Genomic DNA, 72089 nt, shown 5'->3' on the forward strand with positions numbered 1-72089 from the left:
CCCAGCTACTCAGGATGCTGAGACAGAAGAATCACTTGAACCCAGGAGGCGGAGGTTGCAGTGAGCTAAGATCGTGCCACTGCACTCCAGCCTGGGCAACAGAGTGAGACTCCATCTCAAAAACAAAAAGAAAAAGAAGACAAAACAAACAAACAAAAAAACTGACTCTTCCATCACGCCCAACAGAGCACCACTCTATTTTTTAGATGAGATGCTACCTGACACATAAATCACAAATAAAAGCCAATTTGACCATTGAACTAAATTTGTTGCAATTTCCTCTCTTAACATTTACCATGAGATACTAATCTGAATGATCTATTTTCAACTGGGCATCACCATCATCCCTTTTAAGGTCTTCTCCAAGAATCCATTTACCTCGGACATGGAACTGCCCATAGAAGTCACTCAAGATTTGGAAGACAGGAGAAAAAGAGAAGTTTTATCCTCCAGAGGCAAATTCATCCTGACTGAAGCAAATGAGAGCTTCAGAATGGCTCCCTGGTGAGCTCTTGAGAACCCATCTGTGTCACTGCTACACTCTGAGACAGTGGGGGACCTCTTAGAGATTCCTAAGACTTGCAGCAGCTTGCTGGTAAGTTCCTGAGGAGCCCCTGCCCTGTTGCTTCAGGATGAGATCTCCAATGTCTGCTTCCCTCCCCCTGGCTTCCCTGGCCTTCAGTACTCCTCAGTTTTTCCAATAGTCAAGCAAGGCCTTAATTCCTAATAACAAACCCTTTCTGCCCCCAAAACATGGAGTGTCTTCTGTTTTCCTGACCTACCCTGACTGACTCAGACACATAGCTAGATAATTCACATAGCTATAGTGTCATGAAAACCAGACTAAATCAGATTTTATGAGAATTGAGTAGCAGGAAAGTATCCCAGCTTCAGAAGATTGAGGGAGGCTTCTCAGAGAAACTGGCATCTAAGGTAAGTCTCAAAGATGAAAATAAATTATCTAGGTGCAAAGAAAGATTCAGAAACTAATGTCTTTAGAAGAAAAGTTAGGTTTTAGAAGGACTGGATAACCCCAAATAAAACTCTATTTAAAGGGGAAAACATACAAGACTAAAAAGGTTACCAAACTTACAATTAGCATGTTGGTGAAGAGTGAAACGACAGGTTTCTTGAATGATTGCCATTCTTGTAAAGCTCATTACACATTTGTAGAAATCAGCATGGCAAAATGCAGTAATGCTGTTGGTGCTTCATCCACCCTAAACCTTTACCAGATTGGTACACCAAGTTCCCCAGCTGCTGTGAGTGATAACCACCAATGGCTCACAACTGTACACTTCTCTGAAGAATTGCTATTCACCTGGAAGTTTCTGGAGGACTTTGCCTTCCTCCAAAGGCATTCACAACTGAGGGCTGATATACACGCCTGCAAAACCTGACCCCCTCACCTTAAGGTGATGCCAACTTTGTGATGCCATTCAAACTCTCTGTGGGAGCAGGCTGAGGCTGAACTACAGCAGAAACTTCATCTTTGCTTAACTTTTCCCCTGTCCTAACTATTTTCCGCTTTCCTCACTTTTTTTTATTTGTTTTTGTTTTTTGGTTTTTGGGTTTTTTTTTAGATGGAGTCTCTCTCTGTTGCCCAGGTTGGAGTGCAGTGGGGCAATCTCAGCTCATTGCAACCTCTGCATCCCGGGTTCAAGAGATTCTCCTGCCTCAGCCTCCCTGAGTAGCTGGGACCACAGTCATGCACCACCACTCCCAGCTAATTTTTTTTTTTTTTTTGTATTTTAGTAGAGATGGGTTTTTGCCATTTTGGTCAGGCTGATCTCGAACTCCTGACCTCAGGTGATCTGCCCACCTAGGCCTCCCAAAATGCTGGGATTACAGGCCTGAGCAACTGTGCCCAGCCTGCTGTCCTCACTTCTTGATGTGTGGCAGAACTGCAGACAGTTTGGAGTTGCCTGAGCATGCAAACAAAGCATGGTGAGTTATGAGCTGGAGAGATAGGCATTTAGCCAAATCATGCAAGGACTTCTTGTAAGCTATGTGAAGAGAGTGTGAACTTTATCTATGAGTACTACGATCTTCCAACATTTGTCCACACCATCAGTAAAAAATTTAGAGCATAATAGATATTCAATTATTAATGTACTGACATGTCATACATTTTGTAAATGATGTGCAGAAATAGAAATTTTAAAGGAAAAATGAAAATAGAAGTTCAGTTTTCCCTGCATATCAACAGATCACCTTGCACCCTGCCTTAGGTGACATGCACCACTGTGGGGACCATAGAGGCAGACAGGAGGGTTGGACAGCTCTTTATTCCAGACCTATGATCCCATTAGGCTTCTTGTCTTTAAACTAGTAATATGGACCGGTCATTCTTTACTGAGATGGGTCTCTAATGCCTCCTCTTGTGGAGATTTCAGGTAATCTATTTCCTCTATTGATGGGCATCTTGCCTAAGAAACACACACACACACACGCATTTCAAGCAGTTCTTTACCAGGGATTTCAGCGATAAATACAGATGTAAGAGATGGGATTATCAGGTTCCCCCTGTCCCCTCACTGGCTTTTTCATTCCCCCCTTAAGAAGGCATTGATCTCACCACACCTTCTGAACAGGACAATAGAATATATCTGAGGCCATTGAAAACCATCCTGTTTGCATCCGTCTTCTCTGTTCCATGCCACTCCTTTCTCCACACTATCTCCAAATCTTTATGTCCAGTCCCCGTTCCCAATGCCCCCATTTTGCTAGACTACAACTCTTCCCTCAGAAGTAAGCAAGTCCCAAAATATCTCTTGGGTCACACACATTTTCACAGTCTCCTGTTCCATTTGTGAATCCTCACTCATCTGCTCATTTCTGCCACTAGGCAGAGGTGTGTGGGGAGCTTTTGAACCTCAGGGTAGCAGAGGACGGCCAGAAGGTAACCCTATTCCTGTTGTGTCTTCTTTTTTCTCTGGTTATCTCTTAGGATCTGACAAAGAAAGCCTCGGACATTTCTCACAACAGGCAGGAATCTCCCATCCGTAGTGCCACAGGGTCTAGGTAGGAAATTGTCACCCTTACCACCAGCATCACCTTGACCTTACTAACAGTTGTGGGTACCAGTACAAGAGTACAAATGGAATCCCACATATCACATATCTAACTGAGCAAAAGTTATAAATCAAGCAAACGCAACTGCTCAGTAAAATATGTTCTATCCTACCACCTTGACAAATACATCATCCTAATGACAAAATTGAAAAATATGAGTGATTTGTATGTGACTGGAAGTCAGTATGTTCCAAGGCTGCGCTGTTTGTGTCTTTCTCAGACCCTGGGTTGCATTGCAAAGCCAGATTTCTTTCATACTCCTGACATTAAAATACACCATGCCCAGTGCTCCTTCCTGATCTGTGACTCACCTGGCTGGTGGTGGGGAAGGTAGTCTCCCAGCTAAGATAGGGAATATAAGATAAATTGGGGTGTAGGAATGTGAGATCTGAGTTGAGCAGTAAAATTTGTGATAACAGCAGAGGACATGTGGAGGTGCCCAATAGGAAGTCAGATATAAGTCTGAAGTGCTGACATTTTTTTCACATTTAACACCAAACCATCTGATGAAGTTTTAGTTCTAGGGGCAAATAAAAATGGATGGGAGAATGAGATTGACTCTATTTCTATTGCTCTATCAGTTGTTCCACAGAATAAGAATGTCTTCCTGTCTCTTTCTGCAGAATAGAGACATAGTAGATGTCTTTTGAATAAGCACAAATGGTACATAAATCAATTAACATCTTTATTCACAGTTTTTTACTCTCATGATTCCAAATTAAGCTCCATACTATATTTAAGTCTAAAGCACCATGTTTCATAACCACCGGGAATTAAAAATTTAGTCAGAGCCAAGAGAATCAAGACACCTATTTATGACAGGGCATATACATAACATGGGGTTCAGGACATGCTATTCCAAAATATAACACCTTGGCACACTGAAAACTGTCAGAAACAGGGAAGTCTCTGAGTTTCCCCTGCCCCCCTTCTTCCCTGAAGTAGATCATAAAACCTAGGACGGATTTTTTTTTTACCTTTCCCTGAAGTAGGACATAAGACCCTTATGGAAGAATTGTCCTCTACACCCAGAGGAAAGGAGCGTCCTTATATCTAAAGATGAAAGATCACACAGGAATCTGAGCAAACAGCCTTTTAAGTTTTCCCCAGTTTGTCACCATCAGATCATATCCTCTTTGTCTGATCACATTTCTCAACTCTCCACTGTTCATCAAACCTAACATAAAAATATACTGGCTTAACCATTTATTTGGGTCTTCATTTCTTATGAAGTATCTCATGTCACATAAAACTTATATTAAATAAATTTGGCTGGGCACAGTGGCTCATGCCTATAACTCTAGCACTTTGGGAGGCTGAGGCAGGTGGGTTGCCTGAGCTCAGAAGTTCAAGACAAGCCTGGGCAACACGGTGAAACCCCATCTCTACCAAAATACAAAAAATTAGCTGGACATGGTGGCACATGCCCGTATTCTCAGCTACCTGGGAGGTTGAGGCAGGAGAATCACTTGAACCTGGGAGGTAGAGGTTCCAGTGAGCTGAGATTGTGCCACTGCACTCCAGCTTGGGTGACAGAAAAAGAATCTGTCTCCTAAATAAATAAATAAACAAATAAATAAATGTGTATGCCTTTTTCTTGTTAATCTGTATTTTGTTATAGGAGCCTCAGCCATGAACCTAGGGTGGATGAGGAAAAGATATTTTCCTTCTTTACATATACAGCCCTTATTCTCCACTGAGTAGAGCAATGCCTGACAAGAAGGCACTGAATACAGGATTGTTGAAGGAATGCCTCAATGCAGAAGTGAAATAAAACTGCACAAAATTCCTTCTGGTGTTTAACAATGTTCTGGTCCTTATATTAAGAATAGGAGTCAACGGAGGGCTACTGATTGTGTGAATTATAGAGTATGTGTAGATTAATCTATCTAGATTAATGTTAGCACTCAGGACGTGGTTTGTTTGACCTGAAAATTCTTAAACATTTTAATCAATATTTTCTCACAAAAATCTAGATTTCTGGATTCTCTCACAATAAAAGACCACCAGTGTTGCCACATGGCATCAAAATGTTGGATCTGAGCAGCGGACTGTGCCTGGGCTTCCTTTGCCATTGGCCAGAGCTCCCCACCCCTGCCCAGGAGGCTTCACATGTCCACCTGCCTGGTTCTTTGCAGCATGTCAGTGTGTAATTTCTGTTTGGATGATAACGTATGACATTACATATCATATGGTCCATATGTCCACTGCTGTCATCACAAACTTTGCTGCCAGTTCTAGTCCTTTCTCATTGCTACAAAGGAATACCTGACACTGGGTAACTTATTTGGCTGACAGTTCTTCAGGCTGTACAAGCATGGCACCTGAATCTGCTGGGCTTCTGGGGAGACCTCAGGGAGATTTTGCTCATGGCAGAAGACAAAGGAAGAGCAGGCAGGTCACATGGCCAGAAAGGGAGCAAACAGTGGGGGTGGGGTGGGAGCAGAGCCTAGATTCTTTTAAACAACCAGATCTCATGTGAACTAACTCAGCAAGAACTCAATCAGCAAGGGGATGGCACTAAGCCATTCATAAGAGATCTACCCCCATGACCCAGATGCATCCCACTAGGCCCACCTTCAACATTGGAGGTCACATTTCAACATAATTTTGGACGGGACAAACATCTAAACCATATTGAGAGGTGACAGCATGCTGGGAGTTCTTGCAGCCCTCGCTTGCTCTCGGCACCTCCTCTGCCTGGGTTCCCACTTTGGCGGCATTTGAGGAGCCTTTCAGCCCGCCGCTGCACTGTGGGAGCCCCTTTCTGGGCTGGCCAAGGCCGGAGCTGGCTCCCTCAGCTTGCAGGGAGGTGTGGAGGGAGAGGCGCCAGCGGGAACCAGGGCTGCGCGTGGTGCTTGCGGGCCAGCTGGAGTTCCAGGTGGGCGTGGGCTTGGTGGGCCCAGCACTCGGAGCGGCCGGCCTGCCCTGCTGGACCCGGGCAATGAGGGGCTTAGCACCCGGGCCAGCGGCTGCAGAGGGTGTACTGGGTCCCCCAGCAGTGCCGGCCCACCGGTGCTGTGCTCGATTTCTCGCTGGGCCTTAGCTGCCTCCCTGCGGGGCAGGGCTCGGGACCTGCAGCCCACCATGCCTGAGCCTCCCCCACTCTGTGGGCTCCTGTGCTGGCCCAAGCATCCCCGATGAGCCCCGCCACCTGCTCCATGGCACCAAGTCCCATCCACCACCCAAGGGCTGAGGAGTGCGGGCGCACAGCACGGGTCTGGCAGGCAGCTCCACCTGCGGCCCCAGGGCAGGATACACTGGGTGAAGCCAGCTGGGCTCCTGACTCTGGTGGGGACTTGGAGAATCTTTATGTCTAGCTAAGGGATTGTAAATACACCAATCAGCACTCTGTATCTAGCTCAGGGATTGTAAACGCACCAATCAGCACCCTGTGTCTAGCTCAGGGCTTGTAAAAGCACCAATTGACACTCTGTATCTAGCTACTCTGGTGGGGACTTGGAGAACCTTTGTGTGGACACTCTGTATCTAGCTAATCTAGTGGGGACGTGGAGAACCTTTGTGTCTAGCTCAAGGATTGTAAATGCACCAATCAGCGCCCTGTCAAAACAGACTGCTCGGCTCTCTGTAAAATGGACCAATCAGCAGGATGAGGGTGAGGCCAGATAAGAGAATAAAAGCAGGCTGCCACAGCCAGCAGTGGCAACCCACTAGGGTCCCCTTCCACACTGTGGAAGCTTTGTTCTTTTGCTCTTTGCAATAAATCTTGCTGCTGCTCCTGCTCACTCTTTGGGTCCACACTGCCTTTATCAGCTGTAACACTCACCGTGAAGGTCTGCAGCTTCACTCCTGAAGCCAGTGAGACCATGAACCCACCAGAAGGAAGAAACTCCAAACACATTGCAGCATCAGAAGGAACAAACTCCGGACACACCGCCTTTAACTGTGACACTCAGTGCGAGGGTCCGCGGCTTCATTCTTGAAGTCAGTGAGACCAAGAACCCACCAATTCCAGACACAATATTACTGCCCAAAGAGGAAATCACATTTCCCCCTCCTTCCACACTGGCCCTCCCCAACCCTTGCTTTCTCCTGTATTCCCTATCTCAGCTTGGGAGACCACCTCCGCCACCACTATCCAAGATGAATCACAGTCACGGTGAACCACTGGGCATAGTGTATTTCAATGTCAAGAAGATGGAAGAAGGCTGGCTTTGCAATGCAGTCCAAGGTCTGTGACATTACATATCACATAGCACAATACGACAAAGATGTGTACAAGGTTATTAGCTGGGGTTTTGGTTTTAATTTATGACCACAAAAAGTACTAAACTACAAATTAACAGATGCACAGGATTTAGATGTTAAAACTGACATAAAAATTCCCCAAAGTTTGTGGAACAGTCAGTTGAGTATCATCTTGCCCCACCTTGTGGTCATTTGGGAGCATACAACCTAGATAACTCCCGTGCTAAATACAACAGATAATGTCTTACATTATCCTTGGTCACAGGATAATGTAATAGCATTGCTATAATGTTGCCTTTGGTGTGTTGAGCAAAGCTCCCAAGCTAGCAGTTCACTGAATTTGATCTGGTTAGTTGGTACAGAGCCCCAGAAACCCAGCCACTTAATCCAATAATGAATCATTCTTTTTAACTGCATTTTCTTCTCACTCCCTGAAATGGACCAACACATATGCTGGGTTCTTCCCTGCCCCTCCGCTTTCATACCTGCTGCTCCATTACTTCCAACTTTTCCACTAAAACTACTGCCTGTGAGTTCTTTACTGGTAGGAACTAAAGGCACTTCTTGCCCAGAAAAAAATGTCATCGTAATGGTGGCTCACCAAGTTCTACAAGTCATCTATCTACATATGAAAATTGCCTTGTAATATAGAACTATTTTCTGTGCTATCCATTATAATAGACGATTTCATTGGCCACAAATTGACCATCTTGTTGTTTAATGTTTTGGCTACTTGTACATTGTTTCTTCAACCATAGAATGGGGATGGTACCAACAGTGGGTGCCTCTCAGAATTGTCATAGAGACTGACTATGGTCTTACACCAGTGTTAGGTGCACAGTAAGTCATCAGCACACTTTAGCTGATATTATGTGTAAACTAAGTGCTCAATATGCATTCTGTTTTTTAGCTACATTTGCATAAACTGTGACAAGTCAGGGTCAGTAGAGTGGGTGATTATGAAAATGAGTTTATGTAGATTTTTGCTACATTCAAAAAGCAAATAGCAGATTTGAGGTTGTTCACATCTTTCCTTACCTTCCGGAGTATAAAGGATCTCACTTATGTAAGAATACACATTGTGCAGGTATCTTTAGGCTAGTGGATCAAAGAAGAGGGAGACAAAAGGTTCACAAAAACAATACATATACAACTTCATAGTGGCCTGTACAACAGTCATATGATATCTACAAGTTAAAACTGCTCACCAAGTACCTATAGCAAATTATAGAACTTCTGTGCTTGGATGATTTTATGAAATAAAGATGTCATCTCTTCAATTTAGCATAAAATATTTTCCCCACACCACTACCTTTCAGAAAAGGCATAAAATTGCCTCCAGAGGAAAACATGTGTTGTGGCTGCCACTCTGGTTTTGTTTTATATTGTAGCCCTCAGATATTAAATAAACGTTTTATATAGCCACAACCAATTTCTAAAATATACTGGCAATTTCTAGGTATGGCTTTCTTCCTAGTATTATTAAAAATTCACCAAGTTGCAAAGAGGACTATGAATTAATTTATTGGTATCAATTATTGACTAAGTGCGGCCTGAAATCAGGTAAAAACTCACAGAGATCAAAATCACAGCTAAGTCACAGAAGAGCTAAATTGCACCACTGATGCATACATATACATGCTCATGACAACTTTAAAAAATTAAAATAGTATCTTATGCTTAAATTTATAGGTGTGTTAAATAACTTATGAGCTACCCATAAAATAGACCACATACTCCCATTAACAAGACAAAAAAAAATAAGGAGTTGTATTTTTCCAATGTACATAATTATATTCTATAGTCTATCCCTTTGAAAGGTAACACAGAGTAGGGGTTAAGCATAAGGTGCCGAAAACCCTGAACCTGGGATCCAATATCCCACTTCTATTATGTGTTAGCTATGTAATCTGAGGCGTGCAACGTAACACCACTGTATGCTGCTTTCCTCATCCACAAAACATGGATGAGCTCCAAGGAAGAATCTTCAGAAGCTGTTGTGAAGACTGATTATAGCTTTTAGAGCAGTCCTTGGCACTCAGGAAGGGTATCCAATTAATGTTAACACTACTCTGTATAACCAAAATTATAGTGGTATGAGCCAAATTGGCTTTATTGCTAGAAATCAGCCCTTCCCCTTCAAACTGTTCCATTTCTCACCTGTGATCAGACATTGATTCCCCCATTTCTTTCAATCTGCCTCCTTCTCCCAAAACACTGATGTCATGACTGCTGGTGACCCCTGAAGGGCAATTTTCTGCTGGAGTTGGAAGCCCTCAAATGACTGACTTCGGGATGTCAAAATTGCTCCTGAGTAGGGTTTCCTATATTTCTTCTGTTTTATTCTTTTTAAATATGTTTTGTTGTCGCAGTTATTCTATTCCTGCTGAATAATATATTGGACAGATGGGGAGCAGATTAATTTTTTCTTAGTTTCTGAAGTGCCTTCTCCAGCCCTGAAATAGACTTGCACATAAGTACATGACCCAAAGGTACTAAACTCTGGGCTTGGTGTCCTTGCACAATGGAATTCCCCAGTTGTAACCCTCAAAAAGGGGTGAATATATTTCTTGCATAGGAGAGTGAATTCAATATTTTGTTACTGAAGAGCAGATTTGGGGAGTCACTAGGGCTGTTCTTCAAATATTTTATTTTCCTTTCTTGTACATGCTCCCTTGAAGTTAGGTGTGGCCACATGACTTATATCTAATGTGAACAAAAGTGATGTGTCACTTCAGAGTGGAAGTTTTAGTTTCAGTAAATAATTCACCACTTTCTCCATCCCCTGCCTTGCTGATGGTGGAATTATGTCAAGGTTGTGCCTCCATCAGCCTGGGTTCCAGAGTACGTAAAACTCCTTCAACAATGTGCAGAGCCCCCCTTTAGGCCAAGGTGGACATACAGTTTGAGCAAAAAAAAAAAACAAAAAAACCCCAAAAAACAAAAACAAACAAACAAACAAAAAACCCTTTTGTGGTAATGCACTGAAATTTGGGGATTGTTTCCTCAGTTCACCTAGCCTATGCCATTACAGAAAATGATTAGCCTCACTGCAGTCCCTGGGAGATTCCCTGAACTCCCTGTTCTTGCTCCCAATAAAAGCCTTTTCCCTTAGTCTCCTGATTCACACCAGAGACCCAGGCTATAGTTTCAGGCTGATATTGCAAGACAATATTTAGAAAAGAATAGCTCAAAGGCTCTGCAGTCAACCTACCTGGATAATTTGAGGTTCCACCACTTACTCATTAGCCAAGTGACTGAGCAACGTATTTAATATGTGTAAAATGGTGGTAACAGTGTTCACCTGTTCCAGTTACTATGCCTGTGTAAGAAACTACAAAACTTAATGTTGTCAAACAAGCTTTTGTTTGTGAATGAAGAACTTTGACAGAGCACACTTATCTCTTGTGATGATATTGTGATGATATTGTGATGACAGAGACATTTATCACTTCCCCAATTAATACAGCAGGGATGGCTCATCTCTCCTTCCCATGCGTGGGCTCCCAGTAGAAGACTCAAAATTAGCAGCTGGAGTCATCTGGAGGCTCACTCCTGACAGCTGGCACCTGACACAGCTGGCAGTTGTTAGTGGCTATTGTTGACTGTCGACTGAGCCCTTTGCTAGGGCAGTCAGCCCAAACTCACGTACAGCCTCTCCATGTTGTCTGGGCTTTTTTATAATATACATCAAAAGAGAGAAAGCAGAAGCCATATCACCTTTTGTGACCTAATTTCAGAAGTCACATAGCATCACTTCCACTGTATTCTACTAGAAGGCAATTGCAAAATTCTGACCAGCCTCAAGGAGAGAGGAAATAGGCTGCTTCTTCAGAGGGGTAGCCAGGCTCTGGAAAAGTTCATGGCACCAGGAACACTTCTATGGCTACTTTTAGAAAAGAAAATCTGCCACACTTCCTAAGATTGGAATGTTCTAAGACAATAAAAGTACTTAGAAAAGCTGCTAAGTACTTGCTTGGTATTGTTTTTTCCACTGCACAGTCTAGAACCACATGTAACTGCCTCCCTGTGCAGCTTCTACTCTGCTTCCTCATAGCCAGACTTTCCCTTCCTAGGGACCTACTCCAAGGATCCTTTATCACTGATTCTAGACCAAACTAAGGCAATTCCAAGACAGGAGGCATTTAGGAGCATGCTCTGACTCTGTGGCCTCAAGATGGTCATATCACAGTCTAATTCAAGCTAATTTCCCACAAAGTATAATCATTTGGAGGCTGGGCTATGATAGGCTTAGTATTCACTCCTTTTTATATTTTCCTTGTAAAGGACTTAAGATTTCTGGCCTTATGTTAACCAAAATAATCTACCCACACATATACAATTGTCCCTTTATAGGAAGAGATCTTCAAGAAAATGTTAAAATTTTTAAAGTAGATTTTGGTGGATTTTACTTTTCATTTTTTTTTTAAATAGAAGTGTATCATTCTGTCAAACTATATGGTACCTTTTAGCAGATTTTAAGAGAAAGTGAAATGAACCTCCAAAGGGCAGGTCATTCACAATAGTTCTCATATCAGACTGAAATGGCAGAATGACATCACCTAATAATCTTTTAATTTTGCTTAAAAGGACTGGACTATTGGTTGTTAGAGATGCTATGTAGATTAGTGTCTCCTTGGCACTAAATTACCAATATCCAGGAAAACAGGCTTGGCCAGTAAGTGAGCTATTAAGTCATGTATACAACAACCCAAGGGCCACCATTTCTTTGAAACTTCTACAATTTAAATTGCAAAAGAAGAGAAAAAGCTATCTTTATTCTTTGTGCCAAAAACATGTGTAAATCTTGTGTGTGGCTTGAAATCCAGGAAGTTGCTGCCATTATACTTGACCTGTAGTTTGCTGCTATGAAATTGCCTTAACTAAGTATCTTTACTATGAAACTTCTGGGTGGTAACTAAATATGCCAGATCTCAGTCACTAAAGTTAAAAATGTAGAGCCAAACCCCACTCCCTGGAAAACTGGCAGTTTGGGGTTCATGTTATACCTTAATCTTGTCGTATACACTGTGTAATCATTATCAACCAAATTTCCCAAGTATTTTCGATGTCATTTACCATGGCTGTCTGAGGCTCTACCAGGAATAAATGTGCCTAGAATCAAATCATTCTAGGTTTAGGCAATTTAAGCAACTGCAAACACAAGATAATCATTAAAAGTCATCTACTAGGGCTGGGTGCAGTGGGTAACATCTGTAATCCCAGCACTTTGGGAAGACAAGGTGGGTGGATCACTTGGGGCCAGGAGTTTGAGACCAGCCTGACCAACATGGCAAAATACCATCTCTACTTAATATACAAAAATTGGCCAGGCACAGTGGCACCTGCCTGTAATCCCAACTATTCGCTAGTCTGCAGCACAAGAATTGCTTGAACCCAGAAGGTGGAGGTTACAGTGAGCAAAGATAGTGCCACTGCACTCCAGCCTGGGTAACAGAGCAAGTCTATCTAAAACAAAACAAACAAACAAGCAAACCAAAATCATCTGATACTAATGACATTTCCTCAGTTTCTTAGAGATATTCTTAAATTGTAAAGGCCTACAGCTAGCAAAAAATACATTCTTCTTCCAATTTTATTTATCTGTACACCGGCAGTTCCCTTTTCAAAAGTTTTTAAGAGCTAAGTTCACCTTTATATTTCAAAATGTTGTCCCTAAACAACAAATTACCATTCAAATGAAAATCTTCTACCTGTTCTTTGAATGTGTTACTACGCTCTCTTTCAAGTAGGTTTAGACTTTTACCAGAAATTCTTAGTTAGCTTGGTTGTCCCTCTACAACAGCGATCAAGAAACTATGGCCCATGGACCGTATGTGGCCCACCATCTGCTTTTATAAGTAACTTTTAATAGAACATGGCCATGCTCATTTGTTTACACATTGTCTATGTAACTGCTTTTGCACTATAAGGGCAGAGCTGAACAGTTCCAAAAGAGGTCCACAAAGTCTAAAATATTTACTATCTGGCTCTTTATTAAAAAAAAAAGCCTGACCCCTGCTCTAGGACAAGTCTCCAGAAGTGACTTTGGCTCAACATAAAAGAAAAAAATGAACTATTATCTTGCTAAATAGAGCTGTCATGAACTCCTATACAAGACTCAAGTCTCAAGTCTGCCTAGGCAGCTGTTAGGAATGCAGGCAGAACAAAAATAGTGTAATCCTTTGATGACTTCCCTAAGATGAGGTAAGGACTGGAAGGAAGCCATGTGGGCACACAACGCAAATGTCATCTAAAGCAGCTCTGCCAGGAGAGTGCTGTGAGTTCTTGTAGACATCAGAGCATTTTCCCTTCTCCTAGCTTACCCTCTACTTTACTGTGATACAGCAAAAAATTTCTAGTTACCTCTTATGAGGAGACTGTATGAACATAAATGACTATAGCAATGTTTTAGATTTAGGACTTTTATTTTTTTCACATTCAAGTTAGCCTGAATTGACTTTCATTGTTCCCCTATCTACCCATAGTCCCCATACAATAAGAAGAAATATTTGCTTTCATATTACAGCATAAAGAGCACCTAAGCTTTGGCAGCTGACTTGTAGTGGGTCAGTGTGTGGGCAGAAGGGTCAGTGGCATCGATCCACTTGGGCATCCAGTAATGGCTCAGCCAGTCAGCCTGGCCTGGGAAATGGTGTTCAAGGATTTGATGGTAGTAGTATCCTTTAGTTTTAGGAGTATTGAAGGGAAATTTCTGGGCTGCATTTGCCATCATTGCATCATCAACCTGTAAGAATAAAAATATAAGAGCAGAACAGTTTTTTTTCAATGGCATGGAAATACTTGTATTTACTCTAGTTTCACAGAACAGAAAACGTAAAAATATGACTGTAAATTGTATGAGACCCTTTGAATCACCCATCACTTAGAAAATGTTAAAGTATTCATAATATGCATAGCTGCAGTGACTTTTAAGAAACATTCATATGCATATTTTTAATTCTTGGTGGCTCTGTTTTAGTAATTTGTGCCTAACAAGATCTGGCACCCAGAAGGTGCCCAAAAATGTGTTAAATGAAGGTCAATGATGATTAGTAGTAAGTCTCCTCTCTCTTTCAATTCCAGATGGTACTTTATGATCCTTCATGCTACTTAATTCTTATATAATTCTTATAAAAGAGATCATTGTTTCCAGAGACTATGAATCTCTCTTATAGGGACAAAGCATTCAAACTAAATACAAAATGAACAGCAATGACAGCTCTGCATCCAAAGTGTCCTATTCCTGAAAATGTTTTTAAAGACAATATACCTGATGTTCAACATATTTCTGTAAAATCTTAAACCAGGAATTCTTAACTGAAGTTATTCCATCACTGAAGACTTCTTTTGGTCACCAGAGAATCTCTTTGAGTATCAGATTGGAGTCCTCAAATGTCTCTCTCAGGAGATGTTTTTCTATCTCATTCTGACATGAAAAAAAGGAGCATCAGTAAAAGTTACAAATATAATCTGATGGCAGTGGACAGTTTGTTGCGGGAAGCCAGGGACCACGAACAGAGGGACCCACTGAAGCCCTGGCAGAAGAACATAAATTGTGAGATTTCATGGACATTTATCACTTCCCCAATTAATACTTTTATAATTTCTTAAGCCTGTCTTACTTTAATCTCTTAATCCTGTCATCTTCATAAGCTGAGGATGTATGTCACCTCAGGACCCTGTGATGATTGTGTTAATTGTACAAATTGTAAAGCATGTGTGTTTGAACAATATGAAATCTGATTGTAAAACATGTGTGTTTGAACAATATGAAATCAGGGCACCCTGAAAAAGAACAGAATAACAGCAATTTTCAGAGAATGAGGAAAGATAACCGTAAGGTCTGACTGCCTGCAGTGCTGGGCAAAACAGAGTCATATTTTTCTTCTTGCAGAAAGCAAATAGGAGAAATATCACTGAATTATTTCCCAGTAAGGAATAACCCTGGGGAAAGAATGCATTCCCAGGGTTAGGCCTATAGATGACCACTCTGGGAGAGTCTGTATTATGTAGTTGAGAGAAGGGATGAAATAAGCCCTGTTCTCCTGCAGTGCCCTCAGGCTTGCTGGGATTGGGAAATTCCAGCCTGGTGAATTCTAGTCAGACCAGTTCTCTGCTCTTGAACCCTGTTTCCTGTTAAAATGTTTATCAAGACAATGTGTGCCCAGCGGGACCTGGACCTTCATCAATAATTCTAATTTTGCCCTTGCCTTGTGATCTTTATGGCCCTTTAAAGCATGTGATTGGCTGGGCGTGGTGGCTCACGCCTGTAATCCTAGCACTTTAGGAGGCTGAGGTGGGTGGATCACAAGGTCGGGAGATCAAGACCATCCTGGCTAATATGAAGAAACTGCATCTCTACTAAAAATACAAAAAATTAGCCAGGCAAGGTCGTGGGCACCTGTAGTCCCAACTACTGGGGAGGCTGAGGCAGGAGAATGGCATGAACCCAGGAAGCAGAGCTTGCAGTGAGCCGATATCACGCCATTGCACTCCAGCCCAGGCAACAGAGTGAGACTCCATCTCAAAAAAATAAATAAATAAATAAATAAAGCATGTGATCTTTGTTACTTACTCCCTGTTCTTACCCCCTTCCCCTTTTGAAGTTCCTAATAAAAACTTGCTGGCTTTGTGGCTGAGGGGGCATCACAGAACCTACTGAAATGTGATGTCACCCCCGGTGGCCCAGCTGTAAAATTTCTTTCTTGTACTCTTTCTCTTTATTTCTCAGACTGGCTGACACTTAGGGAAAATAGAAAAGAACCAACGTTGAAATATTGGGGGCTGGTTTCCCCGATATCTGGCACCCAGCATGGTTTTTCTTTTTCCTAAGTGCATGTGGGAACCTGATTCCCTTTGGTAGGTGCAGAGAAACATTCATCGGTTCGGTCCACAGAAACGCGTGTTCGACTCCCTGACAATTGGTGAGTAGTCTGTGAATTTATCTGGATTAACTTTGGGTCACACAGAGTCTAAACATTATACTTATCTCTTCTGTATTAAACTCCAGTTAAAACAGAAAAGGGTTCGAGTGCCCATGGAAAATATGGTCACTCTATTCAGGGCAGTGGGAAAACACTGTCCTTGGTTCCTGAAAAATAACCTTAGATGTAGACCTGTTAAAACAGGGAACGGTTCAAATGTCTGTGGAAAATATGGTCACTCTATTCAGGGCAGTGGAAAAATGCTGTCCTTGGTTTCCTAAAAAAGGAAGCTTACATGTAGAACTATGGGATCGTGTTGGTGCAACATTCCGGGAATTGGTCTTGACAGGGAATTTTGTTCCCATCACTGTTTGGGGTGATTGGGCCTTGGTATGTGCTGTCCTAATGACATACCAATCCCGTTACCCCCTGCAGTTACCACAGTTTTCTGAATCTGACGACCCTCCACCTCTTCCTCAACCTTCCTTTCCCACACGGCCTTCATTATCTGATCAGCCTCTCCCTTCGCCTACTCCTGCCCCACCTAACAATTCTGAGAATTCAATATCTAACTCCGGTGACTCTGGCTTAACGTCACCTCCTGATGATCTTATTTCTTTTCACAAAGAGCTGGTACCTGTAGCTCTCGCAGCCCTGACTCAGACAGCCCAGGACCATATATATGCTAATTCTTCCCTTTTCAAACCTTTGCAGCATTTGCCTCCAGAGTCAGCTAATGGCTCCGGGACCAAACTGCAATTTACCTATAATTCTGCAGGCCCTACCCCATCCACTGCAGCCCCTCACCCTCCTGTCATTTTGGTTCCTCAACCAGTCACTTTGCCATCCACTCAGCCTGCTTCTCTGTACTCTTCTTCACACATGGATGCCAGTAATCACCAGTATACTTCTGCTCTTTCTGCTCCCCCAGTGCCCCTTTCTCACTCTCTCATTCCAGTCCAACCCCCTCACCTTCAGTTTCCCTTATCTACACATGTTTTCCTGTCACTTCTATACCAACTCCATCTCAGATGCCTACTCTTGAAACTTCAATGCAATGCTTAGTATGCCAAAACAAAGAAACAAGTGGATTAGATGCATGGGCTTATCCGGTCCCGCTAGAACCTCCTAACATCCAAGGGGTACAAATGGGTTATGTACCTCTCAATGTTACCTTTGTAAAACACTTTAAGGATGCTTGTACTCAGCATGGTCCTACTTCTCCTTACATTAAAATGGTATTACAAACATTTTGTACAGAGGTCATTTTGCTTCCTTTAGACTGGGACCTTTTGGCAAAAGCTGTTCTAACCCCAGCTCAGCATTTACAATTCTGTACCTGGTGGTCAGAGCAGGCCTGTCTGCAGGCTCAGCTAAATCAGACTAATGGCATTTTTTTTTTTCTGAGGCGGAGTCTCCCTCCATTGCCCAGGCTGGAGTGCAGTGGTGTGATCTCGGCTCACTGCAAGCTCCATCTCCTGGGTTCACGCCATTCTCCTGCCTCAGCCTCCCGAGTAGCTGGGACTAAGATGCTGTGGAAAAATCTATCTCTGATGAGTGCGCTCAAGGTATTCTCCTTCGTATGTTAGCTTTTGAGAATGCGAACCATGAGTGTAAAATGGCCATGTGTTCCATCCAACAACAAAATTTACCTGATCACAAGATGTTGCCTGCATATATTAAAGCTTGTGAAGGCATTGGATCAGAGACCCACAAAACTATTCTGTGGGCACGGGCCATGAAAGACAGCAATCAGACTGGCTCAACTGATTCTTTTCTTGGAGCCTGCGATAATTGCGGTCAACTTGGTCATAATCAAAAAAAAATCGCACTGTTAAAAACTTAAAAGCAGACAAGCCAGCTCAACAAACACAGCCAAATACTGCTGCTACTGTTTGCCCATGTTGTTGCAAAGGTAAACATTGGGCAAGTACTTGCTGCTCTAAGTATGATATAGATGTAAACCCCCTGCCACAGAACCAGAGAAACGGGAAGTGGGGCCAGTCCCAGGCCCCAATATCAAATGGGATGCTTCAGACTCAGACCAACGTTGTGTTTCCACTTCAGGCAGTCAAAACGCAGCCCCCAGCACAAACAAATTTACCTACAGCCAACCCAGATGGGTCCCAGCCTCTTCTGCCTCAGTACAATGCTTGCCCACCTCCACAATAGGGGGCAGGGCGGTCGATCTCTGTAGTACTATTTCTCTAAATTTGCTACCTAATTCTTTGCCTTTAATTGTCCCCACAGGAGTCACTGGCCTTTTACCTCAAGGTTCAGTGAGCCTGGTGTTAGGTAGGGCATCCAACTCTGCTAAAGGAATCACTATTCATACTGGTCCCATTAATTCTAATTCCCTTGACAACATTAAACTCATCGTGTCTGCCAAGGTTCCTGTTTCCATTCTGGCCAGTGAGTCAATTGCTCAATTGCTTTTACTACCTAATATCATTTTAAACAAAGGAGATGAGACACGTGGCCCTGGGATGGGCTCCGGTGGTGAAAAAGCTGCTTATTGGATTAATGTAATTTCTAAACAATGGTCCACCTGCATCATACACATGCAAGGAAAAATGTTTGAGGGCCTAGTAGATACTGGGGCTGATGTTTCTATTATTTCCTCTAATTTATGGCCTTCTTCCTGGCTTAAACATCCCACTAACATGGGACTAGCAGGGTTGGAAAAACTGATGAAGTTTACCAGAGCACATTTATCTTGGCTTGCACTGGCCCAGGTGGTCAAAAGGGTACAATTCAGCCTTGTATCACACCAATCCCCATTAATCTTTGGGGTAGAGATTTGCTAGCACATTGGGGGGCTGAAATTAATATTCCACATGACTCCTATACTGCTCCCAGTCAACATATGATGGAAAACATGGGGTTTGTTCCCAGACTCAGTCTTGGCCCAAAACATGAAGGGATTACTGAACCCCTCCCAGTTACTGTAAAAGAAGACAGGGCTGGTTTAGGTTATCCTTTTTAATGGTGGCCACTGTTATGCCTCCTGATCCTATCCCTTTACAATGGAAATCTGACATATCTGTTTGGATTGAGCAGCCATCGCTCTCTAAAGAAAAACTGGAGGCTTTGACTCAATTGGTTTCTAAACAGTTACAACTTGGAAATGTGGAACCTTCTCTTTCCCCCTGAAATTCTCCTGTGTTTCTAGTAAAAAAGAAATCAGGCAAGTGGTGGATGGTAACCGATTTAAGGGCCATTAACGCTGTAAGTAAACCTATGGGAGCCATCCAATCCAGCATGCCTGCCCCTGCTTTAATACCTAAACATTGGCCTCTCACAGTTATTGATCTTAAAGATTGTTTTTTTCATATTGCTTTATATAAATCGGATTGTGAAAAATTTGCTTTTACTGTACCATCTATCAATAATCAGGAGCCTGCAGCTCATTATCAATGGAAAGTGCTTCCTCAGGGAATGCTAAATAGCCCTACAATCTGCCAGCTTTATGTTGGACAAGTGCTTTCACCAGTTCGAGCTCAATTTCCCCATGCCTATATTCTTCATTATATTGATGATATTTTCATTGCTGCCCCCACTGATAAAGAATTAATTGACTGTTATCAAATTTTGAGCCACTGTGTCACAGAGGCTGGACTATACATTGCTCAGGATAAAATACAACAGACTGCTCCTGTTCAATATTTAGGAATGGTGGTCGATAAACAATATACTCAACCCCAAAAAGTTCAGATTAGGAGAGATTCTTTAAAAACTTTAAATGACTTCCAAAAACTTTTGGGTGACATTAATTACTTAAGATCTACTTTCAGCATTCCAACCTATGCGCTAACTTGTTTTCTACGCTGTGGGGAGATTCCAATCTCCACAGTCCCAGGACTTTGACCCCTGAGGTTTCACTAGAACTGTAATTTGTGGAAGAAAGAATCCAGACTGCCCAGTTATCTAGAGTACAGCCATCTCAGCCTTTTCAGCTTTTGGTTTTTGCTTCATTGCACTCCCCTACTGGGCTAATAGTTCAACATAATGATTTAATGGAGTGATGTTTTCTTCCCAATTCTGTGTCAAAAACTTTGTCTGTTTATCTGGACCAAATTGACATCCTAATTGGACAAGCTTGGTGTAGAATACTTAAAATTTCTGGATTTGATCCGAATTTAATTGTAGTTCCTTTAAATCGGCTCAAAATTCAAGCCGCTTTTCAACATTACATACTGTGGCAAATTCACTTGGCTGATTTTATCAGTATTATGGACAATCATTATCCAAAAAACAAACTGTTTGATTTTATAAAAACGACTTCTTGGTTGGTCCCTCGATTGAGCAAAGATCAGCCCATTTACATCAGTTACAGTGTTCACTGATGGCTACAGTAACGGAAATGCTGGTTATGTGGGTCCTACAGACAAGCTCATTTCTACCCCTTATACTTCTACTCAAAAGGCAGAGTTAATTTCTGTAATTGCTGCCTTACAGGATTTCCCCAAACCTTTAAATATTGTCTCTGATTCTGCTTAACGTGGGAAAGAGGATATGCTTGTGTTTCACCAGGAGATCATCAATCCCCTGTCTGGGTGCCCACTACAAGACTTAAACTTCGTGTAAATACTGACAACGAAAACCACAGGGAAAAGATGTCCATGTCAGAGACTGCCCTCAGACATGGTGAGAACTGTGCCAACTCCTCAGAAGCTGGCACACCAAATCAAAATGGGTCTGGTTCAATCCTCCCTAATGGCAATGAAGACCCCTGTAACTAATCCCACTTCTCCTAATTACCTTTCTTTTTCCCCTTACAAACCTAAAAATCTCACCATTTCTATTAGCCTGAAAATAACATCCCTCTGTTCTTCTCTTCCTCCTTCAGCACTGGATCTCTCTTACAATAGGTTTTATTTAATGATTCTCCTCCTTACACCTTCTGTCTCACCAGTTTCCTCTCACACTGACTTACCTGCTACACAAAATTATTCTTATTGGGCTTATGTGCCTTTTCCTCCATTTATTCGACCTCTCACCTGGATGGATGCTCCTGCAGAAATCTATACTGATAGTGTGTGGATGCCTGGAGCTACAGATGACCATTGCCCGCTCAACCAGGAGAAGAAGGCACTGCATTTAATGTTACTATGAGTTATAAATACCCCCCTCTGTGCCTCGGACATGCACCTGGTTGTATCCATCTAGAAACTCAAGTCTGGGCTGCTTATCTTCCAGAAAAATCAGCTACAGAGGAACTAGGACATTTGGTCTCTGGCCTCTCCCTTTCTCCTTTAAGACAAATGAAAGGGGGAGTAATGGGAGATATCCCATACTTTCAATATAAACCTGCAGGAAAACCATGCCCTAAAAATTTTGAGGGCCCATCTAAAACTTTAATTTGGGATGACTGTGTTAATTCACATGCAGTAATATTAAAAAATGACTCATATGGTTTAGTAACAGACTGGGCACCAAAGGGCTATTTAAAAACAATTGCTCCTCTGGCAGAAGGGAATGCCTGAGGCTACTTATTTTATTTCTTATACAGAGAACGAGAATCATCCTTCTACTTTGCACAGGAGGTTCAGCTCATTCTTTCTCTTAAAATGGGAAGATAAAGGCATTACCCCCTGAGGCCTCGTATGATATTCCCCATTCTGAGCCCAGAAAACCCAGAACTTTGGAAATTGGCTATTGCCATGTCTGGACTGTGAGTATAGGAAGGTGAAACTTTTCTGTCTGCTGTCCCCACCACCATGACCCTCCCTCAGTATCAACATAGATTCAGACATTCTGCTTTGCTTCCCTCCAATCTGACTATTCCCATACAGAGTTGTGTTAAGCCACCTTACATGCTGTTAGTGGGAAATATCAAAATTTGGACGAACAATCAATCCAATGAATTAATTGTCATTTATACACTTGTATTAACTCCCGTTTTGACTCCAGGACAAGTGTAATGTTGGTTCGAGCTCAAGAAGGAATCTGGATTCCAGTAACTTTGCCCAGGTCTTGGGAATCCTCCTCCTCAATACATTTGATTAATGAAGTGTTACCATGAATTCTAAAAAGATCTAAGAGATTTGTTTTCACTTTAATGGCTGTGATCATGGGCCTAATTACAGTCACTGCAATGGCCATCACTGCTGGAATGGTGTTACATCAATCTATTCAAATGGCTCATTTTGTTAATGATTGGCAAGCCAATTCCACCCAAATGTGGAATTCTCAACAAGGCATTGATCAAAAATTGGCTAATCAAATTAATGTTTTAAGACAGTCTGTTATTTGGCTTGGAGATCGGGTAGTGAGTCTCAAACATCGCATGCAAATGCAGTGCGATTGGAACACTTCTGATTTCTGTATCATACCATATTCCTACAATGAGACTGATAATTCACGGGAAATGGTCAAAGGACACCTTCTGGGTAGGGAAGATAATTTATAATTATACTAAATTAAAGAATCAAATTTTTGAAGCCTCTCAAGCTCATTTATCCATTGTGCCTGGAGCTGAGGCATTAGATCAGGTGGCAGAAAATCTTTCTGGATTAAACCCCATGACTTGGATTAAGTCTATTGGGGGCTCCACTGTAGTAAATTTTGGAATTATGTTTATCTGTTTAATCGGCTTGTATTTAGTATGCTAGACTAGTCAAAGAATCCTGCATCAAAATCGAGAGAATGAACAAGCCTTCATTGCCATGGCACATTTATATAAAAAGAAAGGGAGAGATGTTGTGGGAAGTCAGGGACCCTGAACGGAGGGAATGGCTGAAGACGTGGCAGAAGAAGATAAATCGTGAAGATTTCATGGACATTTATCACTTCCCCAATTAATACTTTTATAATTTCTTAAGCCTGTCTTACATGAAATCTGATTGTAAAACATGTGTGTTTGAAAAATATGAAATCAGGGCAACCTGAAAAAGAACACAGTAACAGCAATTTTCAGGGAACAAGGAAAGATAACCACAAGGTCTGACTGCCTGCAGGGCTGGGCAGAACAGAGTCATATTTTTCTTTTTGCAGAAGGGGAATAGGAGAAATATTGCTGAATTCTTTTCCCAGCAAGGAATAACCCTGGGGAAAGAATGCATTCCAAGGTTAGGCCTATAGATGACCGCTCTGGGAGTGTCTGTCTTATGTGGTTGGAGTAGGGATGAAATATGCCCTGGTCTCCTTCAGTGCCCTCAGGCTTGCTAGGATTGGGAAATTCCAGGCTGGTGAATTCTAGTCAGACTGGTTCTCTGCTCTTGAACCCTGTTTGCTGTTAAAATGTTTATCAAGACAATGTGTGCCCAGCAGGACATGGACCTCCATCAGTAATTCTAATTTTTGCCCGTGCTTTGTGATCTTTATGGCCCTTTAAAGCATGTGATTGGCTGGGCACGGTGGCTCATGCCTGTAATCCTAGCACTTTGGGAGGCCGAGGTGGGTGGATCATGAGGTCAGGAGATCGAGAGCATCCTGGCTAAAACGATGAAACCCTGTCTCTACTGAAAATACAAAAAAATTAGCCAGGCAAGGTGGCGGGCGCCTGTAGTCCCAGCTACTGGGGAGGCTGAGGCAGGAGAATGGCATCAACCCAGGAGGCAGAGCTTGCAGTGAGCTGAGATCACGCCACTACACTCCAGCCTGGGCAGCAGAGTGAGACTCTGTCTCAGATAAATAAATAAATAAATAAATAAATAAATAAATAAATAAAGCATGTGATCTTTGTGACTTACTCCCTGTTCCCACCCGCCTCCCCTTTTGAAATCCCTAATAATAACTTGCTGGTTTTGCGGCTCGGGGGCATCACAGAACCTATCAAAATGTGATGTCACCCCCGGAGGCCCAGTTGTAAAATTTCTTTCTTGTACTCTTTCTCTTTATTTCTCAGACTGGCTGACACTTAGGGAAAATAGAAAAGAACCTATGTTGAAATATTGGGGGCTGGTTCCCCCAATAATAGTTTTATCTTGAGTTGATTTACTACCTTTGGAATTCTCATTTCTGTTGACAGATACAAGTAATAGGAAGAAAAGTGATGATCTAGAAATGGGACTCTCAGTTCAAGGCTTAAAGGAGAAAATAAGAAAATCTAAATTAAAATGGGTGTTTAGTGCCCAACAGTTTAGGTTCTGATTCAGTTTCCCATCAATTCAACCAGATCCTTAGAAATGTTAAGGTCATAAAGTCACAAGCCTCCTAATGACTGCCCTACACTAATGAATGAATACAAAAAAATCTTCATTTAAAATAATATATATATCATGTCATCTAGGAAGTAAAATTAACTGAGACTATTACTTTTACTTTCCTTTCTAGGAATAGTTAAATGAATATTTCAAAAAGCAGAAAAAGTTACAAATCATGAGTGACCTAATCATTAAGTAAATACCTTGACTGGACCTTTCTAACTCAGTGTTTTCTAGGTGAGACCATCTCTTCTAACAACTGTGATGACAACACAGTATTTTTTTACCACTGGTTAATAATTCACATCCAATATGCAATATAAACCAGCATTCTGCTATATTTCATCAAATGCCATATAACCAGTTTCCTGAAGCCTAGTGACTCTAGTTAAGACAAGCATAAGATAATAACCGAATTCAGTTCATTCCCCAAACCCATATTTAATTATATCCAAATCTAAGTGTGATTCAGCAGAGAGAACAAAACATTTAATGTTAGCTGTTTATCCTATACAGTAAAAGTCTTCAGTTCCTCAACATAACTTTAGACAACCAGAAATGATACCAAAGAAACCCAGTTCTTTATAATGAAATCAAACCCCTTGCATCTTCACAACCCTATCCCCTCAGGGTCACTACAGCACCAAACAGGCATGGTGGGCACTCAATACTTGTCACATAATGTTTGCAATATTTACCTCTCTTTAAAACACTTAACAATGCTGTAACAACTTTCCCTCTTCCCTCTTGGTTGTTCAGATGTGAGTAGAATGTTGTTACCCTTTAAGGTGAAAATTCCACCTCAAACAACCTGTGGAAGAAGACGTCTCTACATGTACCACAACAACACTTTGAAATGTGGCCTAATTCTTTTGGGACTAAGTTAAGAAACAGCTTCATTTTTTCTATAAAAGTCTCACTTGGTAACATATAGCCAACTCTATGTAACATATAGCCAATTAGCTATTTTTTTTTATTTTTTTCAGGGTATTGGGTTTTATTTTTTTTTTTGGTGTTTTTTTTCGTTTCACAGCTACTCCTGAGTAGCTGTGAGTATAAGCATGGGCCACCATACCCGGCTGTAACTACTTTTAAAGAATAAAAATTATCTGACGCTATTAAAATTTCTTTCTTCCCCAAGAGATAGAAAACAAACACTATCAGATTCCCTTTTGTAACCTCACAAGAGACTCAAAAATATTACTGTCATACTGAAAGATGATATAAAATAGTCAAATAATTCATACTTTTCTTAATATAGCACGAATATCCCTCCACTTCAGAGTGCTTACATTGTGAAAATATATGTAACCCTGAATAAGTTCATCTGATCCCTCTCCAGAAAAGATCACCACGCTATCTGTGTTCTTCTGAATATACTTGGAAATTAAATACATACCTTAAATGAGAGAGAGAAATTAACTTTAATGCCAACATAACCTTCCACCAAAAATGCCCTTGATTTGATTTTTGGAAATAATTGAAAACTTTACTACTATACTGGACTTCATATTAATATAAAGTAGTTTCCACAATAATGACCTTATATTTACAAGCAATTTATATGTACTTAATCCAAAAGTACTACTGTAAAATAAAATAACCCAGAACCATTCTGTCATTTTATAAATAGGTTTTAAAATTCTAATATTTTAGACCAAGAATGTCCACCTCAAAACTTTGCTGAGCTGAAAAATGACTCAAATACCTAAAAATCATGCCTTTTATAGTGGTATTACAACACAAAAATAAGAATAAGCATTTTGGTGGTTTAGTGTTAATTTTGTTAGGTATTTTGCCCCTGTCACTCCCCATTCACCAGACTTCACATGAAGTTGGGGAGACTATATAAGTTATTAAACCTAACTCCTTGGTTCTGCACCACATCTCTCTAAACCAGTGTTTCTTTTCAACCTTGCTTGTATCATCACCATAGCTAGAGAGACTTTTTAGACATTTATTTTCCTAACCCCACCCCAGCCCCATGAAATTCCAATACCAGAACTATCCTGTCTATCCGTTTATTTATTGTGATGCTTTGGAGGGCCATAAACCATTGTAATACCTAAGATATTTTTGCCCTCCAAGGCAAGTTTCTTGGAGAGAGAGGCAGTAGCATATAAAGGCTCGATAACACTGGATCAGTCTGATTTGGAGTATACTTCCAATCTCAGTAGATATATTATCTATAAGATAAAATTAGTATTGTTTGCAAAGAAAGGATAGCTAATGACTGGCAAGTTGTGTGATGCAATATTTACCAAAATTTATCTAAAATGAGTATTTCTTATCAAAAATGCATTACCAAATAGACCTATTTCCTACAGACTGCACCCCAAGAAACTATAAGAGAAATGGGAGGTAGAGGGCAGAAAATATGTATCTACTTCCTGGGAAAACACCAACAGTGATACCAAAAATGTGGAGGTTGAACTATATATTTATCGTTCCCTTTACTCCAAAAGAGATTCAGAGAATTCTTAAGTGGTCTTAAATAATCAGTAACATAGGGATTTAATTTGCATTCATCCTTAAATAACTATTATTTTAAATAACTAAATATTTTAAATTATTGCCTGAAATTTTTTTTAAACCTTACATTTTTTCAGTATTAAAAAACCTGTTTATTTAATAATCATAATACCTTACTTACTGAAGCATGAGCTGTTGTAATGTTGTAAGTTTCCAAGGAAAATATGACTTCATCCAGAGCCTGAATGCCTTCCTCAGAGTTAAAGAGAACTTCATGATGTTCACTTCCAATATGATTTCCCACCTTATTATATAAATACCCATTTACTTGTTAAAGAAAATAACTTCCCTTGAAAATCAAACATGACAAGAGTTCACAAAGCTTTATGAATTAACAACGGTGAAAATTAAACAAGGAAAAAAGGGAAAAATGATTTTACAGGCCACTACATACAACCCCATCCAGGCCCTGCTTCAACTCCACCACCAGGAAGTAAGTCTCCCCTCAGCTCCTCTGGTGCCAAGACTTTAACCATTCTCCCAGTTGGTGCCTCCCTCCCCACCTATTTTACCTAACCCACCTCATCTCTCTCTAGTCCAACATGGTCCCACACTAAGCTTGGTCTTTTTTGGTCCTTCGGTAATGCCTAATTTTATATCCAGGATGTTATTCCTACATAGAATGGCTCCTCCCCTTATTCTACTTTCCTTGGCTATTTTGGATTCTCTAAGCATTGCTCACCTTGCATTGAGAGTGCTCTCTAGCTCTTTCTCATCCATGCTACAAAAGTTCTCCATAGTGGGAACAAGGTTTCCTGCTCACTGAATTCAGACAAGCTTCCCTCTGCCCACAGTATTCTAAATACAGCACTTTTTAAAATAATAATAACAGCCAACACTTACTAAGTACTTACTACATACTAAGTTCTACCCTACTTACTTTACATGAATTATGCCACTTCACCTTAAAACTACCCCACAGAAGACACTATTTTTTTTTACATAAATGAATAGAGCCAGGTTTTCAAATCACAATTCAGGCTCCAAAAACTGCAGTCTTCATCCTGATACCAAGCCTTTACGTTATTTTTTAAAAAACAAATAAACAAATGAAAAAACCTCTTTTTTGAATGTTTCAAGATGGGGTCTTGCTATGTTGCCCAGGCTGGACTTGAACTCCTGAGCTCAGACCTCCCACTACAGCCTCCCAAGTATCTGGGACTACAGGTGTGTGCCAATGCACCTGACTTACGCCTTTTCTTTTTTTTTTCTTTCTTTCTTTCTTCTTTCTTCTTTTTTTTTTCACAAGGTCTCACTCTGTCACCCAGGCTCCCACAAACCCAAGACTACAGGCATGCACAACCAAGCCTGGCTAATTTTTGTATTTTTTTGTACAGATGGAGTTTCACTACATTGCTCATGCTGGTTTCAAACTCCTGACCTCAAGTAATCCACCTCCCCTGGCCTCCTAAAGTGCTGGGATTACAGGTGTAGTCACCATGCTCAGACACCTTTGCTTTCAAAAGAGCATAATTATCATCATAGGGTCTTTGTGAGAATTGTATGGGTCATAATAGATAAAAGTACATAGAGGACAGTGTACAACACAGGGCATATTCAACAGCCATTTCCTTCCATTTTAATACATTTAATTTAAAACAACTGCCCCAGTCAATACAGTAGCAGAAGTAGAGTCATCCATTATTGACTCCACTTTCATTCTAATAACAAGCCTACTCTAACTACACAAGGGAAAGAGACAACACCTTACCTTTCTAGCAGCCAGTAAATCAGGGCTGTCTTCCATGCCAATTACAAATGTCTGGAGAGGATACTGTACTTGGGCCTCTTTGAGCTGCTTCAACAGGGTAGCAGCAACAAGCTGGAGTCCAAGCCCTCTACATGCAAAAGAGGAAGTGGAAGTGTCCTAGTTATGTGTCTTGCATAAGACAGGGACAGAGGATGTACAATCCTGATAAACACCAAGATAATAGTTTTACCATTTAAAATCCCTAAGTTTTATAAACTGAAATCAACTTCAAGAAGAGAAAAATATATAAACTGTGATAATAGTAGTATTTGAATTGGTTAAAAATCACTACACAGAATTCTAAAGAACGTTCACTGGCTCACTCTTACACCAATAATATAGCTATAGTGTAACTCAAGTTGGAGTATTACTATGCCTATTAAATGCAGCTTATAAAAAATTGTTTCCATCCTATAATGAAGGAAAGATTAAATCATATAGTAAATATTTTATAGTAAAAACCAAAGGGATGGCTACACATCATTTCAATTAAACATGCACTAAGTATAATTAGGTTTCTTAATTGACTTCACCTGATAAAAGGCAACCTGTCTGTCATCAAACGCCTTTTTATAGCATCATTAAAAAGGATCCAGAGTTTGTTCTTCACAGTTTCTGTCTCAAAACCTATAAACACGGCAAATAAATCAAACACCTCCAGAAAATCTTGGGCTGGATGAGTTATTGAAATAAAATACACAATCATCAACATCTATCATGATGGCATTTACTCAATGCTGGAGTCTGCCAAATCTTTATGTATTCCCTCCAAACAAAATAGGAAGTAGGTCTTGAAACTAAAATCATTCAAATGATGTGAAAGTACAACTTACAACTTTTTCCCTTAGAGAAGGATGGGGAATAGGTGGGTGGGTGGGTGTCTGCTACCTGGAAAGAGTTTCTCCACATTGTAATAGAGCGCGTGTGGGGGTTCATCCCGACAGTGATGATATTTAACCATTACCACGGATGCAACTTGGCCATTTGGCTTTAAATCAAAAACTTCATAGTGTCCAGGAAGAAAGGGCTCCACTTTTAAAAAGGGAGCCTTGAAGTGCTTCAATGTAACAAGACCTACAAATTCAAAATGATACATTTATTCAAATTAGGTAACCCTTCCCAATAACTTTCACGATTAGTTAACATCCTCTACATTCCTATTTATTTTCCCTTTTTTAATACAAACACATGTCCATTCAATAAGCAAAATAGGAAAAAAAATTTAATCACCCAAAGCCCAACCATCTACTTACCAGAGAGAAAATAATGACACAGGGATATACTGCCAAATTACACTAACTTTTAGTAATTCAAAGCAATAGAAAAATCTCCAGTGTTCAATTTCTTCTTAGATAGATTTCTAATCAAGAAAACCTATTTTCTATACTAAAGCAAATATACACAAAAGGAAAAAACACACTTATGAAGTAAAGGGATGAACTGGAGTCCTAATGTTATGATAGGCTGGCAGTCATTTATTTGTCATCCCTGAGGTATTTTCAGAAAATAGCCATGGTTCCCAGACCTTTAACAATCACAATGATCCATTCTTAGCTACTTTAAAGTCAGATAAGAAGACATCTATCCCTTAACTAGTTGTTATACATATATGTAAATAAAACCATATAATTTAAATTTCCTCAATTCTCACAGACAGTACCCAACATTACATCACCATGATCTTTGATACAAACATTAATGTTTTATTGTAAATCGTAACAGACTACCTACATGGAATACTCGTGATTTACAATTTGAGATTGTCAATCCAGCCAGTAACCTGTGTAACACTGAATTCAAATACCAGGAAAAGGACCCAGATTCCCTCACCAGCTAGCAGAGCTCAAGTGAGCCACACAGGCCGGGTAGGGAATGGGGAGTAATTAAAAAGTTTTAAGCAGGCAGTACTATAATCAGATGAGTTTATGACAGATTATTCTAAAAGCACTGAGAAAGGAAAATTCTTGCAGTATTTCAGATAAGATCATTTGGTCTGGAAAAGGACAGTGTCAAGGATATAAAAAAGAACAATCAAGGAATTTCAGAGGGTAAACTGGATGTGATTATAGTTCCATATCAAGTGATCATCAGGCTCAGAGAAGGTACAGGGAGCGGGAGGCTGCTTTTCCTCAGTGTTCTCTTTGCCAGGCTTGCCCAGCAGTCCTGGCAACTGACAAATATATGATATACATATTCATATACATATACATATATACACTAAATAATCTTGGCACCCTTGTCAAAAATCAGTTGATTATTTATGTATAAGTTCATATCTGACTCTCAATTCTATCCCACTGGTCTATACATCTATCCTGCCAGTATTATGCTGTCCTTATTACCATTGTCTTGAAGTAAGTTTTAAAGCCGTAAGTATGAGTTCTCCTACTTTGTTCCTCATTTTCAAAAGATTATTTTGGCTATTCTTAGTCCATTGCAATTCCATATGAATTTGAGAGTCAGCTTGTCGATTTTACAAAAAACTCATCTGGCATTCTGATAGGGATGAAGTTAAATCTGTAGATCAGTTTAGGGAGGACTGCCATCTTAACAATGTTTAGCCTTCGTCCATGATCATGGGATACTTTTCCATTTATTTAGATCTTCTTTCATTTCCTTCAACAATGTTTTATGGTTTTCAGAGTACATGTTTTATACTTCTTAAATTGATTTCTAAGTATTTTATTCTTTTTGATACTATGATAAATGAAGTTGCTTTCTTTTTTCTTTTTCTTTTTTTTTTTTTTTTTTTTTTGAGATGGAGTCTCACTCTGTCGCCCAGGCTGGAGTCCAGTGGCAGGATCTCAGCTCACTGCAAGCTCTGCCTCCCAGGTTCATGCCATTCTCCTGCCTCAGCCTCCTGAGTAGCTGGGACTACAGGTGCCCGCCACAACACCTGGCTAATTTTTTGTATTTTTAGTAGAGACAGGGTTTCACCGTGTTAGCCAGGAAGGTCTACATCTCCTGACCTCATGATCCACCCTCCTCGGCCTCCCAAAGTGCTGGGATTACAGGCATGAGCCACTGCACCCGGCCATGAAGTTGCTTTCTTAATTTCATTTTCAGATTGCTCATTGCAAGTATGTAGTACTCAGTTAAAGTGTGTGAAATACCACTGATTTTTGTATATTGATTTTGTATTCTGCAACCCTGATGAACACAAGGGATTTGTACCTAGAATACATAAGGAACTATTACAGTTCAGTAATAAAAAGACAAAATAACCCAATTAGGGATTGATAATTCAAGAATGGATAAACAAACTGCAGTACATGCCAACAAATGGAATATCATTCAGCAATTTAAAAAATGAGCTATCAAGCCATGAAAAAACACGGAAGAAACCTAAGTGTATACTGCTAGGTGAAAGAAGCCAGTCTGAAAAGGCTCCATACTATGTGACTACAACTATTTTATGACATTCTGGGAAAAGCAAAATTAGAAAAGTAAAAAGATCAGTAACGACTGGGGGTTTAGGAGGAAGAGGGAGAGGAATGAATCAGTGGAGCACAGGAGATTTTTAGGGCAATGAAACTGTTCTACATAATACTTTAATGGTGGGTACATGACATTATACATTTGTCAAATCCAAAAATCTATAAAACACATAGAGTGAACCCTAATGTAAACTATGAACTTCAGTTAATATATAAGTATCAGTTCACCAAATATAATAAATGTAGCAGAGTAATGCAAGATGTTAAGAGCTGGGAAAATTGGGCAGGGGCACTGTAGCGGAAGCATATGTGAACTCTCAGCACTTTTCTCTCAATTTTTTCTAAAACGGCTCTAAAAAAATAAAGTCTATTATGTTTCCAAAATAAAATGATCCCTAGAAGGAAAAAAAAAATGGCATAGGATCTGAAGAAATATTTCTCCAAAGAAGTTATACAAATGGCCAATAAGCATGAGATAAGATGCTGGACATCATTGTAAACAGGAAAATACAAATCAAAACTACAATGAGATACCACTTCACATACATTAGAAAGGCTAGAATTAAAAAGTGACACAGTAAGTGTTTGTGAAGATGTAGAGAAACTGAAATTTTAATAAACTGCTGGAGGGAATAAAAAATAATGTAGCCATTTCAAAAGTAGTCTGGCAGTTCCTCAATTATACATAGTTATCATGTGTCCCAGCAATTCTACTACTAGATATACATCCAAGGGAAATGTCTATGCAAAAACTTGTACACGAATGTTTATAGCAGCATTATTCGTAATAGCCAAAAGGGGTAAACAATGTCCTCAATATCCATCAACTGTCAAGTGGATAAACAAAATCCAGTGTATCCATGTAGTGGAATATCATTTGGCCATAAAGTAAGTACTGATACATGTCACAGCATAGACAAATTTTGAAAGCATTATGCCAAGTGAAAGAATCCAGTCACAAAAGCCCATATGATATATAATCCCATTTATATGAAACATACAGAATAGGGAATCCAGAGGCAGAAAGATTGGTGGTTGCCAGGGCTACAACTTCAGGAGTGCAGATGATGGATATAGAGAGATGGAATTGAAAGCTAAAGGGCACAGGAGGCAGGGAGTTCTGGTGAGTGCCTGCACTCCTAGCTACTAGGCAGGCTGAGGTGGGAGGATTGATTGAGCCCAAAATTTCAAGTCTGCACTAAGCTATGATCACACCACTGCACTGCAGCCTGGGCTGGGCAACTGAGCAAGACACCATCTCAAAAAAAATAATAATAAAAAAAATTAAAAACCCTGGTTGACTCTTCCAGTAAAAAATAAGGTAAAGGGCATAGGTTTTGGTGGAAAAACAATTCTAAAATTGATTGGAGTGTTGGTTACCAACATCTGTGAATATACTAAAATCCACTGAACTGTATACTTCAAGTGAGTGAATTACATGGTATGTGAATTACCAATAAAGCTGTTTTTGAAATCCTAATATTTGCTGTGCTATAACTGCAGCAAAGTACTGCAGTGCAATAATTGCAGAGCCAACCCTTCCATTACAGTATGGCACAGGAAAACTTAAAACTGCACTTAGGATCAAGCTAGATGCAGAGCATCTATTAGCACAGCAAAAAATAAATGATTGCACTAAAAACTCATCCTTCAAGGATTACAGAATTGAAGTGCTGAAAAGGAGAGTACAACTCCTCTGTTATTTTTAAAAAAGGTAAAGACTCGTAACTTAATTAGTTACTGGTAAGCTTCTGGATTGCTCTCTAAGAGATTTTCAAATATAATTTAAAAGAAAACACACAACCAAGATAATAATGAAAATCTATAGAAAAATTTATTATTACCTTTAGCTTCTGAACATACAGCCAAAAATCGGTCTTCTGTCATTGCTTTAAACAAAGGTCTGAATCCTTATGTATCTCTGCCCAGGAACACTTTCTTATTGGCAGTATCCAGTAAAAAAATTGCAAACACACCATCCAACACACAAATTGTTTGCTCATTTCCTCCTTTGTCATAAAGATGAAAAATTAACTCACCATCCATTTTGGTCTGATATTCAAATTCAAAATGCTGTTGTATCTTAAGAACCACTAGCAAAACCAAAATATTACACTCCTTGTACATTCACTAATAATATTTTTATTGCAAAGTTGTTTCAGTATTTCTGAGCTCTATAATCATTTCATGCACTTTGGTGATTTAGGAGAATCATAGCAATATCAAACTAGGGTTTGCTTCAACTCATAATTCTGCAAATTCTGTTCAACATAAAGCTGAACCCATGAAAATTGTAGTTGCAGTCTGATAAACAGAATATAATGGGAACGTATCAGAACCTGTAACCTGTAAATGTAACCTGTGGAAGAATGGAAATGCATATAATATACATACTATGCATGTAATACATATATGTTTATGTATATGCAGATTGAGTATCCCTTATCTGAAATGTTTGAAACCAGAAAGGTTTTGGGTTTTTATTTATTTATTTATTTATTTTTGGATTTTGGAATATTTGCATATATGTGAGATATCTGGGGGATAAGACCCAGGTCTAAACATGAAATTCATTTATGTTTCATATATCTTATACACATACTCCAAAGGTAATTTTATATAATATTTCAAATAAACTTGTGCATGAAACAAAGTTTGTGTACATGGAACCATCAGAAAGCAAAGGTGTCACTATCTCAGCTACCATGGGAAAACCTATGGCTGTTTGACATCATTGACCATGATTCCTGTCTCTGAATTTATATGCTACTGATGAGCAATCATTTTCATACACTTATTCACACATAAGTAAAAAATGTGACATACCATTAATACAGTAAAAAATAAATAATACATTAATACAGTAATACATTAATTACTGTAATTAATTACTGTAATTAATTACTGTAATTACAGTAATTAATTAATTACTGCAATTAATTACTGTAATTACAGTAATTAATTAATTACTGTAATTAATACAGTAATACATTAATACAGTAAAAAATAATAACCAGAATACCTGCATCAGCTGTTAAACAGCTGTACAAACAATGGCAGGCATTCAAACTCTACCTACAATTCTGTGTTTTTTGATTAAAATGTTACTATACACTGTATTTTTTTCTTTTTTTTAGATAAGAAGAAATATCAGAAGACTTGAGTGACTAGGAGGCGAGTCCTCTGAGGTTGAGGAGCCATTCTGCCACATGGCTTTTTAAAATGTTTCTCCAGAGTCATCTGCCTCATTAACAGTGGCTTTTGTCTTGGAAATCTTTGATTTTGCCTGTTCACTCTGATGGTAGTTTCTTTTGCTGTGCAGAAGCTCTTTAGTTTAATTAGATCCCATTTGTCAATTTTGTCTTTTGTTGCCATTGCTTTTGGTGTTTTAGACATGAAGTCCTTGCCCATGCCTATGTCCTGAATGGTAATGCCTAGGTTTTCTTCTAGGGTTTTTATGGTTTTAGGTCTAACGTTTAAGTCTTTAATCCATCTTGAATTGATTTTTGTATAAGGTGTAAGGAAGGGATCCAGTTTCAGCTTTCTACATATGGCTAGCCAGTTTTCCCAGCACCATTTATTAAATAGGGAATTCTTTCCCCATTGTTTGTTTTTCTCAGGTTTGTCAAAGATCAGATGGTTGTAGATATGCGGCGTTATTTCTGAGGGCTCTGTTCTGTTCCATTGATCTATATCTCTGTTTTGGTACCAGTACCATGCTGTTTTGGTTACTGTCGCCTTGTAGTATAGTTTGAAGTCAGGTAGTGTGATGCTTCCAGCTTTGTTCTTTTGGCTTAGGATTGACTTGGCGAGGCGGGCTCTTTTTTGGTTCCATATGAACTTTAAAGTAGTTTTTTCCAATTCTGTGAAGAAAGGCCTTGGTAGCTTGATGGGGATGGCATTGAATCTGTAAATTACCTTGGGCAGTATGGCCATTTTCACAATATTCATTCTTCCTACCCATGAGCATGGAATGTTCTTCCATTTGTTTGTATCCTCTTTTATTTCATTGTGCAGTGGTTTGTAGTTCTTCTTGAAGAGGTCCTTCACATCCCTTGTAAGTTGGATTCCTAGGTATTTTATTCTCTTTGAAGCAATTGTGAATGGGAGTTCACTCATGATTTGGCTCTCTGTTTGTCTGTTGTTGGTGTATAAGAATGCTTGTGAATTTTTGTACATTGATTTTGTATCCTGAGACTTTGCTGAAGTTGCTTATCAGCTTAAGGAGATTTTGGGCTGAGACAGTGGGGTTTTCTAGATATACAATCATGTCGTCTGCAAACAGGGACAATTTGACTTCCTCTTTTCCTAATTGAATACCCTTTATTTCCTTCTCCTGCCTAATTGCCCTGGCCAGAACTTCCAACACTATGTTGAATAGGAGTGGTGAGAGAGGGCATCCCTGTCTTGTGCCAGTTTTCAAAGGGAATGTGCCAGCTTCCAGTTTTTGCCCATTCAGTATGATATTGGCTGTGGGTTTCTCATAGATAGCTCTTATTATTTTGAAATATGTCCCATCAATACCTAATTTATTGAGAGTTTTTAGCATGAAGGGTTGCTGAATTTTGTCAAAGGCTTTTTCTGCATCTATTGAGATAATCATGTGGTTTTTGTCTTTGGCTCTGTTTATATGCTGGATTACATTTATTGATTTGTGTATATTGAACCAGCCTTGCATCCCAGGGATGAAGCCCACTTGATCATGGTGGATAAGCTTTTTGATGTGCTGCTGGATTCGTTTTGCCAGTATTTTATTGAGGATTTTTGCATCAATGTTCATCAAGGATATTGGTCTAAAATTCTCTTTTTTTGTTGTGTCTCTGCCTGGCTTTGGTATCAGAATGATGCTGGCTTCATAAAATGAATTAGGGAGGATTCCCTCTTTTTCTATTGATTGGAATAGTTTCAGAAGGAATGGTACCAGCTCCTCCCTGTACCTCTGGTAGAATTCGGCTGTGAATCCATCTGGTCCTGGACTCTTTTTGGTTGGTAAGCTATTGATTATTGCCACAATTTCAGATCCTGTTATTGGTCTATTCAGAGTCAACTTCTTCCTGGTTTAGTCTTGGCAGAGTGTATGTGTCGAGGAATTTATCCATTTCTTCTAGATTTTCTAGTTTATTTGCGTAGAGGTGTTTGTAGTATTCTCTGATGGTAGTTTGTATTTCTGTGGGATCGGTGGTGATATCCCCTTTATCATTTTTTATTGTGTCTATTTGAGTCTTCTCTCTGTTTTTATTAGTCTTGCTAGCAGTCTATCAATTTTGTTGATCCTTTCAAAAGAAAATTTTCACAACCTACTCATCTGACAAAGGGCTAATATGCAGAATCTACAATGAACTCAAACAAATTTACAAGAAAAAAACAAACAACCCCATCAAAAAGTGAGCAAAGGACATGAACAGACACTTCTCAAAAGAAGACATTTATGCAGCCAAAAAACACATGAAAAAATGCTCATCATCACTAGCCATCAGAGAAATGCAAATCAAAACCACAATGAGATACCATCTCACACCAGTTAGAATGGCAATCATTAAAAAGTCAGGAAACAACAGGTGCTGGAGAGGATGTGGAGAAATAGGAACACTTTTACACTGTTGGTGGGACTGTAAACTAGTTCAACCATTGTGGAAGTCAGTGTGGCGATTCCTCAGTGATCTAGAACTAGAAATACCATTTGACCCAGCCATCTCATTACTGGGTATATACCCAAAGGAATATAAATCATGCTGCTATAAAGACACATGCACACGTATGTTTATTGCGGCTCTATTCACAATAGCAAGCACTTGGAACCAACCCAAATGTCCAACAATGATAGACTGGATTAAGAAAATGTGGCACATATACACCATGGAATACTATGCAGCCATAAAAAATGATGAGTTCATGTCCTTTGTAGGGACATGGATGAAATTGGAAATCATCATTCTCAGTAAACTATCGCAAGAACAAAAAACCAAACACCGCATATTCTCACTCATAGGTGGGAATTGAACAATGAGATCACATGGACACAGGAAGGGGAATATCACACTCTGGGGACTGTTGTGGGGTTGGGGGAGGGGGGAGGGATAGCATTGGGAGATATACCTAATGCTAGATGACGAGATAGTGGGTGCAGCGCACCAACATGGCACATGTATACATATGTAACTAACCTGCACAATGTGCACATGTACCCTAAAACTTAAAGTATAATAATAAAAATAAATAAATAAATAAACAAAAAGGAAATCTTTGATTTTATAAACTGACATGACCTCTTGTTCTGTTATGAATGCAGGTAGCTCTAGTCCTTCAAAATCTCTATCACACATTTTCACCATGTCATCTGTATGTTTAAACTATAGTCCAATTTCTCCAACAGCTTAACTTTCTGTGTTATAAATGTTTCTACTTTTCCTTATCATTGCTGCTCATAGGGATATCTACAGGCCTTGTTGACATTTTCAGTATCTTAACACCACAGAGCAGAGAATAAGCAAAAATACACAACGGGTAATGCACATAGGTCCCATCTGTGGGGATCCTGCCATTGGCGTGTCCTGCTTGCACATGAGCCATTCTATTACCCTTTGTGGACGTGCTTGCATGGGGAAATCTGAGCATGTGTAGAAAAGTTATACTGCAGCTGAAGCAGGATGAGAGGGTCTTTTTTCCCTAGAGAATGCCAAATAAACTGTGTGTTGTAGACCTGCATTTTGACTGTGACATCAAAATGCACATGTAGTGTCATGTCAGTGCTCAAAAAGTTTCACAGTTTGGAGCATTTCAAATTTCAGATTTTCAGATTAGGGATGCTCAACCCCTAAATTTAAGTTAAGACAATAGGTTGCCTGGTTGCCATGACACTAAAAAACATGACTTCTGCAACTGTAAACTTTTGGTTTGAGAAAATAGTATTGGCTAAGAAGTTTCTCCAGTTCAGCTTTGAAGACCTAGCTATAAAAATGTAAAGCAAAGGGACAAACATCATTTGGCATCATTCCCTGAAAAATAAATAGCTCCATCAAAATAAAAGATACATGATCCAAAACAAAGCTGCTGGTCCCCAGAGGTGGATGACAACACCCAGTGCTTCCACCAATGCAGTAGCATTAAAGCTACGCCTCACTGACAGATAAAATGATGGTGGTGCTTTATTAGTCAGCATGCCCCAAAGGGACAGCAAAGGGACTGCCACTGCATGCAGAGTAAGAAGGTTTGATTAGGCTACTCCCCAATTCTGACACTCTCCACCATCACTGGCAAACTACGAGGACAAAAAGGTCCTTGATGTATTCTTCTTTGTATATTGTACATTTCTGGCTGACATTAGAGAAAGAAGAGGTTTAAATCAGGTGGAAGTCCTAGATAAGTTTAAAACATGTTTTTGAATTTCAAAAAGTAAACCTATTATTTATTGCATGACCCATAAATACACTTCACACTCCATCCGGCTCACTCCATAATTTGTGAAACTTTTGTCTATAAGCCCTCACTGAACTGTCCAAAAATGGGCTTTGTCTGCAGTGACTATAAAGCCACTACCTGGTCACCCCTCTCTGCTGTATGAGGAATGATCCTATAACTAGCAGTTGGGGTCTGGAAACAATCTTCTGCTGACTGTTCTGGGCTAAACTGCCTGAAGCATAAGTGACCATCAAGCATTCGGTGACATTAGCAAGCAACAGCTTCCCAAATCTACCTTGCCCATCTCTTTGGCCTAATCTTTGCAGGTAATTTATTTTAAAAAGAGAAGGGTCCTTTGAGTAATGGATGTATCATGTCCTACTCTCTTAAACCAAACTCCAATGCTGCATCTTAGATAGAAGCCCTCTAATCTTGCTTCCTGAAGTGATGCTGTCATTTGACTTGGCTGCAGGCCCCTGATACTCCCCTGCCGGGAGAGGGCCTGCTCTTTGCCCCAGCCTTTACCCCATTCCTCTTTTCTTTCATTCAGTCTCCCTCCACTCCCAGCACACCTCTGGCTGTATTTTATTGTGGTGGTAAACTTTATTTTTATCAAAAAGGTGGTGGGGGGATTTTTGAGCTTATGTTGCAGAATACTTTATATAAGCCTAAAATATACATTTTGCTAATTAGACATATTTCTAGCTTCCCCAAGTACACAATCTTAGATGCTTGGTAGAAGCAATGGAACGAACTTCTCTACTTTTACAAATATAACATTTGACGAATTTAGAGTAGAAATTAATTATTTTCAAAATATTTAACTTCTTATAACTTTTTAACAAAAGAAACAACACTGTTCAAGTAAAACAGGGCACTTCCTATTTCATTTAAGGGAAAGCCAAGCTGATAATGCCATAATACCACCTAGTATTCTCTTGTATATGACACTGACTTGACTTAGACAGAAAAAAATTTTCATACTTTCTCCTTCTATTTTCCACTAGCAGGAAATTCCATTCTTGCCTTTCCTTTTCACCATTTCATCTCCAATCACCTAGAAAAATGATGTCTAGTGCATGGCAGGCTCTTAATAAGGAATAAAAACTGTGTGAATGAAATTTCATGAATAAATATTTTAACTTTTTAAATGAGACTATTATTAAGAGTGTTCCTATGAGCAAGCAACAATGACAAAAGCTATTGTTTGAGATAAAAATGTCCAAAACGTGGTTAGAATATAAATCTCTATCAATGCATGACAGGTATGTATTAAGAAGTCTCAAAAAATACCATGAAACATCACAACCAAATGCATGAAACTTGAATGACATCTGGCTCAAAACAAACAAAAACCAGCTATAAAGATAATCTTGGAAGCAATTTGAGAGGACAAGGTGGGCAGATTGACTGAGCTTAGGAGTTCCAGACCACCCTGGGCAACATGGTGAAAATCCGTCTTTACTAAAATACAAAAAATTAGCTGGGCATGGTGGCAGGTGCCTGTACTCCCAGCTACTCAGGAGGCTGAGGCAGGAGAATCGCTTGAACCTGGGAGGCAGAGGTTGCAGTGAGCCGAGACTGCACCACTGTACTCCAGCCTGGATGAGTGAGACACTGTCAAAAAAAAAAAAAAAAAAAAAAAAAAAAGATAATCTCCAGACACTTAGGGAAATTTAAGTATAAACTGAATATGAGGTGGTATTATGGATTCTTAGGTTTAATAAGGGTATTGATGTTATGTAGAAGAATGTCCTTATTCTTAGGAGATAAATGCTTATATATTTAGGAGTAAGTGTCATAATATCTGCACCATAGTCTCAAATGATTCAGCAAAAAAGATGTGTGTGCATGTAGGGGGGCAGGGTAGAAAGAAAAATCAAGCAAATATGACAAAACACTAATGAGTATTCAATCTGGGTGCTTCTGTTATTTTCTGTATGTTAGAATTTTTTTCAAAATGAAAATCTGGGGAGAGGCCAGGCGCAGTGGCTCACGCCTGTAATCCCAGCACTTTGGGAGGCCAAGGTGGGTGGATCATGAGGTCAGGAGATCGAGACCATCCTGGCTAACACGGTGAAACCCCCGTCTCTACTAAAAATACAAAAAAATTAGCCGGGCGAGGTGGCAGGCACCTGTAGTCCCAGCTACTCAGGAGGGTGAGGCAGGAGAATGGCGTGAACCCTGGGGGGCGGAGCATGCGGTGAGCCGAGATCGCGCCACTGCACTCCAGCCTGGGTGACAGCGAGACTCCGTCTCAAAAAAAAAAAAAAAAGTCTGGGGAGAAAGAGAAAAAATCCTAAGAGTTGGAGGCTGGCACAATGGCTGAATAGGAAGAGCTCTGGTCTGCAGCTCCCAGCGAGGTTGACGCAGAAGGTGGGTGATTTTTGCATTTCCAACTGAGATACCTGGTTCATCTCATTGGGACTGGTTGGACAATGGGTGCAGCCCATGGAGGGAGAGCTGAAGCAGGGTGGAGTGTTGCCTCACCTGGGAATGGCAAGGGGTTAGGGAATTTTCTCCTCTACCCAAGAGAAGCCATGAGGGACTGAGCCTGAGGAACTCTGGCACAGACACTGCACTTGTCCCATGGTCTTCGCAACCTGCAAACCGGGAGGTTTCCTCCTGTTCCTACCCCACAAGCGCCCTGGGTTTCAAGCTGGGCAGCCATTTGGGCAGACACCAAACTAGCTGCAGGAGCTCTTTTTTTCCATACCCCAGTGGCGCCTGGAATGCCAGTGAGACAGAAACGTTCACTCCCCTGGAAAGGGGTGCTGAAGCCAGGAAGCCAAGTGGTCTGGCTCGGCAGGTCCCACTCCCATGGACCCCAGCAAACTAGCTTGAAATTCTTGCTACCAGCACAGCAGCAGTCTGAGATCCACCCAGGAACTTCCAGGTTGATGCAGGGAGGGGCATCTGCCATTGCTGAGCCTTGAGTAGGCGGTTTTACCCTCAGAGTGTAAACGAAGCTGCTGAGAAGTTCAAACTGGGCAGAGGCCACAGCAGCTCAGCAAGGCTGCTGTGCCCAGACTGCCAGATTTCTCCTCCAGTCAAGGCATCTCTGAAAAAAAGGCAGCAGCCCCAGTCAGGGACTTATAGTTAAAACTGCCATCTCCCTGGGACAGAGCACCTGGGGAAAGGGGCGGCTGTGGGTGAAACTTCAGCAGATTTAAACATCCCTGACAGCTCTGATGAGAGCAGTGGACCTCACAACACAGCAGTTGATCTCTGCTAAGGGTCAGATTGCCTCCACAAGTTGGTCCCTGACCCGTGTGTATCCTGACTGAAAGACACCTCCCAGTAGGGGTTGACAGACATCTCATACAGGAGACCTCTGTTGGCATCTGGCAGGTGCCCCTCTGGGATAAAGCTTCCAGAGAAAAGATCAGGCAGCAATCTTTGCTGTTCTGCAGCCCCCACTGGTAATACCCAGGCAAAGAGGGTCAGGATTGGACCTCCAGCAAACTCCAGCAGACTGGCAGCAGAGGGGCCTGTCAGAAGGAAAACTAACAAACAGAAAGGAATAGCACATGCACTCAAAGACCCCATCCGAAGGTCACCAACATCAAAGACCAAAGGTACATAAATCTACAAAGATGGGGAGAAACCAGCACAAAAAAAGCTGAAAATTCCAGAAACCAGAATGCCTCTTCTCCAACAAAGAATCACAACTCCTCGCCAGCAAGGGAATAAAACCGGACAGATAGTGAGTTTGACAAATTGACAGAAGGAGGCTTCAGAAGGTGGGTAATAACAAACTCCTCTGAGCTAAAGGAGCATGTTCTAACTCAATGCAAGGAAGCTAAGAACCTTGAAAAAAGGTTAGACAAATTACTAACTACAATAACCAGTGTAGAGAAGAACATAAATGACCTGATGGAGCTGAAAAACAGCACAAGAACTTCGTGAAGCATACACAAGTACCAATAGCCAAATCGATCAAGTAGAAGTAAGGATATCCGTGATTGAAGATCAAGTTAATGAAATAAAGACAGAAGACAAGATTAGAGAAAAAAGAACAAAAGGGAACAAACAAAGCCTTCAAGAAATATGGGACTATGGGAAAGACCAAATCTACGTTTGATTGGTATACCTGAAAGTGAAGAGAAGAATGGAACCAAGTTGGAAAATACTCTTCAGGAGATTATCCAGGAGAACTTCCCAACCAAGCAAGACAGGCCAACATTCAAATTCAGGAAATAGACAGAATACCACAAAGATACTCCTTAAGAAGAGCAACCTCAAGACACATAATTGTCAGATTCACCAAGGTTGAAATGAAGGAAAAAAATGTTAAGGGCAGCCAGAGAGAAAGGTCGGGTTACCCATAAAAGGAATCCCATTAGACTAACAGTGGATCTCTCTGCAGAAACCCTACAAGCCAGAAGAGACTGGGGGCCAATATTCAACATTCTTTAAAAAAAAGAATTTTCAACCCAGAATTTCATATCCAGCCAAACTAAACTTCATAAGCGAAGGAGAAATAAAATACTTTACAGGCAAGAAAATGCTGACAGATTTTGTCACCACCAGGCCTGCCTTACAAGATCTCCCGAAGGAAGCACTAAACACAGAAAGGAACAACAGGTACCAGCCACTGCAAAAACATACCCAATTGTAAAGAATGTCAACACTATGAAGAAACTGCATCAACTAATGGGCAAAACAACCAGTTAGCATCATAATGACAGGAACAAATTCACATGTAACAATATTAACCTTAAATGTAAATAGGCTAAATGCTGTTTACAGACTGGTAAACTGGAAGAAGAGTAAAGACCCATCAGTGTGCTGTATTCAGGAGACCCATCTCACATGCAAAGACACACATAGGCTCAAAATAAAGGGATGGAGAACTATTTACCAAGCAAATGGAAAGCAAAAAAAAAAAAAAAGCAGGAGTTGCAATCCTAATCTCTGATAAAACATAATTTAAACCAACAAAAATCAAGAGACAAGAAGGGCATTATATAATGGTGAGGGGATCAACGCAGTAAGAAGAGCTAAGTATCCTAAATATATATGCATCCAATACAGGAGCACCCAGATTCATAAAGCAAGTTCTTAAGAGACCTACAAAGAGACTTAGACTCCCACACAATAATAGTGGGAGACTTTAACACCCCACTGTCAATATTCTACAGATCTATAAGACAGAAACTGAACAAGATTATTCAGGACTTGAACTAAGCACTGGACCAGGCAGACCTAATAGACATCTATAAAACTCTCCACCCCAAATCAAAAGAATATACATTCTTTTCAGCACCTCATCACATTTATTCTAATATTGACCACATAATTGAAAGCAAAATATTCCTCAGCAAATGTAAAAGAATGGAAATCATAACAAAAAGTCTCTCAGACCACAGTGCAATCAAATTAGAAATCAGGGTTAAGAAACTCACTCAAAACCACACAACTACTGGAAACTGAACAACCTGCTACTGAATGACTACTGGGTGAATAATGTAATGAAGGCAGCAGTAAGATGTTCTTTGAAACCAATGAGAACAAAGACACAATGTACCAGAATCTCTGGGACACATTTAAAGCAGGGTGTAGAGGGAAAATTATAGCACTAAATGCCCACAAGAGAAAGCAGGAAAGATCTAAAATTGACACCCTAACATCAAAATTACAAGAAATAGAGAAACAACAGCAAACAAATTCAAAATCTAGCAGAAGACAAGAAATAACTAAGATCAGAGCAGAACTGAAGGAGACAGAGTCATGAAAAAATCCTTCAAAAAAATCAGTGAATCCAGGAGGTGGTTTTATAAAAAGATCAACAAAATAGATATACCACTAGCCAGACTAATAAAGAAGAAAAGAGAGAAGAATCAAATAGATGCAATAAAAAATGATAAAGGGGATATCACCACTGATCCCACAGAAATACAAACTATCATCAGAAAATACTATAAACACCTCCACACAAACTAAAATCTAGAAGAAACAGATAAATTCCTGGACACATACACCCTCCCAAGACAATACCAGAAAGAAGTCGAATCCCTTAATAGACCACTAACAAGTGCTGAAATTGAGGCAGTAATTAACAGCCTACCAAACAAAAAAAGTGCAGCACCAGACAGATTCACAGCTGAATTTTACCTGAGGTACAAAGAGGAGCTGGTACCATTACTTCTGAAACTATTCCAAACAATAGAAAAAGAGGGAATCCTCCCAAACTCATTCTATGAGGCCACCATCATCCTGATACCAAAACCTGGCAGAGATAAAACAAACAAACAAAAAATTTCAGGCCAATATCCCTGATGAACATCAATGCAAAAATCCTCAACAAAATACTGGCAAACTGAAGCCAGCAGCACAGCAAAAAGCTTATCCACCAAGATCAAGTCAGCTTCATCCCTGGGATGCAAGGCTGGTTTAACATATGCAAATCAATAAACATAATTCATCACATAAACAGAACCAATGACAAAACCCACATGATTATCTCAATAGATGCAGAAAAGGCCTTTGACAAAATTCAACACCCTTCATGCTAAAAACTCTCAATAAACTAGGTATCAATGGAACATATCTCAAAATAATAAGAGCTATTTATGACAAACCCACAGCCAATATCATACTGAATGGGCAAAAACTAGAAGCATTTCCTTTGAAAACTGGTACAAGACACCACTCCTATTCAACATGCCTTCTGTCACCACTCCCATTCAACATACTATTGGAAGTTCTGGCCAGGGCAATCAGGCAAGAGAAAGAAATAAAGGGTATTCAAATAGAAAGAGAGGAAGTCGAATTGTCTCTGTTTGCAGATGACATGATTATCTATTTAGAAAACCCCATCCTCTCAGCCCAAAATCTCCTTAAGCTGATAAGCAAATTCAGCAAAGTCTCAGGATACAAAATCAATGTGCAAAAATTACAAGCATTCCTATACACCAATAACAGACAAACAGAGACACAAATCATGAGTGAACTCCCATTCATAATTGCTACAAAGAGATTGAAATACCTAGGAATACAACTAAATGGGATGTAAAGGACCTCTTCAAGGAGAACTACAAACCACTGCTCAAGGAAATAAGAGAGGACACAAACAAATGGAAAAATATTCCATGCTTATGATTAGGAACACTCAATATCATGAAAATGGCCATACTGCCCAAAGTAATTTAAAGATTTAATGCTATCCCCATCAAGCTACCAATGACTTTCTTCACAGAATTGGAAAAAACTACTTTAAACTGCATATGGAACCAAAAAAGTGCCTGCATAGCCAAGACAATCCTGGGTAAGAAGAACAAAGCTGGAGGCATCACGCTACCTGACTTCAAAGTATACTACAAGGCTATAGTAACCAAAACAGCATGGTACTGGTACCAAAACAGATATATAGACCAATGGAAGAGAACAGAGGCCTCAGAAACAAAACCACACATCTACAACAATCTGATTTTTGACAAACCTGACAAAAACAAGCAATGGGGAAAAGATTCCCTATTTAATAAATGTTGTTTGGAGAACTGGCTAACCATATGCAGAAAACTGAAACTGGACCCCTTCCTTATACCTTATACAAAAATCAACTCAAGATGGATCAAAGACTTAAACTTAAGACCTAGGACCATAAAAATCCTGGAAGAAAACCTGGGCAATACCATTCAGGACATAGGCATCGGCAAAGACTTCATGTCTAAAACACCAAAAGCTATGGCAACAAAAGCCAAAATTGACAAATGTGATCTAACTTAACTAAAGAGCTTCTGCACTGCAAAAGAAACTATCATCAGAGTGAACAGCCAACCTACAGAATGGGAGAAAATTTTTGCATTCTATCCATCTGACAAAGGGCTAATATCCAGAATCTACAAAAAACTTAAACAAATTTACAAGAAAAAAACAAACAACACCATCAAAAAGTGGGCGAAGGATATGAACAGACTCTTCTCAAAAGAAGACATTTATGCAGCCAACAGACATATGGAAAAATGCTCATCATTAGTGGTCATTAGAGAAATGCCAATCAAAACCACAATGAGATACAATCTCATGCCAGTTAGAATGGCGATTATTAAAAAGTCAGGAAACAACAGATGCTAGAGAGGACGTGGAGAAATAAGGGTGCTTTCACACTGTTAGTGGGAATGTAAATTAGTTCTACCATTGTGGAAGACACTGTGGTGATTCCTCAAGGATCTAAAACTAGAAATACCATTTCACCCAGCAATCCCATTACTGGGTATATACCCAAAGGATTATAAATCATGCTGCTATAAAGACACACGCACACTTATGTTTACTGCAGCACTATTCACAATATCAAAGACTTGGAACCAACCTAAATGTCCATCAATAATAGATTGGATAAAGAAAATGTGGCACATATACACCATGGAACACTATGCAGCCATAAAAATGGATGAGTTCATGTCCTTTGCAGGGACATGGATGAAGCTGGAAATCATCATTCTTAGCAAACTATTACAAGAACAGAAAGCCAAACACTGCATGTTCTCACTCATAAGTGGGAGTTGAACAATGAGAATGCATGGACATAGGGAGGGGAACATCATCCACCAGGGCCTGTCAGGGGGTGGTGGGCTAGGGGAGGGATAACATTAGGAGAAATACCTGACGTAGATGATGGGTTGATGGGTGCAGGAAGCCACCATGGCACGTGTATACCTATGTAACAAAACTGCACGTTCTTCACATGCACCCAAGAACTTATAGTATAATAAAAATAAAAAAAAATTAAGAGTCAAAGAAACTGAACTGTAATCCCCATTTTTATCACTTTTTTTGTGATCAAGTCATTTCACTCACCATTTCATTCATCAGTTCCCTATCTACATACTTGAGCAAATGAGATAGTGAACATAGTGTGCTTTGCAAAGTAAAAAGCATGATACAGAATACATAATATCATCATTACCAACAAGATCTTAAGTTTAATCACATCTAGACATCTGGTGTCTTTTTCCTTACCTTCTTATGGTTGTAGATTTCACCACTGTAACAGAGCCACAAATATGGATATTTCTTCACTTGAATTGGCTGCATTCCAAACAGCGGTTCTGGTGAAATCCAAAGCAGTTGTTGGTGTATCCACTGACATTCTCAAAACAGAATGCATCTGGACCCCTGTGTGCAATCTACATAGCATTCAGACACTGAACAGAAAGGCAGTCGTCACTGCCAAACAGGGCCAAATGCCACACGTGGTGGAATGAAACTATAAGCTCTCTATGGAGAGAAAAGCAGACAAATAAAAAATATTCAATATCCAATCCAAGTCTGCATTCAATCTTGATTCCAGAAACGTGCTTAAACCACTTCAAAGACTAAAATTTAAACCATCTTTTCTGTAGCGATTTCCCATTAGGTTGGTAGACACACGGGAGTAGAGAATAATTTAATTTACTTAACTAGTATTCAGAAAAGATAGTGACCTCTACATTCAACCAGCTATAGCAGCTTAGCACCCAGCCAAAGCCTGCATCTCTCCCACCTTAGGATTCAGTGGTTGGCTAGAGCTGGCAGCATCCAGGCCACATCTGTCTCTGCATTCTCAGTCTGCTTCCAAGATACAGATACAAATGCAGGCTAGCTCCAACCTAGCCAGAGATCCCAGCCCCACTCTCTCCATCCCAAATCCCTCAAAGATCCAAGAGACTTTCCAGATTACTAGAGTCTCCTCTCAGATTCTCTTGACAGTTAAATGCCCTCTCTTTACTGAACTAGCTGCAGGTAGAATATAATGGGTACAACAGAAAATCATACTGCTGTAAATGCAATACTAAGATACACAGGTCTTTTAAGTATTTCACTATATTACATCTAGCTTACCTCTAAGTGATTTATTCAGGTGTGATTGAAGAAAGTCTAAAGGGAAAATAAAGCAATTTAATTTGATATCAGATATCCTGGCTATAACAAATAAAACATTCTAAGTTGACAGAAGATACAAAATGTTTGCTATCAAAATGTTCTAACTGACAAAAATGTTCTCAAATATTTCTGTCTGAAAGTTGCATTGTTTAGGAAGGAAGCAAAGTAGGTGGGACATATACAGCAACAACATTTCTAAAAAAAAAAAAAAACAACTGGGCTCCTTCCTATAAACCTGGAAGCAAATAAATCATCCTTACATACATCAATTAACTTCCAATTTCAAACTCTCAACTGTGAAATAAAGGGCTGTTTTATTTGGCTGCTGCCAGCTCAAAATGACTGCTTTTACTAAAACATCTCTAACTTGAAAAATAACTATTTTTTTTAACTGAAAATTGCAGTAAATAGCCAGATAATTTGGGATAAACACCCTAAGGAAAAAATATATATTCAAGCTGCATAAGTCACTTTGAGCAATCCTTTGAAGATATTTCATTTATATCTAAATAAAACAAAGGTTTAGCTGGCTTTTCCGGAAAACCAGAACCAAATAATATATGATTACAATGAAAATCATCTCAAGTAATTTGGAAATGAACTACCACATGTCCTAATGCTGTCCCTTCCATGCACTTGACCAAATAGCCTATAATAGCCTATAACAAATTACTTACTTTGAGATTTAGTGGGAAAATTCTATGAGATTTAAATGAGATGACTACTAATAAGCCATCTGTCTTTGACTCTGTACCAATTAAAAATGGGTTAGGAAAGTGCTTTGAAAATCAAGTGTGGTCATCAGGGAATCATTTACCTAAGTCTTCTTAACGCTGCTTAGTGAATATTTAGCGTGCTATAGTAAATACAAGCTAACCACTAAATTGGAGGAGAAGGAGGGAGAACAAAGAGGCATGTAAAATGTACTTATTTTTTCTAGTAGGAAAAAGCCAATTAAAACTGTCACCTATTTTTATTGTAATCAGTCTTAAAGGTTGGCAAACTTCCTACTGCCGCTACCTGTTTTCAATATTTTTCTTATTTCTTCCTAAACTTCTGGAGCAGGGCTGTCCAATAAATATGTGAGTCACGTATGTAATTTTAAATATACTAGTAGCCCCATTAAAAAAAAGGTGAAATTAATTTTAAGTATACTTAACTCAATATGTCCCAAATAGTATCACTTTAACATGTAATCAATATAAAAAATTATCAAGCAGATATTTTGCACTATTCTTCCTACTCCAACGACAAAATCCAATGTATTTAACACAACACATCTCAATTAGGACTAGCCACCATTTCAAGTGCTCAACAGTTACAGGTGGCTAGCGCCTACCGAATTGGACTTCGCACTTACAGTGCATTTAATTTCTATTCCACTTAGCGCTACTTAAAACTTCACCCTCTCAACTTACTTTTTTTATGTTAAGATCTCAGTAAGTAACGAACTACAGACAGGTTCAAGCCCTACTTTACCTCTAATTACTCTTACAGCAATGCAATGAATCATGATTTAAAATTTAAAAAAAAAAACTGCTGTTAAATTATTAGTCAAGCGCCCAGGGCAATGGACGGTAAAGAAATAATGTAGGCCATGGGCCGAGACGAAAACTATCCTTTTATTTAAAGCTATAACAATAATCTACAGCCAGTCCTGTAAAATAGACATCCATTGAAAAAGCCATGCTAATTCTTTTGCTTTTTCTGTACTTGGCTTCCTGTGTCCCTAAACAGACCTCTTCTCTCAGGGTTTGCTCAGCAAGTCACTTGTTGAGTCTTGCAGTCTACAGAGAGGGGTGGGTACTGGGGTGGCAGAGGAGTGAGAGGAAAGGAGGCATGGTGAGGGAGTCCAGGTGAGGACGGAGGCAGTTTAAGGGGAAAGCACAGACACCGAGGTGATGATAAAGCCGGAGTCTCTGCTTCCTAGATCAGGACCACAGACACCTGACTGTGCCCTAGCCACGTGCACGCTCCGACCCGTCCGAAACAGAGGCTCTGGACTGGTAAAATGTCCACAGGCTTCGATGCCACATAGTAAAAAAAGTACATATATAACATTTACAGGGGCTCAGGCCGCCGCTGCCTTCTCTCTGGAGTAGCTCTGCCTCCCGGCCATGGTTCCCTTCATGCCTCAGTGTACCAGGACAGAGAGGTCCTTCCGCACCCTCTTGCTGCCAGGTGCGCAACAAGAGCTGGGCGTCCGCCCCGCCCTCTCTACCGCAGGAGCCACAGCGTCCGCCGTCGCCCCCAAACCGCGTCTGCCGGGTGCCAGGCTGAAGAACGCATCCTCGCCTCCTTCCTCCCGGGGCAGCCCCAGAGCACGCGAGGAGGGTGCTGCGCGGGACGCCGGGGTCGGCTCACCAGGGCGCAAACAGGTCAGGGCGATGTGGGCAGCGGAGGCCAGGGCTGTGGACAGCATGCCGGCGGCAGGGCTGCTGGCGCTTATACTGGCTGGGCTGCTGTAATGCGTGCGGGAAGTTTCATCATGCCTGCGAGGGTCAACCAGCGCGTGCAGAGGCGGGGCTCGCGGGGCGGCTGGGGCGGGGCGGGACTAAGAGGGGCGGCGGGAGGGAGCAAGAAGGCATTCTTTTGTTTCCATCGTCTTCTGTTTCTCAGTGCGCGTGTTAAAGGACAGCCTCAGAGATCTGCCCAGGTTACCCGCTGTTCTGACAATTAGGGAGTCTTCTCCACTTGGTTTGTTCTTAGGGAAATCGTCACCGTTTTTTGTTGCACTACCGTCTGATTTATTATGGAGTGCAGAGAAAAGCTTGTCCTCAGAAACTGATGCGTAAGGCCTAAAATGTCCTTATAAAATATATTAATAAATCGGAGTCAGGAGTGGTGGCTCACGCCCATAATCCCAACACTTTGCGAGGCCAAGGCAAGAGGATCACTTGAAACCAGGAGTTCAAGACCAGCCTGGGAAACACAGCGAGATCACACATCTACAAAAAAATGGTGGCACACCCTTTAGTCCCAGCAACTCAGAAGGCTGAGGCAGAAGGATAACTTGAGCCCAAGAGTTTGAGGCTGCGGTGAGCTCCACTCCAGCGAGGTTGACAAAGTGAGACTCCCATCTCTAAAACAATAAAATAAAATCTAAATCTAATTGATTCATGAAGCCAAAACACATCAGTGGTCCTTAAACATTTTAAGTACAAAGATTCCTTTTACAATCTCAAAAAGGATTTTGTCAACCTACATCCACAGATGACTATGTGCTTTTAAGTATCTCTTTGATGAACAAAAGACATCACAATTTTTAAAAAGTATCATAACATTCTTAAATCATATTTTACTAATTACATCAGCACCAAAATAAATTGAGAAATAGTGAAATTATATGTGCACGACCTACTAAGATCAGACTACAGTCAATGCTTGGAGAGAATGCAGGTTTGATATCCCCATACAATGCATTCCCCACTAAATAAAAAATGCCAATGATATAAAATCCCTAAGCACAGAAGATGGAGTAGATTTTGGTAGTTATACGCAAGAGTAAAGATAAGAGATGACTTGTTCTAAGGTTCATTCTTGCTGGAAAGTTTTCAGCATCAAACAGATTTTGCTGTATCCTAATTGATGTATTTTAAACCTGAGAGCAATGTGGGAAAGTAGGTCTTCTATCTACATTTAAAGATGAGAAAACAAGACTCAGATAAGTTGAGGGATTTATCCAAACACAGTTTCACAACAGTAAAGAATTGTGTCATAATCTGTGTAAACCCATTTCCAAGGTGTCCATTTCCCATAGCACCTTGCCTATGTAGTGGAAGATGGGTTCTCCTACTTGATGTGTTATCTAGTGTGGTTGGTTGTGCTGCTTATCTCCTGCTTGTCCCTCCAGAGCTCTACTGTTCTCCACCTCACTTTCTGTCCTGGCTCCCTTGCCCTCCTCTTTCAGGGAGAGTGTGTGAAAGAAGACATTTCAAGGAGATGCAAAAGGTGGGATGGAGTAGTCTCAGGACATTTAGCCGCCTGGCTCCCTGACCTCAAAGCTCATCTCAAGAAGACCACAGTTCCTGTTACCTGACCCTTCCCACACCTCCTTTTCTTCAGATTTTAGGAACTGCTTCCTATTCAGCTACTCTATCACAATGCTACTTGCTTTCTCGCTCTAGGATCTGTTAAAACAAAATTGAGGCTGGGTGCAGTGTTTCACGCCTATAATTCCAGCACTTTGGGAGCCCAAGGCAAGAGGGTGGCCTGAGGCCAGGAGTTCAAGACCAGCCTGAGCAACATAGTGAGACCCACCCCCATCCCTGGTCTCACACACATACATACATGCACAAATTAAATTTAATTTAAAAATTAAAAATTTGTTTTAAAAGTGAAATATTTACATGGATTATGTATGTATTCATTTTGGAGAACTATAGATCCCATAGAACTGGGAACTCTTTACTGTTCGAACAAAACATTTATTTAGCCACAAATAAACGAAGACCAGTGATTTAGCCTGCACACACACACACACACACACACACACACACACAAAAGAAAACACTGGTTAGGCTGGGGCAGGGGTTGGAGGAAGAGATCTAAAACATTAAAATGTTATTGAGAAAGACCACTAATTAGAATCAGAATAATTACTGCTTTAAAGTATTTAAGAATAGAGCACAATGAACCCAGAGAAGAACTAGATACGATTCAGAGTAGAGCTCACAGAGCAGAAGATATCTGAGCTGAGACTGATAGAATAACACTAATAAGGACATTTGCTGTCATTTATTATCTCTTAACTGCAGTGCGTTTTGTATATGTTATTTCCACTCTTCACATCAACCGTGGAAAATAATAATTATTCTTCTCTTGTGAAGTTAAGGAAGTGGTAAGTGGTCTAAGAAGATAAATTAACATACCAATACCAAACAGCTCAAGTTCCGTGACTCAGGACTGCCCGTGTCTTCCCAAGAGGTTCCGTAGCATGCAAAACAGGTAGAGAGAGCCCTTCCAAGAAGTGACAGTGAGATGTGAAAGGTCTCAGTGTGTCTCTGAGAACAACAGAAACCAGTAAGTAGACCAGGCGGAAAAAGCCAAGGAATGGGCAAGGATTTCTTCTTAAGAGAGTAAGAAGAATAAACAGAGCAGGACTGAGAGAAGCCATGGGAAATGGGCAGAATACCATGCATTTAGTGAGAAAAAATAACTTTTACTGTAGAACAGAAAAGAGGGAAAGAATGGTAGTGGTCTCGGTAAACCTAGAAAAGGAAAGGGCAGCGGGGAAAAAATAAACAAGGTGTATTAGTCAGGGTTCTCCAGAGGGACAGAACCAATAGGATACACGTATATGTAAAAGGGAGTTTACTAGAGAGAATTGGCTCACACAATTACAAGGCAAAGTCTCACAATAGGTTGTCTGCCAGCTGGGGAAAGAGACAAGCTAGTAGTGGCTCAGTCCAAGTCCAGAAGCCTCAAAACCAGGGAAGTCCACAGTGCAGTCTTCAGTCTGAGGCTGAGGGCCTGAGAGCCCTGGGGAAGCTGCTGGTGCAAGTACCAGAGTCCAAATGCAGAAGAACCTGGAGTCTGATGTCTAAGGGCAGAAGGAACAGAAGCAAGCATCCTGCATGGGAAGAAGGTAAAAGGACAGCCAGAAGCCTCAGCTAGCAAGGTTATCCCAGCTTCCTCCACTTGCTTTGTTCTAGCTGCTCTGACATGTGATTGACTGGTGCCCACCCACCTTGAGGGTGGGTCTTCCTTCCCAGTCCACCAACACAAAAGTCAATCTCCTCTGGCAACACCCTCACGAACACACTCAGGAACAATACTCTAGGCAGTTCTCAGTCCAATCAAGTTGACACCTAATATTTACCATCATACAAGATTTATCAGCTAAGTATGTCGATGATGATAAATAAGTGCCGTGGAGAAAAACAGCAGAGAGGAGAAAAGAAATGCGAAGGAGAGTTTACAAGTTTTAGAATAATTCATACTTATAGGCCACTGTTTTTCATAAAAAACAAGAGGTTCATCTTCTGCAGGTACTGAAGGGTTTGAGATGTTGTGAGGGTGAACTTGAAAATAACAGGCAAATATCAGAGTTAATGAGGGGAAAAGGAAAAGATGGGTGGGCATCATGGTGGTCCAGCAAAGGAGGAAAACCCAAGCATGAATGTGGACTGGCGACGTCGGGGAGGGCAGAGCCTCCAACAACACAGGGCAGTCTGAGAGCCAGTGTCAAGACATGGAGGGAATGGATCCAGGTTCTGTGTTTGGAACAGTGTGTGTGGAAGAAGGATAAGAGGGCTCAGGAGCACAGGTGCAGTGAGTGTGCTTCTGCAGGGATACACTTTTGGTATGTTCTATTATTGCTCAAAAATATGCAATGCACCTCTCTGGGGGAGGATTATACTATATGTAACCCATTGATATCAGCATAGCCAGGTGACTTGCTATTGCCAATGAAACATGAGCAGAAGTGACAGGTGTCACTGGTAAGCAGAAATTATAAGAACCATGATGTAGCTCAACACCATCTCTTTTTCCTCTGCCAGCATTCCAGGTAGGAGCAACTCCACCAACCAGGGGCCCAGAGTGAGAATTATGTTGAGAAGGGTCACAGCCTACCCATGATCAATATGTAGCTGAAGTGAGCAAACAAACTTTTCTGGTTGTATGTGTCTGAGACTTAGGAGTCATTTGTAACCGCAGCATAACCCAATCTAAACTGGCTAATAGAGCTTAAATATTTTAAGTTGGAAGGGAAATAAGTAAAGCCAGAAGTGACCTAATTTGTTGAAAGTGTAACAGGGGCTGATGATTAGAGGCTTGGTTGCAGGCTAGAGAAGTATAGGGGTGAAAAAGGCAGATGAACTGGACATTTTCATGGGCAAGGAATGTATAATTTTATAGTGTTAGATAAAATGGTGAACGTAAGATTATCGAGCCCAGGTTCCTGAATATAATGTGTGTTAAATAAACAAAAGCCTTCCTCTAACAGAATTCCCCTAAGCATTTCCAGGTTATGCCCTGTCCAGCGACAGATATGCCCAGTCCGGTCATAGATACTGTTTATAGCTTCTGAACTAGGAATCAGGAGCCCTGGAGTAACAGGCCCCAACAAAATCAGAGTCGAATTGTGAGCCCAAAAGCTTAACAAATATCCACCTTCATTGTCTTCCAACTGTATCTCTTACTTCCCTCTCCCTAGTTCATTGCATCCCAGTCATATTGATCTCTTGCCTGTTCTTGAACACAACAAGCAGAGGTGAACATGGTTTTTAGCTGCTGAAAGTTACACTTGTGGCTAGAGACCAGACTAACCCTTTTTCCTTCTTTTGGAGGTTATGATTAGGATTGTCAGAGGACAAAGGGTTTAATTTTTTCATTAAACTAACAACATGTTTTGAGCATGTATTATGTTCTGGGGCATGGAGCTTATTGCATTCATGGTGCAGGGGAACAGGAGAAATTAATGAGACACATAAATTACATGTATAAATGAAGATAAGTGCTATGGAGAAAAATAAAGGAGAAAATACTATAATGGGGCCCGGGTATTGCATTACATAATATCCTATATAGTCTGCTATAGTCTGAATAGTCTGCTATTATTTGGTTTTCTCATTGAATAAAATGTTGTGAACATCTCTCTGGGATGAAACAAAAACATTCTGCATTGCTGTAGTGAAAGATCCTCAGAAGGGGATCATCTAGTCATTCCTGAGGCTTGTTAGATATGACCAACCCATCCAGTGCATCTCAGTCATAACTACTCTAAACAACACCCACCAAAGGGGAAAAGCGCTTGCTGGAATCCAGCCATCAGTACATCCTTGAAGCAGCTGAAAACTCATTTCACTTTTACCCTAATTTGGCCATCGTGGCAGCACCCAGCCCAATATTCCAAAGCTAGGTTCTTAACACCATAATGGGGACCAGTGCTTCCTAGCAGGTACTGAAGGGTTTCAAAGACTGCAGATACAAATTATACTCACTGCTATATCTGCAGTGCAGAAAGCTGAGAGCAAAAGTGATGAGATATCAAGGCTGCCTCTATGTTCTGAATGCTTCCTTTAAAAAACTGGCACCTAATGTAGGCTATATGCAGACTGTCCAGATCAATTGTGGCAGACCTCAAAATAACAATCATAGATACTGTTTATTGAGAGCATTTTGGGTCACCTTTTCAAAGTGATTTATTTTTGTCTACTGCTAAGTAACCGTCTTAGAAGCTGAACTCACAGGGTATGGCACGGTCAGTCTCAACCTCAGGAAATCCTTCAGACCAGGCATGTCTAAGCCATCAGGCCCCAGCATAGACAGAAAAACACATCTCCCCACAGCATTTGGCTGTGATCCAGAATATCTGGTGACAGAACAAAGGTGAGAAGACTGAGAGGAATTTATCAGAGCAAGCAAATAACTGTCTGAAATTTGGGCTTCTCTGTGAGGCTACCTCTGTCCATTTATATCTCTGAACATAGTATGTAGAGGAGTTGATATAGTAGTTGAATGGTGGCCCCCCAGAAATATATACACATGCCCCAGAACCTGTGACTGTGACTTTATTTGGAAAAAAGCATTTTTGCAGATGTAATTAAGTGAAGGACTTCAGGATGAGATCATCCTGGATTATTCAGTTGGACCTTAAATCCAAGGACAAGTGTTCTTAAAGAGACACACAGAAGGGAAACAGAGAAGGCCATGTGAAGGTAGAGATTGGAGTCATGCAGTCACAAGCCAAGGAACATCTGGAGCCACCAGAAGATGGAAAAGGCAAGGAAAGTATCTTCCCTAGTTGCTTCTTAGGAAATGTGGTTCTGCTGACACCCTGAAGAGAGACTTCTGGTCCCTAGAACTTCAAGAAAATAAACTTATGTTGTTTTAAGCCACTTGGTTTGTGGTAATTCATTACAGTAGTCCTAGGAAACTAATACACTTGATGACTCTTTAGCTTGACCTTTGATGCCTACCACCAAGACAAGAAGCAGCCCAGGCAGCAGCACCACTGCCAATTCTAAATGCCTCTCCAATTGTCATGGCCTCCGTTTCAGATGCACTGCCTGCCATATTTAAATTAAGGGATCTCTTGCACCTCCATCCACCCAACAACCACCCAGGTTGGAGCAAACTACATAATCATTAAAGAGATTCTCCATCTTCATGGACTATTCAGCCAGTCGGCCTCCAACCTTCCATTCCAATGGATGCCCACACTTTGCAAGAAGCCATTCAAAACTGCCCATGCAATTACCAGATGCCCTTCTGGTACACCCCTCCAGACACCTTGGTTCTTTTACCTTCTCAGACTACATAGAAATGGCTACAGTGAATCAGTAAATTGCTGTTTTCCTCTTACAGAATAGCCATTTCTCTGAAAGGTATCATTTCCTCCTCTACCCTTTTTCAGGTCTCTGCTGCTCTTGACACCTTTCAAAGCCAAGCACAATGCCTGGCACATAGGAAGCACCCAATAAATGCTTGCCAAGTGAATAACTAGAGGCCAGGCAGCTTAGGAACACCCAGGAGGGTAACCTAGAACCCACAAAAACATCAGAGAATGCTCTAAACACTTTCCCACAGGCACTGCTACCACTGGCTTCCTAATACATTTCACCACTCTTCTTAGCTTGACCCTATTTTTGATGCCTGTCACCTAGTGATGGTGGAAACCTATTCTGGCCTCCCCTCAGTGGACACATTGAGCTTGCTTCAGGCAAACTCTTCCTGCCAAAGGAAGAGGACTTTACCAGGTGAACAAGCAAAACTTCAAGCACAACCTCTACTTTCTGGCTAGCATTCTGTCCCTGCCTCTTTTCTGTTTTGGCCTCCCTGGTTCCATGCATTGGGTTCAGACACCTAGAAGTCTTGTCTCTTAGTGTTTCAGTCAGCTTCTCTACTTAATGTTAGGCTCCCAAGTTCTCATGCTATGTTTTGGGAGTGTGATAGTAAGAAATATGTACTTGGTCTTTGTCTTTGGTTTCTCACACAGAGCTTTAAAATAATAATAATAATAATAATTTTTAAGAGACATGGTCTCACCAGTGGCATGGTCATAGTTCACTGCAGCCTTAAACTCCTGAGCCCAAGTGATCCTCCTGCCTCAGATTCCTGAGTTGCTAAAATGACAGGTGCTTGCCACCATGCTGACTCCTGACAGAGTTCTAAAACCCTTGGAATTCCCTGAGTGACAGGGGTAATAGGAGCATCTTTTGTTACTCATAGTAAGCACCTTTCAACCATATCTGAGTTTATGCTAACAACGTGACTCTTGGAGCATAAGGAGTCCTTTTTCTAGAAACCAATGAAATGATTAGAGAGTTGGAACTTTCTGCTCCACCCCTCAACATCCTGGGAGGAGAGTGGGGCTGGAGATTGAGTTAATCAGCAATGGCCAATTGTTTAATCAATCATGCCTATGTAATGAAACCTTCATAAAACACCTAAATTATGGGTCCCAGAATGCCTCTGGATTGGTAAACACAGCCAGGGACTGACAGTGTGGTGCACCTAGAGAGGGCATGGAAGCTCCATGTACCCCTATACCTTACACTATGCATCTTTTCCATTTGGCTGTTTCTGAGTCATATCCTTTAAAACAAATTGGTAATATTAGGTAAAGTGACTTTCTGTGTTCTGTGAGCTGTTCTAGCAAATTATCAAACATGAAGAGGGAGTCCTGTGAACCCCAGTTTGCAACCAATCAGTCAGAAGTATGGGAGGCCTGGGACTTGGGATTCGTTTCTGAAATGAGGGCAGTCTTGTGGGACTGAGCCGTTAACCTTTGGGGTTCATGCTTACTCTAGGTAAATGGTTAGAATGGAACTGAATGCTTGGACACCCAGTTGGAGTCCAGAGAGTTCAGGGAGTGAGGATCTGGGCTATGGTATCATACAGATCAAATATGGAAACCTCAGCTACATTACTTTTAAACTATATGACCTTGAGCAAGTCCCCTCAGATTTTCAGTTTCTTCACTTGCCAAGCGGAAAAAAGATAAGAACTAGGTAGGCTTGTTGGGAGATTTAGGAATAATGTGAAGATTTGCAAACTGGCAGGATAGTTGGAACACAATAAAATTTCAAAATGTATCAGCTTTTGTTATCATTGGACTATATTCATATTTGGCCTCCAAATTCATAGCATTTAATCCAGAAAGGAGTTCTTGCTGAACCCTAGGCAGCCTTGCTCACTCTTTCAGACCTGAAGAGGTGAACAGAACACTCCCAATATTCCGAGAGATTTCTACAATTCTATCTCACTGAACTGGGGATGGAAATAACAAAAACCATTAGAAAATAATAGTTTGAAAAAATTAACTTTCTTAGTGTGTTTAATTTTATCTCTTGCAAATGTAACTTTCTAGTTTTACACAATATAAGCAGATGTAACTGAAAATTTCTTACGAGAATACCTCAGTCACACAATGTTGTGATGTATTACATATCACTGAATTGTACACTTTAAAATGGTGAATTTTACCTCAATTTAAAAAATTGTTTAAATGCGGTTGATACAAGAGTTAGGAAGAAATTACTTAGGCACATAGTGAGAGTACGGAAGTCCTTGGTAACATTTTCCTTTTAATGAAAGGCAACCCTAAATTATTTTCCTTTCTAACAAAGAGCAGCCTGTAAAATCAAGCTGCAGATGATGCTGTCAGTTTATACCAATCATGTTCAAGATGGCGGCTCCATCTTCCCTTCTCTTTGTCAGCCAGGTGTACAGTAAGGAGCAGACAAGATGGTGCCACCAATGGGAAAGTTCATTTGCATAATAAGATTAGGGTGGGACAGCCAGCTCCCCCATGTCATACCTGTTTGAGCCAATCTGTGAGCCCTGTGTAAACTAGACACTGCCTCCTCAAGCCTGTCTATAAAATCCAGCATATCTGCCACAGGCAAATCTTTTCCTCAGAAGTGCCCCCTCTCTCACTAGAGAGAGAGCTGTTTTCCTTTCTCTTTATTTCTTTTTCTTTTGCCTATTAAACCTCCACTCCTAAACTCCTCGTGTGTGTCCATGTACTAAATTTTCTTGGCGTGAGATAAAGAACCCCGGGTATTTACCTCACACAATGTAGCTGCTGCACAGTGACTGATGTTGCCTCCAGAAATAGAATGTTGTCCTGGGGTTCATTTTAAGAAGTTTCTTGAGATTCTGATTCTCTAGGTCAAGGTAGAGCATGGTCATCCCTGCCTTGTAAAAACTCCCTTAGAGATTCACATGAGCCAGAGTTGAGAACCAATGATTCACGATTTAAAATATCACAAAATTGGGCAAAGGATATGAATAGAGTAGAAACTGCATACACACACACACAAAGACATGTTATCTGGCTAAGATGGTTGGATTCTGGGGGCATTCTTTTCTCTATCATTTCTATTATTTATGATAAAGTTTGTGTTTTCTTGTTGTTGTTGTTGTTTTGGGTTTTTCTTTTTTTTTTTTTTTTTTTTGAGACAAGGTCTCACTCTCATTTCCCAGGCTGCAGTGCAGTGGTGTGATCCTGGCTCACAGCAGCCTCAACCTCCTTGGCTCAGGTAATTCTCTCACCTCAGCCTCCCAAATAGCTGAGACTACAGCCACACACCACCATGCCCGGCTTTTTTTTTTTTTTTTTTTTAAACAGATGGGGTTTTACCATGTGGCCCAGGCTGGGCTTATGAATCCAGGGCAGATTACTCATGGGCTCAAGCAATCCACTCACCTGAGCCTCCCAAAGTGCTGGGATTATAGGTGTGAGCCACCATGCCCAGTCTACGATAAAGTTTGACCAATGCATTTAACTATGTAAATTACACTTTTCTGTAAACCATGGTCACTATAGCACCACCTGGATTCTCCTCATCCAGAAGACAATGAGAAAAGCTGGGGCAACATAGCAAGACCCCATTTCTATGTTGAACGTCTTCCATTCAAAAGGGTCCCAACACCAAAAGCAATTTCAACAAAAGCAAGATTTGATAAATGGGACCTAATTAAACTAAAGAGCTTCTGCACAGCAAAAGAAACTATCAACAGAGGAAACAGAGAACCTACAGAATGGGAGAAAATATCTGCAAACTATGCATCCAACAAAGGTCTAATATCCAGAATTTATGATGAGCTCAAACAAATCAATAGGCAAATAACATGAATACTTTTCAACAGAAGACATTCAAGTGGATAATGAGCATATGAAAAAATGTTCAACATTACTAATCATTAGAGAAATGCAAATCAAACTACAACAAGATACAATCTCACACCCATCACAATGGTTATTATTATTATTATTTTATTATCATTATTTTTAGACAGAGTCTCTGTCACCCGGGCTGGAGTGCAGTGGTGCTATCTCGGCTCACTGCAACCTCCACCTCCCAAGTTCAAGCAATTCTCATCCCTCAGCCTCCTAAGTTGCTGGGACTACAGGTGTGTTCCACCATACCTGGCTAATTTTTGTATTTTTAGTAGAGATGGGGTTTTGCCACATTGGCAGGCTGGTCTCCAACTACTGACCTCAAGTGATCTGCCCACCTTGACCTCCCAAAGTGCTGAGATAACAGGCATGAGCCACCATGCCCAGCAGCAATGGCTATTACTAAAAAGCCAAAAAACTACAGATGCTGGTGCAGCTACACAGAAAAGGGAATGCTTATACATTGTTGGTGGGAAGTTAAATTAGTTCAGCCACTGTGGAAAGCAGTTTGGTGATTTCTCAAAGAACTTAAATCAGAATTACCATTTGACCCAGCAATCTCCTTATTGGGTATATACCCAAAGGAATATAGATCATTCTACCATAAAAACATATGCACACCTATGTTCATTGCAGCACTATTCACAATAGCAAAAGCATGGAATCAACCTGAATGTCCATCAATGATAGGCTGTATAAAGCTAATGTGGTACATATATACCATGGAATACTATGCAACCATAAAAATAATGAAGTATGTTCTTTGTAGCAACATGGATCAACATGGATGCAGCTGGAGGCCATTATCCTAAGCAAACTAACACAGACGAGGACAGAAAACCAATTACCCCACGTTCTCACTTATAAGTGGAAGTTAAACATTGAGTACATATGAATACAAAGAGAGTAAAAACAGACACCAGGAACTACTTGAGGGTGGAGGGTGAGAGGAGGGTGAAAACTGAAAAACTACCTATCAGTTACTATGCTCATTACCTGGGTGATGAAATAATTTGTACGCCAACCACCCCTCCATTGCAACACACAATTTACCTATTTAACAAATGTGCATGTGTACCCCTCAACCTAAAATAAAAGTTTAAAAAATAAAATAAAGTTGGATTCCTAGGTATTTTATTCTCTCTGAAGCAATTGTGAATGGGAGTTCACTCATGATTTGGCTCTCTGTTTGTCTGTTATTGGTGTATAAGAATGCTTGTGATTTTTGTACATTGATTTCATATCCTGAGACTTTGCTGAAATTGCTTATCAGCTTAAGGAGATTTTGGGCTGAGACAATGGGATTTTCTAGATATACAATCATGTCATCTGCAAACAGGGACAATTTGACTTCCTCTTTTCCTAATCGAATACTCTTTATTTCTTTCTCCTGTCTAATTGCCCTGGCCAGAACTTCCAACACTATGTTGAATAGGAGTGGTGAGAGAGGGCATCCCTGTCTTGTGCCAGTTTTCAAAGGCAATGCTTCCAGTTTTTGCCCATTCAGTATGATATTGGCTGTGGGTTTGTCTTAGATAGCTCTTATTATTTTGAGATACGTCCCATCAATACCTAATTTATTGAGAGTTTTTAGCATGAAAGGTTGTTGAATTTTGTCAAAGGCCTTTTCTACATCTATTGAGATAACCATGTGGTTTTTGTCTTTGGTTCTGTTCATATGCTGGATTACATTTATTGATTTGCATATATTCAACTAGCCTTGCATCCCAGGGATGAAGCCCACTTGATCATGGTGGATAAGCTTTTTGATGTGCTGCTGGATTCGGTTTGCCAGTATTTCATTAAGGATTTTTGCATCAATGTTCATCAAGGATATTGGTCTAAAATTCTCTTTTTTGGTTGTGTCTCTGCCCGGCTTTGGTATCAGGATGATGCTGGCCTAATAAAATGAGGTAGGGAGGATTCCCTCGTTTTCTATTGATTGGAATAGTTTCAGAAGGAATGGTACCAGCTCCTCCCTGTACCTCTGGTAGAATTCGGCTGTGAATCCATCTGGTCCTGGACTCTTTTTGCTTGGTAAGCTATTGATTATTGCCACAATTTCAGATCCTGTTATTGGTCTATTCAGAGAGTCAACTTCTTCCTGGTTTAGTCTTGGGAGAGTGTATGTGTCGAGGAATTTATCCATTTCTTCTAGATTTTGTAGTTTATTTGCATAGAGGTGTTTGTAGTATTCTCTGATGGTAGTTTGTATTTCTGTGGGATCGGTGGTGATATCCCCTTTATCATTTTTTTTATTGCATCTATTTGATTCTTCTCTCTTTTCTTCTTTATTAGTCTTGCTAGTGGTCTATCAATTTTGTTGATCCTTTCAAAAAACCAGCTCCTGGGTTCATTAATTTTTTGAAGGGTTTTTTGTGTCTCCATTTCCTTCAGTTCTGCACTGATTTTAGTTATTTCTTGCCTTCTGCTAGCTTTTGAATGTGTTTGCTCTTGCTTTTCTAGTTCTTTTAATTGTGATGTTAGGGTGTCAATTTTGGATCTTTCCTGCTTTCTCCTGTGGGCATTTAGTGCTATACATTTCCCTCTATACACTGCTCTGAATGTGTCCCAGAGATTCTGGTATGTTGTGTCTTTGTTCTCGTTGGTTTCAAAGACATCTTGATTTCTGCCTTCATTTCGTTATGTACCCAGTAGTCATTCAGAAGCAGGTTATTCAGTTTCTATGTAGTTGAGCGGTTTTGAGTGAGTTTCTTAATCCTGAGTTCTAGTTTGATTGCACTGTGGTCTGAGAGACAGTTTGTTATAATTTCTGTTCTTTTACATTTGCTGAGGAGTACTTTACTTCCAACTATGTGGTCAATTTTGGAATAGGTGTGGTGTGGTGCTGAAAAAAATGTATATTCTGTTGATTCGGGGTGGAGAGTTCTGTAGATGTCTATTAGGTCCGCTTGGTGCAGAGCTGAGTTCAATTCCTGGGTATCCTTGTTAACTTTCTGTCTCGTTGATCTGTCCAATGTTGACAGCAGGGTGTTAAAGTCTCCCATTATTATTGTGTGGGAGTCTAAGTCTCTTTGTAGGTCACTCAGGACTTGCTTTATGAATCTGGGTGCTCCTGTATTGGGTGCATATATATTTAGGATAGTTAGCTCTTCTTGTTGAATTGATCCCTTTACCATTATGTAATGGCTTTGTCTCTTTTGATATTTGTTGGTTTAAAGTCTGTTTTATCAGAGACTAGGATTGCAACCCCTGCCTTTTTTTGTTTTCCATTTGCTTGGTAGATCTTCCTCCATCCTTTTATTTTGAGCCTATGTGTGTCTCTGCACATGAGACGGGTTTCCTGAATACAGCACACTGATGGGTCTTGACTCTATAACCAATTTGCCAGTCTGTGTCTTTTAATTGGAGCATTTAGTCCATTTACATTTAAAGTTAATATTGTTATGTGTGAATTTGATCCTGTCATTATGATGTTAGCTGGTTATTTTGCTCGTTAGTTGATGCAGTTTCTTCCTAGCCTCGATGGTCTTTACAATTTGGCATGATTTTGCAGTGGCTGGTACTGGTTGTTCCTTTCCATGTTTAGTGCTTCCTTCCGGAGCTCTTTTAGGGCAGGCCTGGTGGTGACAAAATCTCTCAGCATTTGCTTGTCTGTAAAGTATTTTATTTCTCCTTCACTTATGAAGCTTAGTTTGGCTGGATATGAAATGCCGGGTTGAAAATTCTTTTCTTTAAGAATGTTGAATATTGGCCCCCACTCTCTTCTGGCTTGTAGAGTTTCTGCTGAGAGATCAGCTGTTAGTCTGATGGGCTTCCCTTTGTGGGTAACCCGACCTTTCTCTCTGGCTGCCCTTAATATTTTTTCCTTCATTTCAACTTTGGTGAATCTGACAATTATGTGTCTTGGAGTTGCTCTTCTCGAGAAGTATCTGTGTGGCGTTCTCTGTATTTCCTGAATCTGAATGTTGGCCTGCCTTGCTAGATTGGGGAAGTTCTCCTAGATGGTCCTCTTCAAGGAGAACTACAAACCACTGCTCAATGAAATAAAAGAGGATACAAACAAATGGAAGAACATTCCATGCTCATGGGTAGGAAGAATCAATATCATGAAAATGGCCATACTGCCTAAGGTAATTTATAGATTCAGTGCCATCCCCATCAAGCTACCAATGACTTTCTTCACAGAATTGGAGAAAACTACTTTAAAGTTCATATGGAACCAAAAAAGAGCCCGCCTCGCCAAGTCAATCCTAAGCCAAAAAGAACAAAGCTGGAGGCATCATGCTACCTGACTTCAAACTGTACTACAATGCTACAGTAACCAAAACAGCATGGTACTGGTACCAAAACAGAGATATAGATTAATGGAACAGAACAGAGCCCTCAGAAATAACGCCGCTTATCTACAACTATCTGATCTTTGACAAACCCGAGAAAAACAAGCAATGGGGAAAGGATTCCCTATTTAATAAATGGTGCTGGGAAAACTGGCTAGCCATATGTAGAAAGCTAAAACTGGATCCCTTCCTTACACCTTATACAAAAATTAATTCAAGATGGATTAAAGACTTAAATGTTAGACCTAAAACCATAAAAACCCTAGAAGAAAACCTAGGCATTACCATTCAGGACATAGGCATGGGCAAGGACTTCATGTCTAAAACACCAAAAGCAATGGCAACAAAAGCCAAAATTGACAAATGGGATCTAATTAAACTAAAGAGCTTCTGCACAGCAAAGGAAACTACCATCAGAGTGAACAGGCAACCTAAAAAATGGGAGAAAATTTTCACAATCTACTCATCTGACAAAGGGCTAATATCCAGAATTTACAATGAACTCAATCAAATTTACAAGAAAAAAACAAACAACCCCATCAAAAAGTGGGCGAAGGACATGAACAGACACTTCTCAAAAGAAGACATTTATGCAGCCAAAAAACACATGAAAAAATGCTCATCATCACTGGCCATCAGAGAAATGCAAATCAAAACCACAATGAGATACCATCTCACACCAGTTAGAATGGCAATTATTAAAAAGTCAGGAAACAACAGGTGCTGGATAGGATGTGGAGAAATAACACTTTTACACTGTTGGTAGGACTGTAAACTAGTTCAACCCTTGTGGAAGTCAGTGTGGCAATTCCTCAGGGATCTAGAACTAGAAATACCATTTGACCCAGCCATCCCATTACTGGGTATATACCCAAAGGACTATAAATTATGCTGCTATAAAGACACATGCACACGTATGTTTATTGTGGCTCTATTCACAATAGCAAAGACTTGGAACCAACCCAAATGTCCAACAATGATAGACTGGATTAAGAAAATGTGGCACATATACACCATGGAATACTATGCAGCCATAAAAAATGATGAGTTCATGTCCTTTGTAGGGACATGGATGAAATTGGAAATCATCATTCTCCGTAAACTATCACAAGGACAAAAAACCAAACACCGCATATTCTCACTCCTAGGTGGGAATTGAACAATGAGAACACATGGACACAGGAAGGGGAACATCACACTCTGGGGACTGTTGTGGGGTGGGGGAAGGGGGGAGGGATAGCATTAGGAGATATACCTAATGCTAAATGATGAGTTAATGTGTGCAGCACACCAGCATGGCACATGTATACATATGTAACTAACCTGCACATTGTCCACATGTACCCTAAAACTTAAAGTATGATAATAATAAAATAAAGTAAAAATAAGCCATAGAGACTGGAACAAAGTGGCAGTTTTTCAGGTGCTGAAAGAAATAAACAGTTAACTCAAATTTTAATGCCCAGTAAAGTGATCCTTCAGAACAAGGAAAAAAATCAAGACATTCTCAGATGGAAAAAACTAAGAAAATGTGTCCCCAGCAGACCCACAATAAAATAATGACTAAAGGAAGTTCTAAACAGAAAGAAAAGGATAAAAGAAGGAAGCCTGGAAAATTAGAAGGAAGGAAAAACACTATAAGCAAAATCATGGGTACAAGCAGTAAGCTTCTCTTCTCAGTTTTTAAAATTGTTTGATAGTTGAAATAAAAATTAAAACACTGAAAAAAAAAACACTTGGGTGGTAGAGAGAGTTTCATGACAGGGACCAGCAAAAAGTTCATACTGGGACTCTATTACACCCCCAGGTGAAGCAAATGTTGTCACCATCCCATGTGTCCAAAGCCTACTGTTAAGGGCCTGAGTCTAACAAGTGAATACAGTGCAAAGTTGGAATTGTGATCTTCATATGTGGATCTGGCCACAGGTGGGATGGTGGTCCATTTCTGGATCTAGCTCATAGGCATAATAATGAGCCTCATCCCTGAACCCAGCCTACAAAAGACATGTTGACTGTTATAACTGGGTTTAAGGCAATATGCAAGATCATGAATCCAAAGAAGCATGTAGGCTTCAGAGTGGCTTGCAACTCTCATATATGCAGTATAAATCCTTCAAATGTTGTAGTGTCATACAATGGCCCAGGAAACATGTTAGATTGTGACTCTCATATACACATCCAGCTCACAGTTAATGGTGTCACACTCAAAGACAAGGAAATTTGGCCTATTACTGGGCTTAGCACCCAGGTGTTGAGACTTTTTGGGTTAAATTCCTTACCATGGATACATTGTGACATATCGCTGGGTTAGAATCAAAATAATGTAACTATTCTGCCTGGACGCTGCCAACAGGGAATATTATCACGTATCTGTGGGCCTATAAGCTAGTTGATTTGTCTCTTCTGCCTCTGCCCTGTCCCCAGAGGACATTGTGAAATATCATTTGACTTAACATCTAGGTCATGTGATTCTCCTCTCCTGCCTGGGTCCTGCTCACCAAAGAAATTGTGACATATCACTAATTGCAAAATCTAGGTGATGTGACTTTCATTCATATTCTAGGTTCTTCCAGGAGAGGGGATTATTACATATTGCAGAGCCTAGAACTCAGGTAGAGTGGCTCTCCTCTTTTTTTTTTCTTCCCTGTCTGTGGTCGGCTTAGTGACATACTATTTGAGGCTGTACCCAGGTGATGTGACTCTTCTGACTAGGCCCAGCCTGCATATGAGATTATGCTGTATCACTGGCTAAGCACCCAGATGATGTGACTCTCCTGCCTTGTCCCTGCTCACAGGTGAAATTGTGACATATATGTGGGTTAATCACACATGTGCAATAGTAAGTCTCATACCTGGATCCAGTCAGTAGTGGTATTTTGACTCTCATAGCCAGTCTCATGGCTATGGGTAAAGTCCTGGATTTTTCACTTGCATAAAGTTCACGAAGAATTATAGCACTCAGGTATATCATATAAAGCCGTAATGTTACAAAGAGTGTCATAACAGAGACCAGCAACCAGGTGAGAATGTGAGTCTTATGTGCACACCTAGCTGACACGATTGTCATTCTTGCACATGAACAGGGCCTTGGAATGAGGTACTGAATCTCACACATATAAAGCAATCGAAGGTTGAAATAACTACTCTCATACAGGGATCTTGTTCACAGGTGGCTTGGTAACATTTGAACCATGATTCAGCACACCTGTGGTGCTGTGACTCCCCTACTGGAACACAGTCTTCAAGTGGGATTGGGGCTGTTATACATGGATCTTGTGCATTGTTGAGACTGTGACTCCTCTACTTAGACCCAACTCATAGAGTTTACTCACATGCACGAAACCAGGGCTTGTGTGGGATGTGAAACTTATATCCAAACCTTTCTGAGAGTGTGATTGGGACAGGTAACTTTCCCCAGCACATTAATAATTTCACTCTCTTTTCTAGGCCCAGACCACAGAGAAAATTGTGCCATACATAGAACAAGCACCTAAGCAATATATAATGGCTTCCTTGGCTCTGCCTATAAAGGGCACTTTTATATATACTGGGACCTCACCCAGGTGATGTGAATTATCTGCGAAAAGCCTACCTGCAAAGAGAACTGTGTCTTATATCTAGGTCCATCACATAAGTGACGTAACTCCCTTCTACTGCATTGGCGAGGCATTTACAATGCATTGTGACACATAACTGGGTACTTCACCCAGGCGATGTGATTCTCCTTTTGGGTTCTGCCAACAGGAAGCATTGTAACATATCACTTGGCTCAGCACCTGGGTGATGTTTTTTCACTTTTGCCTGTGTCCTGGCCACAGGGAAATTGTGACATATTGCTGGGCCCAGCAACAACATGAGGTCACTCTCCAGCTTTGGTATTGCCCATTAGTACCATTGTGACATATATCTAGGGCAATTGCATAGGTGAAGTGAGTCTCTTGCCAAAGTCCTGCCCATAAAGGAGGTTTTGATATGTCACTGAAATCAGGATCCAGATTATGTGACTCTTCTGCCAGTGTCCTGTCCACAAGGTGGATTGTGACATCTCACTGGACCTGAACCCACACAGGTGATGTGACTTTCTTGCCTTCTCTCTGGCCACAGGTGATATTGTGTCATATACCTGAGACCATAACAAAAGCCTAATAATAACTCATATGCCTGAAGCCAGGACACGTGCAGGATGGTGACTCTTATTCTTAAACCTTTTCGCAAGTGTAATTCTGACATATATATTTGCCCAGCTCCTGAGTGATTTAATAATTATGCCTAGGTATAGCCCACAAATGAGATTTTGACAAATACCTGGGCCAAGCACCTTGGTGATTTGATGGTGCTATCTTAACAGTGTCCTCTGGGGGGATTGTAACATATTGCTGGACCCATCATCTAGGTTACATGACACTCCTCTCCTGCCTGTACCCTGCTTCCTTTGGCAATTGTAACCTTTCTAAACACTGCATCCAAATGATATGACTCTCTTGCCTGGGCCCTGTCAACAGGCAGCATTGTGAAATATTTTTTGGCCCATCATTAGGTAATATGACTCTCCTTTCCTGCCTAGACACTGCCCACAAAGAACATTGTGCCACAGAGCTGGACCTAGCACACAAGTTATGTGATGTTTCTGACAGGACCCAGCCTACAAAGAGAATATTGGAATATTTCTGGTCCAGCATTTAGGTGATGTGGCTGTTCTGCCTGCTTCATAACCACAGAGGGAATTGTAATGTGTACCTAGGCACAGCTCACAGGAATGATAATGGCTTTCATATGTGGACTCAGCCAATAGAGGATATTGTGACTCTTATAACTAGGTTTAGGGACATGTGTGATGTCCTGGATCACCTTCTTGTGCAAATGCCACAAAAGAAAACAAGACTCACACATATTTTACAAAGTCTTTGGGTTATACAGAGTTAAATCAGTGCTCAGCATACAGGTGAAATTGTGAGTCTTGTACGCACTCCCAGCTGACAGTAAGGACTGTCATCATCTCACATGGATGAAGCCAACTGTCACACATGAAAACAGGACATATGCGGTATTGTAAATCTCATATTTGGAATTTTCTGGCAGTGTGATTGTGATATAAATTTTTGCCAAGCACCTGTGTAATTTGACTCTCCAGACTTATTCCAGCCCATACATGGGATCGTGATACCTACCTAGCCCAAGCTCGAGGTGATGTGACTCTCCTGCCTGGGCCGTTCACTCAGTAAGGATTGTGACATATCACTGGATCTAGCGCCCAGGTGATGTTACATTTTTACTGGCACCATTCCCACCAAAATTAGTATGACATATTTCT

At 40.5% G+C, this 72089-nt stretch overlaps 1 pseudogene; it reads right to left on the reverse strand.

The window, feature by feature from the left end:
- Positions 1-13693: 13693 nt before the first annotated feature.
- On the reverse strand, positions 13694-48630 carry LOC100981233 (asparagine synthetase [glutamine-hydrolyzing]-like; annotated as a pseudogene).
- Between the last annotated feature and the right edge of the window lie 23459 nt (positions 48631-72089).

This window comes from Pan paniscus, chromosome 7 (genome assembly GCF_029289425.2).
Source record: "Pan paniscus chromosome 7, NHGRI_mPanPan1-v2.0_pri, whole genome shotgun sequence".
NCBI lineage: Eukaryota > Metazoa > Chordata > Mammalia > Primates > Hominidae > Pan > Pan paniscus.